The 72,089-nt window shown below is 32.7% G+C and overlaps 3 pseudogenes; all 3 read right to left on the reverse strand.

Annotated features, from left to right (window-relative positions):
• Positions 1–27,604: 27,604 nt before the first annotated feature.
• On the reverse strand, positions 27,605–31,692 carry LOC149528650 (OVARIAN TUMOR DOMAIN-containing deubiquitinating enzyme 6-like; annotated as a pseudogene).
• A 5,318-nt stretch (positions 31,693–37,010) lies between these two features.
• LOC149528651 (OVARIAN TUMOR DOMAIN-containing deubiquitinating enzyme 6 pseudogene) lies at positions 37,011–42,560 on the reverse strand (annotated as a pseudogene).
• A 2,838-nt stretch (positions 42,561–45,398) lies between these two features.
• Positions 45,399–54,782, reverse strand: LOC149528652 (OVARIAN TUMOR DOMAIN-containing deubiquitinating enzyme 6 pseudogene; annotated as a pseudogene).
• Positions 54,783–72,089: the final 17,307 nt, after the last annotated feature.

A 72,089-nucleotide genomic window follows, 5' to 3' on the forward strand; every position in this document is an offset into this window, starting at 1 on the left:
ATCTAATTCAATAAACTTGTAAATAAATTCATCAATTGTAGTCACTTATTTCCATTCTTATGATTTATCTAGTTTATAAACTCATAAACTTCATTGATCTACTAAAGCATTTATTTAATTCTTTGAATTAACAGCAACAATAGTATTAGCATACAACCCATACAGAATGCATTCAATCAATTGAACCTTATTCAAATGTCATCAAAGTAAACAAACTCATAAAATAGCGATAGAAATTGATCACACAAATCTAATGCAAATACTCCTTTGTATTATCCTTTTAGATGACTAATATAATGACCAATAGAAATTCAATCAAAAGCCTTTAATATCTTGCTAATGTTGTCATTTCTATGTATTATCAAAGAATACAAGTTTGATAATAAACTCAACACATCTACATGCAACTAGACCAACTATACCTTTTTTAAACAAAAACAAAAATTATACAACTTTTGGACCCTTTCTCTAGCCCTGGGATCTCACTTATATAATGTGAGATGCAACAAGCTTCAGGCTTAGACAAATTTATAAGTGTCCAAAAGAAAAAACTTAATGTAATAGAAAGCTAACACATCAATATATTCTTTGGTAGGTCTTGTTTCTATTAAATCATAACAAGTTACTGGCTCTTTTGATTTACCACCACTATTCTGACTCTTCTCAATATGCAATACCAAGTTGGCCAATGATGAACCCTATTGTAATGTTTGAAAATCAACTTCTAGTCATGGTTTTTCACTATTTTCATCTTGAACTAACAAAACCACTTTTACCCTTAATTGATCCTTTGTCATGTCCACATCTTGGGTCTCTGAGCCTGTAGCTGGAACCAATTGGTGACCTTAGTCTTCTACATCTTTTGGATCTAATGCTATTGTGTCAATAATCTACATCTTGTCCTCCTATACCTCATCATCATCTATACTAACCTCTTCTAACTACTCACCAAAAGCAATATCTACCATCCATGTGTCAAATTGTGCATCATCTAGCCAGTTGAATTATAGAATGTCATTTTGCTTCTTAAGTATATACTCAACCTCATTATAAATACTAACAAATTCTTTTTTCAAAGAATCAAAAAGTAATTGGCCTTTCACCAATTCCTCTATTGTGGTGGCCCACCAAGCATGCCCTTTTTCATTTATAACCTTATTCATCCTCAAATAGAATAGGTCATCCAATTCCTTAGCCCATTCATCTTTATTCTTCAATTTATTCTTTTTATCCAAGGCATGAGGAAACAAATCAAATTTTTGATTCTTATATTTTCTTAAATAAGAAACAACCTTTAGTTGTAAAGCAACTCTTCTATTATCAAAATCTGACAAAATATTAGCAACATCATATGTCTTTTCAATATGGTCATGGGAAGACCTTATAATAGAATAACATAAAAAGGTAATTTCTTTCTTTATCTTTCTGCACTTAATAACAATAGGCTTCAGGGCTTCATCATGGGTTTTCAATTCCTCCCATATACTTATTACTTTTTCTAATTGATCATAAAATTGGGTCAATTCAATTTTATCTACCAAGTACATTAGATCCTTTCTAAGTTTATCCTCATATTGCACTTCCATCTCTACATTTAATGCCCAAAGTTTACATTTTTCATCCTCAAAATCTTCTGCTATATTTATTGAGGCCTCTATGGGGTGTCTGGCATTTCTATAATGGAGTGGATTTAAAAGGCTCAACTAGAGGGCGATGATATGTTATTTTTGGCATGGTTGACCTTTCCATAATTTTATTTTCCAGTTCAATCCTATTCTGAACTTCTTTGTTGTATGCTTCTAAAATTGTTTCATACTTATTTTGCAATTCAAACATGGCCTTTTCTTCCCTTTGAGCAGTGGCCAAAACAAATTAAGATGAATCTACATTCCAGTGTGTAGCCTGTACATGAGAAGTATCAGCCACTCTTCTTACAACTATACTTCCTATCAAACTAGAATAATTTTGTTGTGATGAGGTGGCTCTTGATCCTCTCCTCAATGACAATATGACTAAAGCATCCTGGTCTTCATTGAAATTAGTGCTTTGGAAGTCTTTCCTACTTTAATCTTGTAAATCAATTTTATTTGAAATAGAATTAAACACTAGAACATCAGCACAAATTTTTTTTTGATGCTTTGACCATCTGTCTTCCCTACATAGGCCTTATACTCTAAAATTCCTTCATCATATCCTCTTTTACCTAATTTTGCAAGGAATTTTCATCCATTTCTGGATGCTCTATTCTCAATTTATTACACCTCTCTTCAAATATACCCATATTAGCATGCCATGCAAATTGGAGAAAAGTCCTAGATTGAACAAAACTATCATCAGACAAAAATTGATGACTAGCCTATTCTAATGTAGGGTCCAATTCCCTGCCTCTATAATCTACAATTGTTAAATCCAAACTTGGCATAGGAGGCTCTTGAGGGTTTCCCTCATCTAATTCTACTTGGGTGATGAATACACCTCCTTGTAACCTTATTTGCTCAATCTACTCCCCAGTGAGTTGTTCTTCTCCAATCTACAAAGGGGACCGAGTGGGTGAATATTCCTTAACTTGAGGACTCTTTTCCTTAATTAACTTTTTCCTATTGGGAGAAGCTTCATCAGATCTCTCCTCTAGGACTACACTGGTGGATCCGATTATTTTCTTGCCCTTATCCAAAGTGGCCTTTTTATTTTGAATTATACTATAGCCTAGCCTTCTTTGGACAAATAATTGACCTGCTCCTATATTAGGAGTAAAAGACAACCTCGTCATGACCTCTTTAGCCTTGTCTAGATATGAATCAATAAAGAATTATTTCTTCTCATTCATGGCTTCCATTATTTTAGGGAAAGTATTCATGAGTTTATTTATTTTATGGGCCTTTGTATTAGCATTATCTAGAGGACTATATTTTTTATCAAAACAATGAATGAATTCTAAAACCGTAGAATAGACTCTCCACTTTTCCTTTTTGGTTTCTTGTTCCTCTAGTAAGAACTCATTCCTTTTTGGCATCTCAACTTGGAAGTGAAATACTCCATTTCTTTACCAAAATATGTCACTCCCTTATGTAAGAACATATGCATCAATAGAGAATAATGGACAAAATTTTTCTCCACTTTCCCTTATGCAATTCCAACCAAACCAATATGAATTTCTTTAAGCAAATAAGAAACAAAATCAAAAATAGCATCTACACCAAAGGAAACAATTTGAGCCATCATATATAGAAGGCTAATGGGCATGAAATTCTATTCATCCTCACCAAAAACACAACATAGGGTCTTGTATATTTCTATAGCCCAAGAAGTGAAAAGACCCTTTTTAAAAGGTTCCCTAGAAGCTGCAGTGATTACTGGCAAAGTTCCTATTGTGCCACTATGTGCCCTCAGTGCACCTCCCCTAATCACATCCTTCTTTGTGTTGTATTCATTTTCTAATTCTTGCAGATTAATTGGCACATGATAATCTGTCAATGGCTCTAGGCAAAAAAACTCTCTAATTTCCTGAGGATTGACTAAGACTAGAGACATACCATCAGTTCTTCTCACCACCTAACAACTTGGTCATATTTTTTTGCAATGGCTTCAAGAAAATCATAATCCATGAAAACACTTGGAACTACTAGTTTTACCAAATCAAAATTCCAAATATTAACATGCAAGGCAAACAAATTCCTCTCTAAAAACCACTTTTTAAACAAAACAAGACTAGTTTGCAAAGTTGTTACATCCCTAACATAGTTCCCTTTATCATAGAAGCCATCTACAATTTTAAGCCTAGGGTTTAAGGATGTTAACTTCTTAACCTACATAGTTTTGATAGTGGAAGCTGGGAGTAATTCTAGAAAATCATCATGAACATTTCTATCTATATGATTGACTTGCCTGGAAATAATTCACTAGAACTAAAATGCTATAGAGGTTATAATATGAGTACTTACTTGATTTTCTAAGCTTATTCTTCTCTAAACTTCTGTAATAGCTCATGAACAAATGGGAAATTGCTTCATGTTTTTGTTGGGCTTAACACAATATTCTCATTAGGCTTTTATGCTCATAAAACTTGAAATCTTTGTTCACATGAGATTGGAACTAATGAAATCTCCTATATTATACTCTATTTTTCTCACATGCAAATTTTTCATTCCTCATAAATGCACAAAATGGAAAAATAGAGTGGCATCACCTTCCTTTTTAAATTTGTGCCATTGATCTTTAAAAAATCTTATTATCCAGGGATAAAAATAGGGCTGACTTATCTTTCTTCTCAACACACTATTAGTCAAACCAATTAAATTCTTCCACTTGTAACTTTCCTTCACTATCAGCACTTCAAACTAGACCCACTTTTCCTTGAGGACACGTGTTGTTGAATCGCTACCTCGCTATGCATAAAGAGTGAGCATATTTCAATAGCGAGGAAGCGATAATCCTTGATCTAATCTTAATCTGATGGCAAGCATTTTACTACATTTTGATTACTATAATGGTGGGTCCCTCCTATATTTCCTTGATTGCTATTTCACTACGCATAAAAAGTAACTTGTAATAGTGACAAAGCAATAATCATTGATTCCCCTTTGACCAAGTAGAGGACATTCAATACATCATATAATATGAACATGGTGGGCCCCATCTTTATCTGCTTTACTTGCTATGTCATTATACATAACCCTCAAGCAACTCACCATAGCAAGGTAGCGATTATCATTGATCTCATCTTGATCAAATGATCACAATTCTTTACCTGATTTCTAACTTGGAAGTGGGTCCGCATTTCTTGGTGATGCTGAGCTATCTTGACATACTGGCATATATATATTATTTTAATCCTTAGTAACATCATGTCTTCTCAATTTTTCCATGTTTCTTATTTTTGGTGAAGCATGAAGATTTTCTAGTTGCGACATAAGGACCTCCCAAAGATTCAAAGTTTTTGGTGTATAAACACTTAGTAGGATGCCATTTGTGTCACTAGATCTGCATAGCTTGTCACTAATGAAGAATCCATTGGGGTGCACCTCTTAAAACTATTGTTACATCATGACATTTTGATGAGTTGCTACATTTCTACTAGAAAAAACCATTAACTTTTCAGTCGCGACATAGTGACTTTCGGTGATCCATCAAAATTTGGTGCTAGGAAAATTTTTAATAGGATAACCATAAATGATATGACTATAATAGAAATAAAAGCATACTTTCCAAAATATATTTCTTGGGATCCTCATAATCACCTCCCCTCTCAAAAGAGCACCATCCTTTGTATTATCTGAGCAATCACTGTCACTACTGGTGAGGCACAATGATTTTCCAGTTGCAACATAGCGACCTCCACTGAGAACTATATTCTAGTGATGGAGAAAAGATAACATATCATTCGTAATTACACCAATTAATAGTTCTTTTAAAAAATAGTAGTCATCTACATTCATGATACCACATGGGAATTCTATGATCACCATCAATTTTGAAAGGTTGCCACTTTCTTCATATTCCAACCAGTTGGTACATCGCCACCAAAAGGGCACATAGATTCTTTGGTCACAACATAGCAACTCACCAAAAAAATTTGAATTCTAGTGACACCACTTGCAATTTTCTTCATGGGTGTATTTTCTAATACTAACAACTCTAGAATAGAGCACATGATCAAAACATATTCAAATCAATGCACATTTCCAGTGCTAAACCTCATTTTTCAATACCATAACTCAATTTTGATGGTCGCTATGTTGCTATGGTAAAAGACCTTGCATTTTTTTATAATGACAAAGCGATAACCATGGATCTTAACCAAGATCAAATAGCGAGGAGAGATTTTGAAAAAGGTATCTTAGCATGACCAAAATTAAGTGGGAAAGGAATATTCGCATTTTTAAAAGATTTTACACCAGGATAAATTTAAAACTAAACAAGACCTAAGGTTTTGGAAAAGTTTTCAAAGGATAAAAACTGCAAGGCCCAAAAACTAGAAAACCTAGCCTCTAACAATGGACTCAAATCTGATTTTTTATAACTAAAATGGGAAAATTTGCTATGCAAAAAATTAGACCAATAGTGGCTCTGTTTGGGGATGATAGACTACCTCGGTCTATACAAGAATTTAGAACCTTTGGTAGAGTAGACCACATACTTGATACAGACACAACAACTTTTTAAGAGAGCATAGAACAAGACAACAAAATAGGGAACCAAACTATACAAAGATATTTACAAGGATCTACAAAATATACAAAACATACAAGAACATAGAAAACCCTAAAACTACTGTTCATGGAAAATACATACCTTAAGAAAAGTACCTCTTCAAGAATTTTCCATAAATTGGCAATTCAAGAATATCTCTAGTTAAATCCTTCAGAAAATATGAATCTTCTCCATTTGTATCACAAATGCTATATGGGCCAAGCCAGATTGGGTCAAATTTACCATGCTTTCCTTTATCTTCCATTCTAGCATTCCACATTAATATCATGTCACATATTTCAAACATCCTCTCAGTAGTCCTTTAGTCATATAAGTGTTTCATCTATGATTGTAACTTGGCATTATGAATAGAATATTCTCTCATTGTTTCTTCTAATTGCAAAATATCATCAATTCTGAGTTGCATCTCATCAATGATATCATCTTCATAAAGTTGAAAAAATTTATACATCTCCTTTAGGTTATTCTTTGGAAGTCTAGCCTGTATACCATAGATTAAATCAAATGGAGCACATCCAATGGCTTTTTTCATAGTAACCCTATCAGCCCTCAAAGCTAATGGCAATTTTGAATCCTAGGCCTTCTTGTTTTTTCCTAAAATCCTCTTGATTGTTTTCAATATACTTTTATTACTTTATTCTACCTAACCATTTCCTTGAGTATGATAGGATGATGATGTATACTCTGTAATGCCATACTTCTTTTAAAAAAATTATATTCCTCAGATCTAAAACACATAGCATTATCAGTTACAATCTTCTTTGGACATCCAAACCTAGTTACAATATTATTTAGGATGAAATTAATGACTAATTTACTTGTTGCACTCTTAGTAGGGATTGCTTCAATAGGTCTTAATGGTAAATTCCCAAAAAAAATTAACTTTCCACTAAACCTTTGACAAGTATCACATGTTTTAACAAACTCATGAGAATCGTTGAAAAGTGTTGGCCACAAAAAGCCAACCTTAAGAACTTAATGAGCAGTAGTTTTAACCATATAATGACCACCACATACACCTTCATGCATATCTTTCAAAATCCTTTTAGATTTAATCTCATCTACACACTTCAAATGTACCCCTTCCATATTTCTTCACCATAATTAACCTTGCACTATAACATACCTTATGGTCTGTAACTTAGGGGATCTTTTTTGGTTGTTTATTAATTCTGATGGAGATTTCATGTTTTGCAAATAATAAATCACATCTCTGTACCAGTCAGAGGTATCCATATCACGAAGATTATCCTTGCAACTATCATCAAGTTGATTGATTTGGTTTGCCTCTAGATTAGCTTCTATCATCAATTTGGCCAAACCTTGACCCCTAACTTGTTTGGTAATCTGAATATCAATGTTAAACTTTTGTATCCTATTAATCCATCTACATCTCTTGCTAGATACCTCTTGTTGTGAAAAAATATCCTTCATAGTAATAGTAGGAACAAAAGAAATAACAGTAGCTTCCATTAAGTAACACCTAAAAGCCTTGACTCCTTGCACTAGTGCATATGCCTATTTTTCATTTATATCATACTTGAGTTCTACTACTTGCAAGGATTTGCTAAAAAATGCAATGGGCTACTCATAACCTTCCTCATTTTTCTATAACAATACTATGGCAACAATGTGAAATGAGGCAAAGGAAAATATATGCATTGGTTTATCATAATTTGAAGCTCTGAGAATAGGGGCATCTTTAATAGCTTTCTTAATCTTCTGAAATGCAATGCTAGGTTCACCACCCCATTTTATCTCAAATCCTTTCTTTAGCATCCTTTACATAGGCCTACTAATATTTGCAAAATTAGTCACAAATTTCCTAAGAAATTTGATATGTCCAAAGAATGACTGAATGCCTTTAACACTTTTGGGTTTCTGAATCTTGTCTATTGCTTCTACCCTTTCAGGGTCAATCCTCACTCCATGCTTACCAACTAGATGTCCTAACAACTTTCCTTTAGTAATGCCAAAACTACATTTCCTTGGATTCAAAGAAATACCATATTTAAGGGCTCTGATAAATACCTTTTCCAGATGTATGCAATGATCATTCTCATCCTTGGAATAAGCAGTGAGATCATCTTGATACACAACTATAAATTTATCATAATATCAGCAAAAGCCACATCTATAGCCCTTTGAAAAGTAGCCCCAGTATTAGTAAGCCCAAAAGGTATCCTGACATAAACATAAGTACCCCATGGAGTAGTAAAAGCAATCTTGAATTGTTTTGATTCTTTAACAACCACTTGATTATAGCTTGACAATCCATCCATCATAGATATATGTTTAGAACTAGTGACCCTTTGCAACATGGCTTCCATATTTGGCAATCCATAATTATTCTTTAATGAAGATATATTAAGATTCCTAAAGTCAACACATAACCTTATGTCTCCATTTTTCTTCCTAACAGGGACTAAATTGGATACCCAAGAGGAATGCCTAATAGGCTTTATAATCCCAACATCTCTTAACTTGACCAATTCCTCTTGCATTTTGGGAGCTAGGGTAGGACTTATTGGCCTCTATTTTTGTCTAAAAGGCTTAGCATCTAGTTTCAAATGGATTTCATGCTAAAATAGATCTTCTCTATAAGCCTTTAAGTCATCATATGACCATGCAAACACATGTATATACTTCCTTAGTAGGTCTATCAAATATTTCCTTATTTTTGGAGGCAATTTCTTACCAATATATAGCTTTTTAGGCATTTCCTCCATTCCCAAATTTACCTCCTCTAGATCTTTCACATTAGATTCATTAGTATTCATTTGAGACCTATCTTGGTTGTCGAAAATAGTTTCTAAAACAACTAGACCCTTTGGAATTTTATTTGTCTTTAACTGCAAAACTTCCTACCAAAAAATAGTATCCTTTCCATTTATATTTTCTACATAAGCTACACAATCAATTTCTTGTCTTGACAACATATTCTCACAGTTCAAAAATCTCATAATATCTTTATCATCTTCAAACACTTGCCAATTTTGGATATTATTAGGAACAGAGGGTCTGGTTTGATTTTTAACTTTGGATATGCCAATAAATATAACATCATCAGGTTTTATTGCTATATTTGCTAGCAAGTTTGTCATTTTGTTGTTAGTCCTATCTTTCCAAATTATCCCAAATGCATCAAAACATTCAATCATATCCCATACAACATTTCTATATTGTTTTAATCTTTTATTCTTTGTCACATAAGCATTTCTTACTTGGGATACAACCAATTTAGAATCTCCTATAACATGTAAACATTTTATCGCATTCTTATGAGCTAGTCTAAGGCCTAATAGTAAAGCCTCATATTCTACTATATTGTTGGTACAAGGGAAACTTAAAGTAAAGGAGAATTTGTATGTTACCCCTACTAGAGATATCAACAAAATACCTGCATCTACTCCATCTTTGTAGCAAGCACCATCAAAGAACATGGTCCATAAATATCCTTTATCTATTTTTGTATTAGCTTCTACTTCCATTTGAGATTTATGCTTACCCTTCTTCAAAGTCAGAACCTTGGCTCTGAATGCATTGACATCTGTATCCACAAAGTTTGTAATATCATCCTCAATCTCTTCTTCTATCACATATATGCTCTTTGGTTCTCTATTTATTTTTATCAAATTCTAATCAATGTTAAAAGTAGCAAATGATAGATCACATTGCAAACTTTCTCCCATGGTAGCACTCCACTTTTTAGATAATGACATACCATATTGAGGTGGAATATCAACAACCAACACACTCATAGTAAGATCTCTATCTAGACAAGCTATCAGTCTATATGGTAAGGCACTAATAGTACCTATGATTTTCACTTCTCTTTTATCCATGGCACAACATCTTCCTCGGCTAGTATCAACTTTCAAACCTAGTTCCTTCATTATTTGAAAGGCATAATAGTATTGGAGGCACCAGAATCAATCATGCAATTTTTAAAAAGAAAATTCCATTCACTAAAATACTCAAGAAAAATGGCTCAACACTTCCCAAGCATTCATTAATAGAGTTATCCAAAAAAATCTAAGGAATTTGAGACATAACTACTTCAGCTTCTTTTTCTTTTACCTTTTCTTTTCTTCCTTGCTTGGGATCATGAATTTCATTGCAAACTTATTTTATCCTTACATCAGTATTTCCCAACCATGGTATGGCTTTATTTTGGTGCTCAAGGATCCTTAATAATTCAGACAAAGGAACTTTAACAGTAATTTGTGATAGAACATTAAGCATATCTATAGAAGAATCTAGGGAATTATCAGTAGTCATATCCTCCTTCTCATGATACTTATTAAAAGTACCTTGATAATTCTTGTCATTTATAGTGATCACTTTTGATATCTTCCCATCTAATTTCTTGGGAAAATTATTTGAGAATGCCAAAGCCTTAGGATTCCCTCCTTTCTTTAGTTCCCATTTTTTACTAGAAATTTTAACCTTTATAGTAGGGATTTCTTTAGGCTTTACAACTTCCTTTTTCTTAGGGTCAACTTTCTTGATAAATATACTATCCACCTTACCATCATTAGCATTCTAAGCCATATGTCTGGTTTGTACTTGAGCTATCATGCTAGTAGTAATATGATCAACTTCTTCTCTAGAAGGCTTCCTTAGTATCATCTCCTCTCTGGTAGATGCCATGTTACATACATTGTACTTAGCATCACTCTCCTCATCAAAAAACACCTACTATTGCATATGAATTTGAAACTGTCTTTGCTCAACTACATCTCTGTTATGATCATCACTGTCATACTGGTCATAATGTGACTCAAACATATTACATCCCACATCATCACTATTTTCTTCATGTTGCTAATTTTCTTCTACCTTAGTTTGATTTCTAGAAATGACAAAGCTACTGCACAATACTCAGGAGCATGAGGTAATTGACAAACAAAACACCATGTGGATTTAGTAGTGATTTTAGGGTCATCTACCACATTTATGGAATTTTTGGATAAAGGATCAAAGGTAAGCTTGTTACTAGTGTTCTTAGGAGGAGGAACATTGGGCTGATCATCCTTTCAAGTAGTGTTATAAGGGAAATTTTGCAATCTATTCTGTCTACCAAAGTTGGACTAATAAGGGACCTTATTTTAAGTGGGATTCCTATCATTTTTTCCTTGAGGAAGATTCAAGCCTTTTATAGCATTCAAAACTTGACACATCTCACTAGGCTCATTCTTTTTTCCTCCCATAGATTTGTGCTCTTCTTTTCTATTTCCCTTACTCCCAAATAACCTAGGATCATATCTTTTGTTCTCCAATCTCCCTAAAATCCTCAAATTATTTTTTATATTGATAACAATTCTAAAAGCATCTCTCAAAGTCCTAGGCTCCCTATCCCTAAGTTGATATGCCATTTTACCATCAAAGGTGTTTAAATAAGTAATCATACATACCTTATCATCAACTTGCATGGCTTGCATTAGCTTATACATCCTGTTCTAGAACCTAGTGTTGAAGTCAATAACAGATTCATTATACAACTTCTTAATATTATTGAACTCACTTTGAATATAACTTGGGTTTTGTTTATCACCATATTGTTCCTTGAAACAATATTTAATGTCTTTCCAATCTATAATAGATGACTCAAGGAGCCTCTTAAACAATTCTCTAACATCTTTAGTTAATGACTGAACAAATAACTTCATGATAACATCTTTAGCCTCAACCTCATAATCACTCATCATGTCAAGAAAATTCCTCAAGTGATCCTCACAAGTGATAGCATTATTTCCAGCAAACTTGGGCAATCTTTTCCTCATTTCCTATGGCATAGGGTTAGGGAAACTAGGAATACCTTCAAAGTGTATTTTCCTATAGCCTTCTAACTGAATAGGTGTTCTTTGGAAATCAACCTTAGCAGTATTGACAACATTTCTTTCATTATTGTTAAAAACATTACTAGTACTAGCATCTGCAGTAGATTTATTAAGATCCATTTATTGTGATGAAGAAGAAAAGAAAGAAGTAGACAATTTAGTAGTATTCTAATTTTTAATATTTATTCTATCATTATCTTCAAGAACAAATACAGATTGCTTCTTAGCATTTTCTAGAAACTTAATCTTGTTATTCATGTCAGCTATGGCTACCTCATTCTCTACAATTTCCAATTTCTTAGCCAAAGCATCCTTCTCTTTCCTCCTTTTTTCTAACTCAACATCAAAAGATGACAAGGAATTATAGATCTTGATGGGCTTTGTTGCTTCATTTAGGCTAATACTAACTTCCTTTTCTTTTCCCTTATCTTAGACACCAACAACATGTTCTACATCTCATTTAACCTCTAGGGTCTTATAGTTCCTAATCTATTGTATCATAGGACCCTCTTGGTTTAGATCTTGATCTTTAGCAGCTTTTGTTCTTGTAATTTAAGTTGTTCAACTTGATCCACAATTTTAGGCTGCCAAGCACTGGTTGCTATCTCATTTTTCTTTTTCAAAGCAACAATTATCCTAAGTAATTCTTGTTTTTCCTCATAAGTTTTCATGATATTTTCCTCCCTTTCCTTCTAAAACTTTATATCAATAGACTCTTGCTCAATGAGCTACATTCTCAACATTTCATTCTCATCAGGGTTAGGAATAGTAAACTCAGAACTAGAGGCCTTCTCATCATTAAAAAATTTAGGCTCTAAATTTTTTGGTCTTTCCCTTTTGGGAGAGTAATCTAACATGAAAGGGTTTGTGCATCATTGGAAAAGATTGTTACTAGTCCTATCATCAGATAAACTAGGATGAGAGCTAGGACCATTGCAGAAAGGTTCCATTTTAGTAGTAGAAAGGTAGGTGTTAGTTTTCTTTGCCATTTGCTCCTAGGAAGAATTTCCCTTCTACATCTGGGTTCCTTTCACAGTCCAATTTTTCTTTCCTCTAAGAGGAAGATCGGTCTATAACTTAATAACTAGGTTTTTCTTCACATTTTCTTGTGTGTTTTCACACTTCCCATGATGTAAAACATCCTTAAATTTGACATTGGTTAAAACCTATCTAAGTCACCAACCACCTAGGGAAAAGTAATGCAATAATCTTGTTGACCAAATAAAATATCACAAGATTGTCAAGATGGAAGCTGACAAATAGAATGCAACTAGTCAGCATTAGTTTTGGGACTACAACTCTTCCTTAATGGATAAGACACCTTTGCAAGGATCGTACATGTTAGTGTACACCTATGGTGTAGGGTTTGTTCTTCTTCCTTTTAAATTCTCAAGGTTTGTCACTAGAAAAGTCCACTAAAACCATAGGTAACTCCCAAAGGATCTGACAATAATAATACTGACACTTGTCCCCAACAAACTCATCATTTTATTCATGTTTAAAACTACTGAACAATAAAATACTCAACAAAAAAATGATAATACTAACACAATATAAGGATTATCCACTTCCTATTAACAACTCTATGTGCAAACCATTTGGACCAACTTCAACAAAACCAAGAATGGTTTCCTACTCTTTAGGCTCTGTAAAACCAAGACGGGTTTAACTAGGGGATACCCTAGATAACCACTAATATATGAGAATTATATTAGTTTCATTTTGATTCCCATCTCTAATTCCTAATACTTACATAGTTTATCCAATTTTTGATACTTTCAGACTAATATGCATCCCTTATAAGTAGATTTGGTCCTAATTCTCCTTAAGTTTACAATTATTTCTGGGAATAGAAGCTACCTAAGATCCAGAAATAAAATATAAATGAGTGTTGACCAACATTATAACCTTAAACAAAATGGAACAAGAATTATTTTTAATTTGTGATTAATTTGATATGCAAAAGCATAATTTACCCCAACTCACTCTTGATTCATGAGACCAATGACTTATCCAATGGGTAAAAAAATATCTATTGGTGGGAGATCTAATTCAATTAACTTTTAAATGAATTCATCAAATGTAGTCACCTATTTCCATTCTTATGATTTATCTAGTTTATAAACTCATAAACCTCACTGATCTACTAAAGAATTTATATAATTCTTTGAATTAGAAGCAACAATAGTATCAATATACAACCCATCTAGATTGCATTCAATCAATTGAACCTTATTCAAATGCCATCAAATTAAAAAAAAAATCATAAAATAGATACAAAAATTGATGACACAAACCTAATGCAAATACCCCTTTGTATTATCCTTTTAGATGACTAATATAATGACCAATAGAAATTCAATCAAAAGCCTTGAATATCTTGCTGATGTTGTCATTTTTATGTATTATCAAAGAGTACAAGTTTGATAGTAAACTCAAAAAATCTACATGAAACTAGACTAACTATACCTATTTTGAACAAAAGCAAAAATTATACAACTTTTAGACCCTTTCTCTAGCCCTAGGATCTCACTTATATAATGTGACATGAAACAAGCTTCAAGCTTAGAGAAATTGACAAGTGTCCAAAAGACAAAACTTAATGTAATAGAAAGTTAACATGTCAATATATTCTTTGGTAGGTCCCATTTCTATTACATCATAACAAGTTACTGGCTCATTTTCCACCACTATTTTGACTATTCTAAATATGCAACTACCAAATTGGCCAATGATGAATCCTATGGTAATGTTTGCAAATCAACTTCTACTCATGGGTTTTCACTATTTTCATCTTGAACTGATAAAACCACTTTTACCCTTAATTGATCTTCTGTAATGTCCAAATCCTAGGTCTCTAAGCCTGTAGCTGGAACTAATTGGTGACCTTCATCTTCCTCATCTTTTGGATCTGGTGCTACTGTGTCAATAATCTGCACCTCATCCTCCTATACCTCATCATCATCTATACTAACCTCTTCTAACTACTCACCAGAAGTAATATCTACCATCCATGTGTCAAATTATGTATCATCTAACCATTTGAATTATAGAATATCATTTTTCTTCTTAAGTATATACTCAGCCTCATTATCAATACTAAAAAATTCTTGTTTCAAAGAATCAAAAAATAACTAGACTTTCACCAATTCCTTTGTCATGGTGGCCCACCAAGCATGCCCTTTTTCATTTATAATCTTATTCATCTTCAAATAGAATAGGTCATCTAATTCCTTAGCCCATTCATCCTAATTCTTCAATATGGTCATGCAAAGACCTTATAATAGAATAACACAAAAATGTAATTTCTTTCTTTCTCTTTCCCCACTTAATAAGAATAGGCTTTAGGGATTCATCATGGGTTTTCAATTCCTCCCATATAGTTATTACTTTTGCCAACTAATCATAAAATAGGGGTCATTCAATTTTATCTACTAGGTACATTAGAGCCTTTCTAAGTTTATCCTCATGTCACACTTCCATCTCTACATGTAATGCCCAAAGTTTACTTTTTTCTTCCTCAAAATATTCTACTTAATAATATTAAGGCCTCTGTGGGGTGTTTGGCATTTCTATAAGAGGAGTGAATTTAAAATGCTCCACTGGAGGGAGAGGATATGTTATTTTTGGCCTGGTAGACCTTCCCATAATTTTATTTTCTAGTTTAATCCTCTTTTGAACTTCTTTGTTGTATGCTTCTAAAATTGTTTCATACTTATTTTGCAATTCAAACATGGAATTTTCTTCCCTTTGAGCAGTGGCCAAAACAAATTGAGATGAATCTATATTCTAGTGTGCAACCTGCACATGAGAAGTATTAGCTAGTCTTCTTACAACTATACTTCCCATCAAACCAGAATCATCTGGTTGTGATAAGGTAGCTCTTGATCCTCTCCTCAATGACCATATGACTAAAGCCACCTAGTCTTTACTGAAGGTAGTGCCCTAGAAGTCTTTCTTAATTTGATCTTGTAAATAAAGTTTATTTGAAATAGAATTAAACACTAGAGCATCAACAATGTCCCAATTGGGTAATAAAAAAATTTCTAATGCTCTGACCATCTGTCTTCCCTGCTCAAAGCTTATACTCTAAAACTCCTTCATCATCTTCTCTTTTACCTAATTTTGTAAGGATGTTTCATCCATTTCTAGATGCTCTATTCTCAATTTATTACACCTCTCTTCAAATATACCCATATTAGCCTACCATACAAATTGGTAGAAAGCCCTAGATTTAACAAAACTATCATCAAACAAAAATTGATGACTAGCCTATTGTAATGCAGGGTCCAATTCATTGCCTCTATAATCTGAAACTATCAGAACTAGACTTGGCACAAGAGGCTCTTGAGGGTTTCCCTTGTCTAATTCTACCTAGGTGATAAATATACCTCTTTGTAACCCTATTTTCTCAATCTACTCCTCAGTGAGCTATTCTTCTCCAATCCACAAAGGGGATTGAGTGGGTGAATATTCCTCAACTTCAAGACTCTTTTCCTTTATTACCTTGTACATATTGGGAGAAGGTTCATCAGATCTCTCCTCTAGGATTGCATTGGTGGATCCCATTATTTGTTTGCCCTTATCCATAGTGGACTTTTTATTTTGAATTATAGTATAGCTTGGCCTTCTTTGGACAATTAATTGACCTACTCCTACATTAGGAGTGAAAGCCAAACTCCTCATGACCTCTCTAACCTTATCTGGATATGAATCAATAAAGAATTTTTTCCTCTCATTCATGTCTTCCATTATTTTAGGGAAAGTATTCGTGAGCTTACTTATTTTATCAACCTCTGTATTAGCATTATCTAGAGGACTATATTTCTGATCAAAATAATGAATGAATTCTAAAACCCTAGAATAGATTCTCCACTTTTCCTTTTTGGTTTCCTATTCCTATAGTGAGAACTCATTCCTTATGATGTCCTCTAGATAATATGAGTCATGTTTGACCTTTCCCAATTTAATTCTAAGTCTCAATGTCTGATTATAAAACCCCTCAATATCACAAAAAATGGGATGGGAAACAACCATTTTGTATTGATCCACAATTTTATGTAAAAAGAGCCAACCCCCCTTTAGTAATTACAAATTAATGGGTGATGGAACGAGTAGGTAAAATTGACCCTAGTTTCCTTTTTAATAGATACATCTCTTCCAATCCTCCTAACTATCACAAAACTTTGGGCATTCCTACCTTTAAAGGTACTTGGTAGGGCAACACATGAGGGCTTCATTTGAAACCATAAATTCTAAAAATAGTAGAAATGGAGTATGGGATGATATCTCCACAATTTTGTGAAACTTTCAAACCACTAGGATTGTCCATAGGCCTGATGAAATTCATTAGTACCTTGGAGATTCTGGGATTGTCACTCAATATAAGGCATCTCAACTTGGAAGTGAAATACCTATCAAACTTGACAAAGCTAGCCTTCTCTGCATCCCAAGTCATATCTACACTCCACAATTAGATTGATAGCACTTCCCCATCCTCCTCTCTATTCAACTCCATTTCTTTTCCAAAATATGTCACTCCCTTAAGTAAGAACATATGCATCAATAGAGAATAATGGCCAAAAAAAATTTCCACTTTCCCTTTTGCAATTCCAACCAAACCAGTATGAATTACTTCAGCCAAATAAGGAAAAAAATAAAAAATAACATCTACACCAAAGGAAACAATCTAAATGATCATATACATAAAGCTGATGGGCATGAAATTTTGTTTGTCCTCACCAAAAACATGACATAGGGTCCTATATACTTCTATAGCTCGAGAAGTGAAAAGATCCTTTTTAAAAGGTTCCCTAGAAGCTATAGTGATTACTAGAAAAGTTCCTATTGTGCCAATATGTGCCCTCAGTGCACCTACCCTTATCACATCCCACTTTTCCTTATATTCATTTTATAATTCTTGCAGATTAATTAGCACATGATAATCTGTCAATGGCTCTAGGTGAAAAACCTCTCTAATTTCTTCAAGACTAATTGAGACCAAAGGCACACCATCAGTTCTTCTCACCACCCTAATAGCTTGGTCATAATTCTTTGCAATGGCTTCAAGAAAATCATAATCCATGAAAACACTTGGAACTATTAGTTTTCCCAAATCAAAATTCTAGATATTAGCATGCTAGGCAAACAAATTCTGCTCTAAAAACCACTTTTAAAAAAAAAAAAACAAGACCAGTCTACAAAGTTGTTGCATCCCTAACCCAGTTCCCTTTGTCATATAGGCTATCTACAATTTTAAGCCTAGTGTTTAAGGAAGTTAACTTCTTAACTTGTACAGTTTTAGTGGTGGACTCTGGGAGTAATTCTAGCAAATCATCATGAACATTTCTATCCATATAATTCACTTGCTTGGAAAATACCTTCTTAGGAGGCATCTTGACAGTAATGCTAGAGAAGTTCTAATAGGAGTACTTACTTGATTTTCTAAAAATTTTCTTTTTGAACTTCTACAATAGCTCACGAACAAATGGGAAATTGCTTCACATTTTTGCTAGGCTTAACACAATATTCTCAATAGGCTCTTGCGCTCAGAATACTTGAAATTTTTGTTTTCATGACATTGGAACTGATGAAATCTCTTGTATTATAATCTATTTTTCTCACATGCAAATCTTTCATTCCTCATAAATGCATAGAATGGAAAAACAAAGTGGCATCACCTTCCTTTTTAAATTTGTATCGTTTATCTTTAAAAAATCCTTTGATTAAGGGATAAAAATAGGGCTAACTCATCTTTCTTCTCAACACACTGGTAGTCAAACTAATGAAATGCTTCCACTTGTACCTTTCCTTCACTATTGACACTTTGAACTGGACCCACTTATCCTTGAGGACACGTGTTGCTGAATCACTACCTCACTATGCATAAAGAGTGAACATATTGCCATAGCGAGGAAGTGATAACCCTTGATCTGATCTCAATCTGATGGCAAGCATTTTACTACATTCTCATTACTAAATTAGTGGGGTCCCTCCTATCTTTTCCTTCTTCACTATGTCGCTACACATAAAAAGTGAGTAACTTTTAATAGTGACAAAGTGATAATCATTGATTCCCCTTTGATCGAGTGGAGAACATTCAATGCATCATATAATATGAACATGGTGGGCCCCATCTTTATTTTCTTTACTTGCTATGTTGTTATACATAACCCTCAAGCAACTCACCATTGCGAGGTAGCGATTATCATTGATCTCATCTTGATCAAATGATCACAATTCTTTACCTGGTTTCTAACTTGGAAGTGGGTCTATATTTCTTGGTGACATTGAGCTATCTTGACATGCTGGATTATATATATATATATATATATATATATATATATATATATATATATATATATATATATATATATATATATATATATATATATATATATATATATATATATATATATATATATATATATATATATATATAATCCTCAGTGAAATCACTTCTTGATTTTACCATGTTTCTTATTTTTAGATGGATCACTACATCACTACTAGTGAAGCATGAAGCTTTTCCAATCACAACATAGCGACCCTCGACAGATTTAGAGTTTCTGGCATATAAATGCTTAGTAGGATGCCATCGTGTCACTGGATCTGCATAGCTTGTTGCTGACAAAGAATTCAATGGGGCCCACATTTTGAAATTGTTGTTACATCATGACATTCTAATGAGTTGCTACATTGCTATCGGTGAAAACCATTAACTTTCTAGTTGTGACATAGCGACTTTCAATGATCCATCAAAATTTGGTGCTGGGAAATTTTTTAATAGGATAACCATAAATGATACGACTTTCATAGAAATAAAAGCATACTTTCCAAAATATCTTTCTTGGGATCCTCATAATCACCACCACTTTCAAAAGAGCAGCATCCTTTGTATTGCTACCTGTAAGGCACAATGATTTCTTGGTCATGACATAGCGACTTCTAGTGAGAATTATATTCTGATGATGGAGAAAAGATAACATATCAATTGTAATTATATCAGTTAATACTACTTGTTAGAAATAGTGGTCGTGCACATTCATGATACCACATGGGAATTTTGTGGTCACCATCAGTTTTACAAGGTTGCTGCTTTCTTCATATTCTGATTAGTCGCTACATCGCCACTGGCAAGGCGCATAGATATTTTGGTCATGAGATAGCGACTCACCGAAAAAATCTAAATTTTGGTGACACCACTTGCAATTTGCTTCACATGCATCCTTTCTGATACTAACAACTCTGGGATAGAGCACATGACCAAAACATATTCAAATCAATGCACATTTCTGGTGCTGGACCTCATTTTTCAATACCATAACTCAATTTTTGATGGTTGCTATGTCGCTATGGTACAACACCTTGCATTTTGTTATAATGACAAAGTGACAACCATGAATCTTAACCAAGATCAAATGGTGAGGAAAGATTTTGAAAAAGGTCTCTCAACATGACCAAAATTACTTAGGAAAGGAATATTTGCATTTTTAAAAGATATTGTGCCAGGATAAATTCAAAACTAAAAAGGACCTAAGATTTTGGAAAATTTTTCAAAGGATAAAACTATAAGGCTAGAAAACTAGAAACCCTAGCCTCTAACAATGAACTCAAATCTAATTTTTTATACCTAAAATGGGAAAAAAAATTATACAAAAAATTAAACCAACAACCTGCATGTGATTTAGGGAATAAAAAATTAATATTTGACTTTGCAATTTCCCTCATTTTTCTATTCGAGTCAAACCTAGTTGACCACCCTTTTGACACATGTCATGCTCTGATTGGCTCCCTTTTTTGCATAGTCAGTTGACCCATCCAACTAGGTGCCACATGGCATTATCTCATTGGCTACTTCTCTCACCATGTCATCATGCCACATCATTTGTAGTGCCTGCCCTAGTTCGCATTTTGTTATCATTGTTGAACTCTTTTAGAGCTAGTTTTATGTTGTTGGTTAGCAGCATTCTTTTGAGATTGTCAGATATTGTGCTATGGATTCAGTTTATTATGTGATGAGATTACTTAGATTTTGCATTTCATGTATGCATGATGATTATTTCCAGTGTTTGCAACTATTAATGATGATTAGTAAGATGATTTATTATCATATGTGTTTTCTTATGGATACTTACCCCATACTTGCATGTGTATGGTGTGCGTATTTGCTTTGCGTGTTTGCTTTTGTATGGCGTGTCTGATGTGGTTAAGGAAGGGAGCCGTAGTCACCTACTATTTGGGATCTACACGATGCACCACTTCTTCCCATTGCCTATTTAGTTTAGTATATATTGTGTTTGTACATGCATGGTTTTTATGCAGGTTGCAGGTACTGGGTATCGACTTCCCTGAATTGCCAGGATGAGTGTACCCTATCACATTATCTCAATGATAAGAGAGGAGAGATAAATTCTCAAGTCCAAGTCCCAACCTTTTAAGCCATTTGTCCTAATTGGAAAATTAGGACAAGTATTCGAGTTGAGTACCCTCTAAATGTGTCAGATGACGTAATTTGTGATTTAAACCCTTGGTTTGATTTTAAATGTATTTTGGCTATGATGGATTTTCATATTTTCACCTTGTGTGTCTTTGATGTATTTTCTATTAATTAAGCCTAATTAAAAGATTTAATTAATGGTTTAATTTAATGAAAAATTAATATGATATTTTAATATTTATTTTATTTAATTAATTGGGAAATTAATTAAATAAAATAATTAAATTTGAAAATAAAAGTTAAAAGTTTAAATTTGGAATGTGACATTATTTATTTTAATAATATTATATTTGGAGTTCATTTTTAAATAAATTATAAATAATAATATTATTAAAGCTAACAAATATTTTAGCAATTAAGTTTTGGAAAATGAAATTTAAAAGTGGAAAATATATTTAAATTAATAAAAGATTCTAGATTTCATGTGACTGAAATATAAATATATTAAGATTGAAAAGTGGAATTATTAAAGTTAGTGCATGAGATTTAATAAATTAATTAATTAAATTGGAAAGAGTAAAGTAAAAATTATATTAATTATCGTGCATTATTTTAATATTTGCTCACGTGAGAGTTGGCAAATTCTCGGGAGTTGTCATGTAGACAACACTGGAGTTTGCACTCTAAGAATGCACAAGTTGTCTACACTTAGAAGTTAGCATTTTATTTGAGCACATAGTGTCTACAACCTTAAGACTTATCTAGAAGGTTGGAGAAGACTCATGCTTGGTTGTCATACTTATCTTCTAGTTGTTTCTAGAGATACTCTAGATGCATCTTAGAGGCCTTTAAATAGAGGCTCTCCTAGTGTGTTTGGACAAGCTTAATGGAAGCTACAAGCCATAAGCTACAAGCTACAAGCTTCAAGCTAAAAATGGAAGCTTCAAGCTTACATGCTCATATTCTTCTTCATGCTCATATGCTCCTTCATACTCATATGTTTCTACATGCTCATATATTTTTACATGCTCATATGCTTCTATATGCTTCCATGCTTCTTCTAGCACTTCTAGTCACTTGGAGGATTCGGTTGGCTTGGATCTTGGAAGAATTGTGAATGTTGGAAAAGGAAGGGGTTTTCTATGGACTTCTGAGGCATGACAAATTAGCATCAGTGTCCAGATGCACTCGTGATAATCACATAATTTATTTGCACTCTTTCTCTTCCTGTCTTCATCATGTCTGCTATATGTGTCTGAATATTCTCTGTGATTGGATCTGCAATTTTGAAATTGGAATCTAGATATGCTATTTGGTTGAGAAGAAAACAATAAAAAAACTCTAGATCCAATTAAGGAGAAATAATTAGATATGAATTAGGTTTGGGTTCGAATTTATATTAAATTAGAAAGACAAGATTTGGAATTAAAATAGAAATTTTATGGTGAAAATTCGAATGATTAGATGTACTCTTTCTATCAAATTATATTTTCATATGTGTACAGACAAACCTATTAGATGGATGAATGGGTAAATTTAGAGAACAATTACCTTTTAGGAGAAATTCTTAATTCATCACAAACTGCCTTGTCGCTGCCCTTTGGATAGACCCGAACTCAGTCATTCATAATTTTTTATCGTGATCGAATTTATTCGATCGCTCTAATCAGAATTGATGCAACTTGGCCCTCTCCAACATATTTCAATTTTAGCCCGATCCAACAGTTTATTAGGGAGATGTGGCCATCGTACTAAGACTGTTTTATTCAAGGACAAATATTTCTCCATTTCCCATAACCAAGAGTTCTTTATGCTTAAACTTCACAAAAATAATATATCAAAGCATGGAATGAATTAAAAGACATTATTGCAATATTTCCTTATTAGAATCTTATTAATATGCATTAGTTTTATATGGTTTATTATCTAATCTAATTAAATCAAATTTAATTAAGATTAGTTAATAGTAGAAGAAGTGTAATTAATTATTAGTCAATCTAAGTAAATGGATTTTTAAATGAGAGAAAATTAAAAGAAAAGAGATTTTAATATAGTTTATATAGTGGACTTTTTATAATATATATTAAATAATTTAGAGATGGTAATTTTATATTACGTTTTTAAATGAGGAGACTTTAATAATAATGGATTAAGATTTAATTGACATGGAGTCACTGTTATAACATTGTTATAATTTGAATTACGATGGTATTATTAATACATTATATATTATTAACTATATTATTAATATACCTTAATGGTATTAAGAGTTAGCTAATGAAGCTTATGTAAAGTTCTCTAGATCGATTAATAATAGTTTTGATGAGTTTATTAATGTTTGTTGGGTCTAATAAACTATTAATAAAGAATAGTATAAATAGTTTAAATAGTTATCAATTAATACGATCAGAGTTAATCTAGAGGAGATTAGTTAATGATTGAAGTACTGTAAAAGATATTAATCAAATTGAATTGGTTAATAATTTGGAGGAGTATCAATTAACTGAATCAACGTACATAGGAGAAACTTATTTGAGATAATAATACTTGGTATTGGAGATTTATTATAACTTGTTATTATTAAAATATAAATGGGAACATTGTTGCAGAGTGATGAATGTGGTCATTATAGATTTACTATTAAGATTTTCAATATAGCTTGTTATTAAATATTAACAAGTTATTATTATTGAATTATTAATATGATCATTTGAGTACTGTATTATAGTTTCCTTTTATCTTACAGAATTCTAGTTAGTTAATGGTCAACTAATATTCATTGGGTTGATGGTATGGTTGTGCAATTATTAATTAAATCAATTAACTAGAGTTAATTGGATTTAATTAATAATTATGTTATGTAATAGAGAATTAATTGATATAATTCTTTTAACAAGATTGTAAAAAATATTGATATCAAAGTTGATAAGTCTTATTCTAATGACTTGAATAATGACTTAGATACTTTAACGGTTATTAGTGACGATTTAATTATTATAATGATTATAATTAAGAGGCTTAAGTGTTAGAGATATTTAATTGAGTTTTAACTATTATAATGTTAATAGGTCATGTATTGTGTTCTTAGGTTAATTGACTGATTTAATTGATCATCTCCTTATTCGAAGATTGATAATTGACTTTCTTATATTATAATGAACCTTTGATTATGTGAAAAAGTTGTAGTAACATTAAAGAAGAGATAATCAATTAGAATATGGATCATAGATAGATTAAGAGAACAAGTTAATTAAGGGTCAATGATGATTAGTTTATTGAGTAAAGTATTTATCCTAAGCTATTCTTAGAATATTTTAATGATGGAAGGATAATGCTATCGGGGAATAAATGGGTTGACTTGTAGGTCAAATGATTAAACTTAGACACTTGAATTATACTTGCAAAAAAAAAACTGGAAACCCCTACACATTATTCAACTATGTGAATTTAGTAAACCAAAACATGTGTTTGCATTGTGTTTTCTATGTGCTTCTTGTTTTGGGTTTTGGGTTGACTAGTGTTGACCAGTCCTAAGTTGTTACCAGAGGTTCAGGGGTTATGAGATATGATGACATGTTGATCTTATTTGGTCTCGATCTTTCTAAGCCCAACCATGGTTATGTGATTGTGTGCTCTATGAAATGTTTGTATTTACTGATTGTTATTGTTCATTAGTCTTCATGTGTGAAGCTGAGATGTATGTGTATGAGACACTTGAGCTAATCATTTTTGAGTCATCGATCAGTTATCCTTGGATTACTTTCTAGTTTCCATGATGGGACTGAAATGTTGGTTTATTTCTTGATGATGTCATGTTGTGATATGTTTTGACTCAACCATTTTGGAGTCTTCGATCAGTATGATTTTGAGATATTCTTAGTTGCTTGCTAAGAACCAATGGATATTGTGATTTATTTTGAGATGTATTTTGGTTATTGAGAACTAATGGATATTTATGATTATCAGTGATGCCTTCAGCTGCCAATAGAGAACTGTTGTGGTCATGATTTTCTATGGATGTTTTTCCAGATGCTCATGGAGATTTGATGATTCTTATTATGGATATTTGATGCTTATATTGTGGATATTTGATGATTCTTTTAATGGATTATCTTTTGAATTTTCTTTACAGTCGCTTGTACAGGACTATGGTGATTTTATGATTCCATGAGCTTAGGGTAGGTAATCTACTTGTAGTATCATGAAGTGGCTTGCAATGGGGGCCGGGGCCCTAAGTGGCTGCCAAGGTAACTCATTGTAAGTTTGGTTAATAAGTGATAAAATTTACACACTAAATGGAGATTAAATGAACCTAAAAAGATAATTGTTTTGGTTCTTGGCCATGCCTTGAGTGCTTGTACAGGCTAGGATGGGAGTAGTGAGAACGCATGGTTGCGACCTTGCATTCCATAGTATGCCTCATCAGTATGAGAGGATACTAGTGGCCACATGAGATCAGTATGGACCCGTGGAGTTTAGCTAACTACTAGGGTAACTTGTATGTGATAATTGCAATGACACTTTCTTGCTTGCATAGTAGATTTCCTACATGTCATTGTGTGCCTCTAGGAATTAGATGTCAATTTTGTGTGTGTTGGAGCCTTTGAGTAGTATACTTATAGGATTCTTGGACTTATAGAGATTTGTGCTTTGTGAATTGATATCCTATTTGGGACTTGAGATTATCTCCTTAGCACAGTGGGAGTGGACCACTTAGGTTCCACACGGTCGGTTGGTAGTTTTTTTCCACTCTTATCATTTGAGATCTGTTCGAGACACCGTGGCTAGAACATCCTTGGTTGGTATTTATCTTCATTCTATTCTTGGATCATTATGATAGATGATATACCTTACAATGGATGTATTTATTGGTATGTTTCTTATATTGATGATTTGCATATGTTAGATGATGGTATCCTATGCTTTACTTTGCATGTTAGTAGGATGTTTTAGGAGTGACATTCCTACTATGTTAATACCGATGATCTCTTTGGTGCTTTGGAATGTTATGCACAGAGGGATGGCTAGGATCCATGATGGTCTAATGATTCTATTTACGGTTGGAGGAACCGTGCATTTAGTTATTTATGTTTTTTGATATATGGTTATCTTTTATGATGGATGTTTATATCTTTATGGTGATGATGTATCATGTATGACATGTGGTTTTATTTACTTTAATTGCATCATGGGTTAATATTGGATGATGATGTACTTTAATTACATGGATGTTTATTCTTTTAAACTTTTCATACCTTGTAACATGAATAGTGGATGATTGAGCAAGCTGAAATGTAATTACAAAAAGGACACTTATATATTGTTTAAGAATGTTGGATGTATCATTGTTATTTCATAAGGATGTGATGTTAGATGAATAGTTATGATAGGATGTAATTCAACGTTAAGGGATTTTTAAAGAATATAACTTGTTATGTATGTTATGTTTACTTTCATTTGAATTGTTGCTATTGCTTCCATTACTATGCAAGTATTGTGAATGGTTTATCTTTCATGTTTTAGAAAAAAATTGTTTGGTAAACTTAGTGAAATTCTTTGGATCCCTTGGTGGGGCATTACATCATTTCCACATCACTATCCATGTCACTACTAGCTGGCTTTTCACCATGTCACTATGTTATCCAACATGTAACTTTCCTTTGGCGACATCATGATAGCTATCGAATGTGCCATGTGTCACCATCTGGTTCATCTATGAGATTTACTTGCCATGTCACTACTAAGTCACTACCTACCTGAGTCACATCATCATCATTAGTTGTACATTCATTCAAAATTATAGTTGTTGTACCTCCAATTGTCATCGTCCACGGTGGGTGGGTCCCTTCCTCTAGGGCTGCAGCTTTCAAAAGAGCCCATCTCTAAGAATCCAAGTTTTATGTGTGGTTTATTATTTAAACATAATAAAACTCTCTCATTTCATGAATGTAGGATAAATGACTTTATGCTCCAAATGAATGAGACTTCAAAGCTTGAGATTGGAGAGCGGGGTACTATTTGGAAAGCAATGACTTTACTTTGGAAAGTAATCTCTGCACTAGAATGTTGCTGGACATGATGCGTTGTAGTTTTTCCTTACCTAGGGCATGCTTTACCTTCCAAGATTTCCTAGCATAGTTTCTATAAGATAAAAGACCATAGAATCTAGATCATCATGAAAGATGTTATACACTTCCATTACTTTTGTATAATTGAAACCTATAGATAGAATAGTCTACACATTGCTTGTGACTACACCCTCTAGAATTAATTAGAAATCTCCAAACCAAATTCTGTGTTCATTTCTGGATGCTCTTGCACTAGAAGATGATGGTTTAGCTCTAGAAGCAGACTCCTTACTACTATGCTATTGGAGGGTGCTAAGATATCCATCTCGTGAAGCCTCCATAACCATGCCTTCAATTTCCTTCTTTGTTAGCTCCAAGTCAAAGTAGAAGTTTCCCTTAGCTAAAAGTACATTCTCAATTTTTTGGTCTAGCTATGCTTTTAATGCACCCTTCACCTAATCCTTATCTATATTTTCCCCTTGAAGGCTACTAAAGCCAAGGCCTACACCAATAGATAATCAATGTGGATCAACATGAGAATTATAGTGATTACCAAGGTGATAACTAAGGTGAATAGGAGGTCAATCTATATTGTAAGACTCATGAAAAATATTTATAGGCTCTATACTGTATATGTAAATATGAATAGGAAAATTGTACATTTCTAACATTGCCTAGATTTCTATATTGTTTCCATAGACCTTGTCTCTTCTTTTCCTTTTGCAATAAGCTGTGAAGCCTTCTATGACAAAAGGAGAGAAATGATCTCTCTCTTTCTCCATATAGTCAATGCACATCTATCTTGTAAGATCATATAACTCTGGATTGCCATAAACCTGATCTACAATAGCACAGAAAAGGCAATTGCCATCCATAGCCATGTGTCTAACTTCAAAACCCCGTGCACGGCTAATATCAATTTCAAATTATCATTCTCTTTCCTGAAGCTACTCCACCTATTGTCCTTCTTGGTGGCTTCTCCCTTGTCTTTTACATCTTAGAAGGAATCTACCATCTGCTACTGGCATTTTCTCTTTAGGTTTGGTGGCTAACCTCTATAATAGACCGCACTTGGAAAGGAGAGGGAACTTGTGTGGTAAATACTTTTTTTTATTTACATGCATTTCTAAATCACTCGACACTTCTAAATATACAAACCTAAAAAAATTTGTAGTATAGAGGGCATCCAGTTTTGCTCCTAGTTTCATAAACTTCATTGTTACTTGAAATTATTTTGACAACACATGACTATACTTTGTTGGCAACAGGATGACTTCTCTAAAATTTATACAGGACTATACTTTTAAGCTAATAGTTTACCAAACAAATAAATAGGTTAGTTGTAGACACCAAATATCCATTATAACTATTAGGACTCAAATGCATTATATATTATTTCTTGAAAGTATGGGGATTATATTCGATTTTAAGCTGATAGTTTTTACCAAATTATATTTTGTAGCATCTAGTAGTGACTTTGAATGCCTTAATGCTAGCCAATAGGAATTTCAAGTTCATTTATCAACTGCTTAACTTCTGGCTCACTATTAGTCATTGTGTTAGCCCCCTCTTTCTAAGCATGGCTTCAATTCCATCATCTTCCCCATTTATCCAATTTCCCTTCCCCACAATGCCATAATTATAATTTGTTTGACAATTGTGTTGTCTTGACTCTTCCCTCCTCAACATATTAGTCTTAATAGAATCTATAGTGTCTGCATAGGCAAAATCCCCTTTTTGTTAAAATATTTTTAATCCCCTCCTTTCTATTAAATCTAATGCAATTAATCGAACCCCCAAAGTGGGTCCAGCTAAATAAAAATTCATTTTCAAACAACTAAATTACCAAACTAATCCATTGATTATGTAACACTGATTTGAATCAAAATTCATCACTAAAACATCATTAAAACTCATTTTACCACTTATCTGCAAACTGCAACTTTCTAGTAATAGGGCCTTTCGACTGACTTTAAAAAATGACCCGAACAGATCATTGGTCTCTAAAATAAAACCTATTGATGCTTTTTTCTACTTAATTACACCATGTTGAATCTTGTCTCATGATGAATTCTCAGTCAATAGATATTGACTATCAAATTTGCCCTCTTGAAATTGTCTGCAAGAAAATATGTTAGAAAATAATAAATTGCATTCGGATTTGGCTTTGAAAACATGGTTAACAAACACTTGGAAAGACAAAAATTGGGGCATTGGTTCATTTTCATGAGGAAAACATAAATCTCTGATTAGGGCTCATGACAAATAATTGGGCAAAAATGGTGAGCGGTCAAAGTGGGCTACTCAAAATTTGTAGAATGGAAACACAGAGAAAAGTACTTTTTGCAAATCGAATTGACCTAGGAATATGTGCAGATAGATTCATCAAGACTTGAAAATTGGCACACTTGAAGTATCTTCAAAGTAAAACATAGTGGTATAATCCATTCAATCTCACCTATTATTAATTTTAGGTTATAACATCCCGAACAGTGGTTTTGACAAATCTGCACTTCTTGACACCAGTAAAAATTTACAACTTGCATTTGGAATCGCATTTAAAAACTGATCAAACGAGTTCATCATAAGCTCAAAATGGAAACATAGCATGTCTCTAACCTCTACAATGAAATTCAAAAGGAATTTCATCATTTTAGTCAACTGGGTCAAACTCATAACAGGTCAAACCAGGCCTCCTAGAATTCAAAACTAATTGCATCAGCATGACAACAATAAATAACCAAATTTGAGGGATTCAAATCATAGAAAAATGGACTCAAAACAACTTGAAATCTAAAACATAGGCTCTCTAGTATGGACTCTAGACATTCCCAAAGCACTGAGTCATGAAACATTATTGGGTGCGAGATATTCAATTGTAAACAAGGCCTCCTGTTGCTATTTGACACTTAGGTGAAAATGCAGAATTGGCAACTGCTCAAAATAGGACTTCACGAAATGACTTAGAATGACAATTTAACTTCATGAAATAAGTGGATATGTTGAATGGAAGGTTTTAGAAACATTAAACACCTTTTAGTCCTCAAATGGATAGCCAAGTACATATGCATTTAAAAAAATTTAAAGGGCTTGACTTCAATGGTACTCAAACTTGGGGCTACGATTTTGACTCAATTATGATTTTTTATACCTAGATTGGAAATATTCTATAAAAAATCAAGCCAATAGTGGCTTTGTCTGGGGATGCATGTCCCTTGCAAGCATGGCAATGATTCAAATCTCTAGAAGAAGAAAACCACACACACAATAGCAACAACTTCTCTCAAGAAACTTTATTGAAAGTAAGGAAACTACTACTACTATGTACAAATGATGACCCCGAGCCACCAAACTTTAAAAAAAATGTTTACCTCTATCAAAAACTTGATTCTCACTTATGTCTCCTTGAGGTAAGCTGGAAAAAAATCTTCCATCAGTTTCACCAAACACAAAAAATTCTCAATTAGGTTAGTTGGTGAAACAAAATATATTTCCTAACTTTCATAGTGCATACTAGGGATATCCTTAACATAATGCTCACTATGAAAATAGGGGTCAGCATGCTCAAATATACAAGGATCAAATTGATAACTATCTTCAATAGATAAATTATGCATGCTATCAAATTTAGAAAAAAAGGTCAAACATACATTGAAAACATGAATCTCTATGCATAGTAAGTTGACAACTAAATAGTATTCATATTTGCACTCACCAATGTCATCTATGTCATTATCTAAAGATAATCTAGGGCTCTCCATTAATTCTTCACAATTAGAAAATGAATTTCATATTAACGTATTCATCATAAAAAATCCTTGCAAGGTGTAGGAAAATTTTCAATAACCATCTTGTCAAACACCTTGTCCTCATAATCACAATTGAAATGCTAATTAGTATATTCACTATTATATCTAGAAGAAGAAAAAATCAATCTCTCATAGTAGTAGGATAAATTATCATCATTAAGCCCATCCTCAATCAAATCTAAAAATTCCATGTCGTCCTCAAACAACAGGTTGATAACTCCATGTAATGATCCTTTTTGAACATCTTGACAAAATACAGGTTGATCACCACCAGGATCTTCATCATATAAAGCATTAGTGTACACTTTAAAACCACTACCCATTTCATCTTTGTGGTGATTTTTAGCATGCGAAGAAAAATTAAAACCATATGAAGACTCACTTTCTACTCCATTAAATAAGCATGTAGAAAATAGATCAAAACTACTTTCATTGTCTTCATGAAGGTGATTCAAATATCTTTCAAACCAATCATCTTTCATTCTATCAATAGGTGTTGATGCATTAATCTTTGAATCACTTGCATATTGTTGATTACCACTACTTGCATCTTCAAGACATTCATCTACACAATTAGGTAATTGATTCTTATAAACAATCTCTTTATCCTCATATTGTGTAGACAACTCTTCTTCACAACTTTCAACCTCAAGCTAATTTGCACAATTCTGAACTAGAAATTCACTTTCAAATTTAAGAAAAGAACTCATACCTCTACTAGCATAAGAGTAATTACTTCCACCATTGCTTTCTTCTTCCCAATTTGCATCAGAATCACATGAAGATGAACATATACTAGCACTCTCCTCTTCTTGACTTGAGCAACAACTCTCATCATTGTCTTCACATGATGCTTCTTCACAATATGTCAAATTAGAAAATTTATCTTTATCACTTGGAAGATGACTTTCAGCTTCTTCATTCTCATATTGAGATAAATATCTTTTAACTTCAAATCTTATAACATTCTCAACATGATGCAATCTATGAATAAGAGAAATCATTTCTTGCATATCTGACTAATCAAGTGAATCCACCCTATCATCCATTGCTGAAACATTACAAACATATGTGGTTTGTTCTTCTAACTGTGACTGATATAAATGTGATTCACACTCTTCATCCTGTGTTATCTTTCCATGGCATGTCAGATTAGGAATATCAAATTCATGACTAGGGACATATCTTCCAACCTCCTCACCTGCACAAGACTAAGATCTATGTGCAACAACCTCAAATTTTGAAGCATTAATTACATCATTAAACATATACTTATCATGAGAAGAACCTACTATTGTAACTAAAACTTGATTCATAAAATCAACATAGTGCTCAATCTTATCGAAGTCTGAAATGCATCTTACTACTGTAACATCATGTATATATGTGTCTTCATTTGTAACCAAACAAACCTTCCTTAAACACACAGTCTGATTTAAATTTTGACTTGATTAAAACTTACAGTATGGGTGTTTATATTCTTATTTGAAATTGAAGCATCAACACTATGTTCCACTTTTCTTTCATAACCATTCTACCAAAAATCATTCATACAAAAATGGCCTCTAATCAATCCATTCTTCAAATTATTTTTAATATCCCTAACAGTCATTAAAGATTGATATAATGTCTGTGGTTTTTTATCCCTTAGTAGATAATTCATTTTCTTGTCAAATGCATCAAAGTAAATAGCTAAACATATTTGATCATCAACTCTATAACTCTCAAGGATCTCATTCAAAACTCTTGCAAATCTATTATTGAATTGAGGCACAAGTTCATTACACTTAACATGAATGTTGAAGAACTTATCATAAGAATCATATATGCTTACTCTTTCTCCAAATTTATCCATGAAGGTGGAATGTAATTCATCCCAAGATAAAATTGAACATTCTAGTAGAAAAGAAAACCAATCCCTAGCCTCACCTTCTAAAGTTTAAACAAGCAACTTCATATGAACATCTTCATGAGCAATTTCAAAATCAGCAAACAAGTCACTAAATATTTGAATATGATGCCTAGCTGAATTTTCATGTTTCCCATTAAATTTATGTAAATATTTTTTGAGATCATATGGCATAGGGTTTGGGAAACCATGAATGCCATCAAAACATAATGGTGTGTATCTTTTGGTAGAAATAGATCTACAAATTTTATCAATGGACTGCATACTAGGTGAAGGGAAACTTGACATTTCTCACAAATTAAAACTCAATCACCACGATTACTTTTAGTATTCATTAATTGTAGTAGATCTAGAGTTCTTTCTACCAATTCAAAAGTTCAAACATACGTCAAAATGTAAAAAACACTTTTTTTGAATCTATCTCTCACAAACTATGTTGAAATGTACCAAATCATTCTCCTATTTAGTGCTGTAAATACCACTTGATGGAGAACACATATGTATACCACTTTCTTTCATGAAAAGATCAACATCATGAAAATAAAATATCTGAAGTGTTGATTATGAAACATTGATCTACTAATAGACATAGGTGTTGATTTCAATTCTTCACACCACTAATCAAATCCTTGTAGAGCCACCATCTCCTTGAGGAGAACAAAATGAAATCATTGTTGTGATTCATTTTAACTTTCAAATTTCTTATAATAGAAAATCACATAGAGCGCATAAAAAAATTTCAGTCAAAAATTCATATATTCTCTCTTCTTGATTACAATTTATCATAACTTTCAGATCTACACAAGTTAGTTGGAAGGTCCTGAAAACATTTATATATAACTAATCTACACTGGTATAGAGATCCTTTAGAGAGTTGCCACTCACAATTGTGAGAAAGATTTAAAACATGATTTACAACATGAAAGATCTAAACTATATCTTTTAGCCTATGGGATTTTCAAATCTTTAAACACATCAAAGAGAGAAATCACATTAAAACAATTCTAACTCTAAATTTACAACAAAACTTTGAAAACCAAAACCAACTGAGTTGATTGAAAATAAAACTTAGTAACAACACAATCTGCATTCAATCCTTCAAAGCTATTTTTCTCCAAGCATAAAGCTTAACTGGGGAACAAAAAACCTTGCATACAAAACTAAATATGCAAAATATATTAGAGATTTCCAGCTCCATAATTCAGGCATTTACAACCTTTGTCCCCAACAGAGTCACTATTTTGTTGGCTCCTAATTTAATAGTTTTAAAATTAACCATGAAACTAGACCAATGCATCTAAGGCTAGAAAGTTCCTATGATGGATACACTTGACTGCAATCTTATAAGGCATAACTCCTTCTTCACTTTAGGCTCTACATGACATAGGCAGGTTAGTCTTGAGGTTTTGATATATGGTACTAGTGTAATTAAACATAAATATGAACTTAATAATAATACATGAAACCCTTTTTATCGTTTGATACTTATTCAATGACATAGGAATGAAATAGCTACAAGTCATAACCTATGAACCCATAAGCTAAGTGAGGGTAAATTCTTTTTAGCCCACTACAAAACATGGAAAACTGAATTTATTTGATTAAAATGATTTGTGCAAATAACTTTCACCTCAGCTTGCATCTGACTTAGTGATCAGTGCCTTATCTATTGGGATATAAAGTCATTACTACTAGGATGACCTAACTTGATTGCATTACAATTAAGTTTGTCAACTAAAATCCCCAAATTCCATTCTTATGAAATATCCCCTTCATACACCCAAAAACCCAATCAGAACATTGAAGCATTTACTTAACTCCTTGAGTCAAAAGCAACAACAAATCTGACACACAACTCATCCAAGTTGTCTTAAATTGAATAAACCTTATTCATTCAATCTCAAAGCTAATAGCATATGAAGAATTAGGAGACAAAATAAGAAAACCAAGATAATTCATTGTAAAATCCCTTTGATATTCATCCTTGGAAAGACTAAATACAACAACTGGTAAAACTAAATGAATCTATAAATAATTCACATGATCTAGCATCAATTTCCATTATCTCAGAATAACAACACATGAAGATGAAATAAAAATCTAGACAAGAGTGGATGTGTGGCCTTCACTGCTAGAGCTCAGCATAATTAGACAGGAAGTAAAACCATCAAAAACCTTGGTTTCATAGTGAAAACTAGAACCCTATTAGTTTTCCCAGAAAAAATTGCCAAAAAAACCCTTTACAAAAGAGAAGAAGAAAGGATGATATAGGAGAAAAGAAATCCCAAATTTGATCAAAAGATGACAAGTGCCCCCTCAAAATTCTTTCCCAAGAAGTTTAAAATCCTTTCTCTATCCTCTCTCTATAACTACAAATCAAATCCTCATCATTTGGCCTCCAAAAAGCACAAAATATTTGAGATATTGGATTGAAAAGATAACTAATTTTGATGCCCAATTTGAAACTAAAAACCAAAACAAAAATAAGTTAAATGACCTCAAAAGGCCAAGAAAAACTTTTAGAACTAATTTTCTTCACATTTAGGCTTCAATAGTCTTTTATATCTACCTCTTAACTAACCTTGATGCTACATGATGAAATCTACTTGTTCTATTGAGAATGCCCTAGAATTTAAAAAATTCTCATATAGATTGAACTGGTGAGCACCTATACAAAAAATAATACCATATTCAAAAAATTATGATTGATCTAGTTCTAATGGTATATTGAAGTCCATATTTAGGATAAAAATTGCCCCAGTTATGGCCATTTGAAATTTAGGCTCCAATTAGGCTTTAAGATTACATTTGCACAAATATTTGAATTTTGAAAAAGTTAAAACTATATCATAAATGCAAATTTGATTTTAAAACTTTATGACCTACAAGTAATTCAGGGAATAAAAAATTAATTTTTGACTTTGCAATTTAACTCTTTTTTCTATCTGGGTCAAACTTAGTTGACTGCCCTTTTGACACATGTCATGCTCTCATTGGTTTCTTTTTTTGCACAATCAATTGACCCTTCCAACTAGGTGCCACATGGCATCATGTCATTGGCTACTTCTCTTACCACATCATCATGCCACATCACTATCCATGTCACTACTAGCTAGCTGGTCACAATGTGGCTATGTTGTCCGATGTGCAACTTCCTTTGGCGACATTGTGACAGCTGTTGGATGCACCACGTGTCACCATCTAGTTCATCTATGAGATCTGCCTACCACATCACCACTGAGTCACTACCTAATCACCACATGTTTCCATGTGTTAGATTCATTGTCAAATCTACAAATGGAATCCACAACCATCTTGCTAGATTTCAAGGTTTTTTGGCAGGTTGCTATGTTGCTACTAGAAAACCTTACCATTTTCCTGTGGTGATATAGCACCTTGCCAGATTTTAGACTTTTCTAATGACTTTGATCATGATAATGTCATCATCATTAGTTGCATGTTCATTCAAAATTACAATCATTGTACCTCTAGCTATCATCATCCATAGTAGGTGGGTCCCTTCCTCTAGGGTTGTAGCTTTCAAAAGAGCCCATCTTTAAGACACCAAGATTTATGTGTGGTTTATTATTTAAACATAATAAAAATCTCTCATTTTTTGAATGTGGGATAAATTACTTTATGCTCCAAATGACTAAGAGTTCAAAGCATGAGATTGGAGAGTAAGGTACTATTCAAAAAGTAGTGACTTTACTTTGGAAAGCAATCTCTACACTAGAAAGTCCCTGGCCATGATGCGATACAATTTTTCCTTACCCAGGATACGTTTTGCCTTTTGGAATTGCCTAACATAGTTTCTATAAGATAAAAGACCATAGAATCCAAATAATCACAAAATATGTTATACACTTCTATCACTTATGCATAATTGAAACCCATGAATAGAACTATCTGTACACTGCTTGTGACTACACCCTTTGGAATTAATTGGAAATCTCCAAGCTAAACACTATTTTCACTTTTGCATGCTCTTGCACTAGAAGATGATGTTTCAACTCTAGAAGTGGACTCCTTACCACTATGCTATTGGAGGGTGTGAAGATATTCATCTTGTGAAGCCTCCATAACCATGTGTTTAATTTCCTTCTCTATTAGCTCCAAGTCAGAGTAGAAGCAACCCACAACAAAATGTGTATTCTCAATTTGTTGGCCTTGCTATGATTTTAATGCACCCTTCAACTAATCCTTATCTATATTTGCCCCTTGAAGGCTTCTAAAGTCAAGGCCTGCACCATTTGATAATCAATGTGGATCAACACGAGAATTGTAGTGATTATCACAGTGATAACTAAGGTGAATAGGAGGTGAATCTATATTGTAAGACATGTGAAAAATATTGATAGGCTCTATACTGTATATGTAACTATGAATAGGATGATTGTACATTTCTAACATTGCCTAGATTTCCATATTGTTTCCATAGACCTTGTCTCTTCTTTTCCTTTTGCAATAAGCTATGAAGCCCTCTATGACAAAAGGAGAGAAATGATCTCTCTCTTCCTCCATATAGTCAATGCACATCTATCTTGTAAGATCATATAACTCTGGATTGCCATAAACCTAATTTGCAATAGTACAGAAAAGGTAATAGCCATCTACAGCCATGCATCTAACTTCAAAATCTTGTGCATGCCTAATATCAATTTCAAACTGTCGTTCTCTTTCCTAAAGCCACCTCCCCTATTGTCCTTCCTAGTAGCTTCTTGCTTGTCTTTTACATCTTCAAAGGTGTCTACCATCTACTATTGGTGTTTGTTCTTTAAATTTGGTGGCTAACCTCTACAATAGACCACACTTGGAAAGGAGAGGTAACTTGTGTGGAAAATACTTTGTTCCATTTACATGCATTTCTAAATCACTCAACACTTCTAAATATATAGACCTAAATTTTTTTGCAGTATAGAGAGCATCTAGTTTTGCTCCCAATTTCATAAACTTCATTGTTACTTGAAATTATTTCAACAACACATGACTATACTTTGTTGGCAACAGGACAACTTCTCTAAAAATTATACAAGACTATACTTTTAAGCTAATAGTTTACCCAATAGATAAATAGGTTAGTGGTAGAAACCAAATATCCATTATAATTGTTGGGACTCAAAGGCATTATATATTATTTCTTAAAAGTATAGTTAGGGGATTATATTTGATTTTAAGCTAGTAGTTTCTACCAAATTATACTCGGTAGCATCTAGTAGTGACTTTGACTGTGTTAATGCTAGCCAACAAAAAATTCAAGTTCATTTATCAATTGCTTGACTTCTAGTTCATTGTCAATCATTGTGTTAGCCCCCTCTTTCTAAGCATGGCTTCAATTCCATCATCTTCCCCATTTATCTTATTTTCTTTCCTCACAATGCCATAATTATGATTTGTTTGACAATTGTGTTGTCTTGACCCTTCCCTCTATGACATATCAGTCTTAATATAATCTATAGTGTTTGCATAGGAAAAATCCCCTTTTTGTTAAAATATTTTTAATCCCCTCCTTTCTATTAAGTCTAATGCAATTAGTCGAACCCCCAAAGTGGGTCTGGCTAAAAAAATTCATTTTTGAACAACTAAATTGCCAAACTAATCTAGTGATTATCTGACACTAATTTGAATCAAAATTCATCACTAAAACCTCGTTAAAACTCATTTTACCACTTATCTACAAATTGTGACTTTCTGCTAATAGGGCCTATTGGCTTGCTTTAAAAAAAGACTTGAATAGATAATTGGGCTCTAAAATCAAACCTATTGATGCTTTGTTCTACATACTTACAACTGTTAAATCTCATGTCATGATGAATTCTCAGTCAAAAGATATTGACTGTCAAAGTTGCCATCTCAGAATTGTATGCAAGAAAATATGTCAGAAAATAATAAATTGTGTTTGAACTTAGCTTTTAAAACTGGGTTAACAGACACTTGGGAAGAAAAAAATTGGGACATTGGTTCATTTTCATGAGGATGGCATAAATTTTCAATTAGGGCTCATGATGAATAACTAGGAAAAAATAACAAGCAGTTAAATTGGGCTACATAGAATTTGCAGACTAGAAACACTAATAGAAAAGCATTTTTTGTAAATGGAATTGACATGTAAAAGTGTGTAGATGGATTCATCAAGACTTGCAAATTGGGACACTTGAAGTATCTTTAGAGTAAAATATAGTGGTACAATCCATTAAATCTTACCTATCATAGATTTTAAGTTATAACATCTTGAATAGGGGTTCTGACAAATTGACACTTCTTGACACTAGTAAAAAGTTACAAGTCAAATTTGGAATCGCATTTGAAAACTAATCAAATAGATTTTTCATAAGCTCAAAATGGAAACATAGTATGTCTCTAACCTCTAAAATGCAATGCAAAATGAATTTCATTATTTTAGTCAATTGGGTCAAATTTATAACAGGTCAAATAGGGCCTCCCAAAATTTAGAACTAATTGCATCATCATGACAAAAATAAATAACCAACTTTGAGGGATTCAAAACCTAGTCAAATAGATTCAAAATGACTCAAAATCTAAAACATAGGCTCTCTAGTATACACACTAGACATTACTAGAGCAATGAGTCATGAAAAATTACTAGGTGTGAGATATTCAATTGTAAACAAGGCCTCCTATTGTTGTTTTACACAGGTGAAAATGTAGAGTTGAAAATTGCTCAAAATAGGACTTCACAAAATGACTCGGAATGATAATTTAACTTCATGAAATGATTGGATATGTTGAATGGAAGGTGTTAGAAACATTAAACACCTTTTAGGCCTCACATGGATAGTCAGGTACATATGAATTTAAAAGCATTTAAAGGGCTCGATTTCAATGGTACTCAAACTTGAGGCTACGATTTTGACTCAATTTTGATTTTTTATACCTAGATTGGAAAAATTTTATTCTGTAAAAAATTAGACCAATAGTGGCTTTGTTTGGGGATGCATATCCCTTGTGGGCATGGCAATGATTCAGATCTCTAGAAGAAGCAGACCACACACACAACAACAAAAACTTCTCTCGAACAACTTTATTGAAAGCAAGGAAACTACTACTACTATGTACAAATGATGTCCCCGGGCCACCAAACTTCAACAAAATTTTTTACCTCTATCAAACACTTGATTCTCACTTATGTCTCCCTGAGGTAAGCTAGAAAAAAAATTTCCATCAGTTTCACCAAACACATAAAAAATCTCAATTAGCTAGCTGGTGAAACAAAACGACTTTCCTAACTTTCGTAGTGCATACTAGGGACATCCTTAACATAATGCTTACTATGAAAAAAAGGGCCAGCATGCTTGAATATACAAGGAACAAATTGATAACCATCTTCAATAGATGAAATATGCATGCTATCAAATTTGGGAAAAAGGCCGAACACACCTTGAAAACATGAATCTCTATGCATAGCCAGTTGACAGTTAAATGAGTATTCACATTTGCACTCACCAATATCATCCATGTCATAATCTAAAGATAATCTAGGGCTCTCCATTGATTCTTCACAATCAGAAATTGAATAAGTCATATTATAAAATTCATCATAAAAATCCTTGCAAGGTGTAGGAAAATTTTCAATAACCATCTCGTCAAACACCTTGTCCTCATAATCACAATTGAAATGTTGATTACTATACTTAGTATCATATCTGGAAGAAGAAAAATCTGATCTATCACAGTAGTAGGATAAAGTATCATCATTAAGCCCATCCTCAATCAAATCTAAAAATTCCATGTATTCTTCAAACAATGGGTTGATAACACCATGTAATGATCCTTTTTGAAAATCTTGACAAAATATAGGCTGATCATCATCAAGATCTTCATCATATAAAGTGCTAGTGTACACTTTAAAACCACTACCAATTTTGATGGGGACACAACCCAAGCATAGAATGGACACAACAGGAAAGGGAAAATTTCATTAACTATAAAAATATGCTAGTGCACTTAGCACAGAGAAAAAGACTCCAAAATAGGCCCTATGGGCTTACAATAGCATAAAACTGGAGATAATTTCTTCTCCTAGTACCTTCTCCCAAACTCCACTCTGAACTGCCTTTTACAATGCTAGAAATGTTCTTAAATAGACCCCAAAGGGTTAAGGATTAGGAATAAATTCTAGAAAGTGCTATTTGGCATCCACTAATGAAACAGAAGGCTCCAGAAGTTGCATTAGAAGTCGGCACAAAATTAGAAGAATCCAAAAATGGTAACTGAACTTTCAAGAGGCATAACTTTTGAACCGTAGCTCTGATTGACGAACCGTTTACATTTCCAAAAAGCTCTTGAAGCACTCTATAGCCCTATGGAAAAGCTTTTCTCATCCTCCATTTTTTGGTCCTATTTGAGGGCATTTAATGTCCTTAACCTAACTTTGAAGCACTCTCAGGATGTCTCCAAAAACTGAAAAACTATGATAACTTTCAAACTATAGGGCCTTTTGTCCTGATTCTTTTTTTGGAATGCTCTAAATTACAATTAAAATCATTCAACCAATTTACACATTCTAGTTCACCAAAATGATGGCTTAATTACATACTCCAATTTTTTTGGCATTTATACGTATCCAAAGGTGATTAAAATCTCTAACCTAGAACACTAATAGTGGAACTGTGAGAGTTGGAACCTTTATTTGACCCAAATGGGTATCCAAAAATGAAAACACATGAAATAGAAACTATGTCTAAGTACATTTTTTTTCTGGTAACACAAGATTGCCCTTATACCTTTGGATGCTCCTACATCAAATTTCATCTTCGTGGAGATTTTTAGCATGTGAAGAAAAATTAGAACCATATGAAGACTCACTTTCTACTCCATCAATGAAGCATGTAGAAAATAGATCAAAACTACTTTCATTTTCTTCATGAAGGTGATTCAAATGTCTTCCAAACCAATCATCTTTCATTCTATCAATATTTGTTGATGCATTAATCTTTGAATCACTTGCATATTGCTTATTACCACTACTTGCATCTTCAAGAAATTCATCTACACAATTAGGTAATTGATTCTTATAAACAATCTCTTTATCCTCATATTGTGTAGACAACTCTTCTTCAAAACTTTCAACCTCAAGCTGATTTGCACAATTCTGAACTAGAAATTCACTTTCAGATTTAAGAAAAGAAAGCATACCTGTACTAGCATAAGAGTACTTACTTTTTTCATTACTTTCTTCTTCCCAATTTCCATTAGAATCACATTAAGATGAACATATACTAGCATTGTCCTCTTTTTTACTTGAGCAACAACTCTCACCATTATTGTCACATGATGCTTCTTCACAATATGTCAAATCAAAAAAATTATCTTTATCACTTGGAAGATGACTTTCAGCTTCTTCATTCTCATATTCATATGAATATCTTTCAACTTCATATTTTATAACATTCTCAACATGATGCAATCTATGAATAAGAGAAATCATTTCTTGTATATCAGACTGATCAAGTGAATCCACCCTATCATCCATTGCTGAAACATTACAAACATATGTGCTCTATTCTTCTGACTACAACTGAGATAAATGTGATTCACACTCTTCATCCTATGTTATCTTTCCATGGCATGTCAGATCATCAATATCAAATTCATGACTAGGGACATAACCTTTAGCCTCCTCACTTGCATAAGACTAAGATATAGGTGCAACAACCTCAAATTTTGAAGCATTAGTTACATCATTATACATATAATTATCATCAAAAGAACTTACTACTGTAGATAAACCCTAATCCATAAAATCAACATAGTGCTCAACCCTATCAAAGTCTAAAATGCATCTTACTACTATAGCATCATGAATATATGTGTCTTCATTTGTAACTAAACTAACCTTCCTTATACACATAGTCTAATTTGCATTTTCCACTTGATGAAAACTTATAGCAAGGGTGCTGATATTTTGATTTGAAATTGAAGCATCAACACTATGTTCCACTTTTCTTTTGTAACCATTATACTGCCAATCATTCATAGAAAAATGGCCTCTAATCAATCCATAATTCAAATTATTTTTAATATCCCTAGCAGTCATAAAATCCTGATATAATTTATGTGGTTCTTTATCCCTTAGTACATAATTCATTTTCTTGTTTAATGCATCAAAATAAATAGATAAACATATTTTATCATCAGGTCTATAACTCTCAGGGATCTCATTCAAAACTCTTGCAAATCTAATATTGAATTGAGGCACAAGTTCATCACACTTAACATGAATGTTCAAGAACTTATCATAAGAATCAGATATGCTTACTCTTTCTCCAAATTTCTCCATGAAGGAAAAATGTAGTTCATCCCAAGATAAAATTGAACATACTGATAGAAAAGAAAATCAATCCCTAGCATCACCTTCTAAAGTTTTAACAAACAACTTCATATGAATGTCTTCATGCGAAATTTCAAAGTCACCAACCAAGTCATTGAATATTTGAATATGAATATTGGTTGGATTTTCATGTTTGCCATTAAATTTAGGTAAATACTTTCTTAGATCATATTGCATAGGGTTTGGGAAACCATGAATACCATCAAAACATAATGGCATGTATCTTTTGATAGAAATAGATCTCTAGATCTTATCAATGGACTGCATACTAAATGAAAGGAAACTTGACATTTCTCACAAATTAAAACTCAATCACCAAGATTTTTTTCAATATTCATTAATTACAATAGATCTAGAGTTCTTTCTACCAATTCATAACTTCAAACATACTTCAAAATGTAAAAAACACTTTTGTTGAATCTATCTCTCATAGAATATGTTGAAATGTACCAAATCATTCTCCTATTTAGTGCTACAAATACCACTTGATGGAGAACACATATGTATACTACTTTCTTTCATGACAAGAACAACATCATGAAAATAAAATACCTCAATTGTTGATTATGAAACATTGATCTACTGATAGGCATAGGTGTTGATTTCAATTCTTCACACCACTGATCAAATTCTTATAGAGCCACCATCTCCTTGAGGAGAACAAAATGAAATCACTATTGTGATTCAGTCTAACTTTAAAATTTCTTATGACAATAGATCACATAGAGCACATCAAAAAATTTCAGTCAAGAATTCATATATTCTGTCTTCTTGCTTACAATTTATCATAACTTTCAAATCTACACAAGTCAGTTGAAAGGTCCTAAAAAAATTTATATATAACCAATCTATAATGGTATAGAGATCCTTTAGAGAGTTGCCACTCACAATTGTCAGAAATATTTAAAAACATGATTTACAACATGATAGATTTGAACTAAATCTTTTAACTTATGGGATTTGCAAATCTTTAAACGCTTCAAAGAGAGGAACCACTTTAAATCAATTCTAACTCTAAATTTACAATAGCGATTTGAAAACGAAAACCAACTAACTTGATTGAAAATAAAACTTAGTAGCAACACAATCTACATTCAATCCTTCAAAGCTACTATTGTCCAAGCATAAAGCTTAACTAGGGAACACAAAACCTTGCATAAAAAATTGACTATACAAAATATTTCTAAGATTTCTAGCTCCATAATTTAGCCATTTACAACCTTTCTTCCTAGTAGAGTCACCATTTTGTTGGCTCCTGATTTAAAATTTTTGAAATTAACCAAGAAACCAGACCAATGCATCTAAGGCTAGCAAATTCCTATTATGGATACACTTGACTACAATCTTGGGCCAACTATAAGGCATAACTCCTTCTTCACTTCAAGCTCTGCATGACCAAGGCAGGTTGACCTTGAGGTTTTGATATATGTTACTAGTATAATTAAACATAAATATAAACCTAATAATAGCAAATGAAACCCTTTTTATCTTCTGATACTTATGCAATGACATAGGAATGAAATAGCTACAAGTCCTAACTTATGAACCCATAAGCTAAGTGAGGGTCAATTCTTTTCAAACCACTACAAAACATGGAAAACTAAATTTATTTCATTAAAATGATTTGTGTAAATAAAATTCACCTCAGCTTGCATCTAATTTAGTGATCAGTGCTTTATCTATTGGGACATAGATTCATTACCAACAAGATGACCTAACTTGATTGCATTATGATTAAGTTTGTCAACTAAAATCCTCAAATTCCATTCTTACAAAACATCCCCTTCATACACCCAAGATATTTTTTGACTTCTAGGATTGCTTGATGTAGTTTCTATAAGATAAAAGACCATAGAATCCAAATCATCATGAAAGATGTTATATGCTTCCATCACTTTTGCATAACTGAAACCCATGGATAGAACAATCTACACATTTCTTGTGACTATACCCTTTGGAATTAATTGGAAATCTTGGAAATCTCCAAGCTAAACACTATATTCATTTTTGGATGCTCTTGCACTAGAAGATGATGGTGTAGCTCTAGAAGTGCACTCCTTACCACTATGCTATTGGAGGGTCCAAAGATATTCATCTCATGAAACCTCCATAACCATGCATTCAATTTCCTTCTTTATTAGCTCTAGGTCAAAGTAGAAGTGACTCTCAAGTAAAAGTGCATTCTCATTTTGTTGGTCCTATTATGCTTTTAACATAGCCTTCACCTAATCCTTATCTATATTTTCCCCTTGAAGGCTATTAAAGCCAAGGCCTGCACCAATTGATAATTGATCTAGATCAACATGAGAATTATAGTGATACCATGATGATAACTAAGGAAAATAGGAGTTGAATCTATATTGTAAGACCCCATGAAAAGTATTGATAGGCTGTATACTGTATATGTAAATATGAATAGGATGATTGTACATTTTTGACATTGCTTGGATTTCCATATTGTTTCTATAAACCTTTTCTCTTCTTTTCCTTTTGCAATAAGCTATGAAGCCTTCTATGACAAAAGGAGAGAAATGATCTCTCTCTTTCTCCATATAGTCAATGCACATCTGTCTTGTAAGATCATATAACTTTGGATCACCATAAACTTGATCTACAACAATATAGAAAAGGCAATTGCCATCCACAACCATTCTTTTAACTTCAAAACCCCATTCACACCTATTATCAATTTCAAACTATCATTCTCTTTCTTAAAGTTGCCTCCCCTGTTGTCCTTCTTAGTGACTTCTCCCTTGTCTTTTAAATCTTCAAAGACATCTACCATCGGCTACTGGCATTTGCTCTTTAAGTTTGGTAGCTAACCTTTGCAATAGACTGCAGTTGGAAAGGAGGGGGAACTTGTGTGGCAAATACTTTGTTCCATTTACATGCATTTCAAAATAACTTGACACTTCTGAATATATAGACCTAAAAAAAATTTCAATATAGAGGGCATCTGATTTTGCTCCTAGTTTTATAAACTTCAGTGTTACTTGAAATTATTTTGACAACACATCCAATAATTCCAGTTTAAAACATGTAGGTTTTAAGCCATGATATTCAAGATTGAGTTTAGTGATTTCATTCCAATGATAGATTGTAAGTTCCCTTAAAGCATTCAAGATTGAGTTTTGGATTGTTTTAGCTTCAAGACATTCAAGTGTGTGTTTTATTTATCTAATTAAGTGTAACATACATTCAAAGACAAGTTTTTAATCATTCAAGTTAATTCTCAAAAAAAAATTTAAGGAAATTGTGCAAGAAACATGGTTAGTTGTTTCTAAAATGCTCCAATGTACAAATGTTGCAATAAACAACTTGATTACTCTCACAAAAAATCTTTAAAATGAAGGCTTTAGTATGGAAAAATTGATTTAACTTTTCTTGAAAGTTTTTATACACATAAATCTTCTTAGAATGGCCCATATCCTATGAAACCACTAAAAGTCATTTTTTTTATATAATTTTAAAATTGCAAATGAAAAAATGTAGGCAGAGATGACCAAAATATACAGATGGCATAACTCACATATGACAAAAAAGAAAATAGTAAATACTTGATACTTACTCTGTTCAATCATACATGACAATAGCAGAATGGAGATGCCAAACCAAGTAGACGACAAAACTTGCCAAAAAATTGCATACGATAAAATAGTGGGTGGTTGGAAAATCGCAAATGATACTTCTATAGTTAGATATGCCATTTCAAAGATAGAGATGATGGTCAAGTGAACTACTAATTTTTAGCTGCCCAAAATGCAAACAATAAAAAAAAATTAAGCTATGAAGATGACAGTTTAGTATGCAAAGATGTCAAAATGGTGAAGATGATAGAATAAAAAAATCAAGAAAATTTTTTGCCAATAATTGTGGGTTGAGTCTAGTAGAGATGCCAAAACTTAGAGATGATGATCTATGGAGATGAGAAACATCTATGTAGATGATACTACATCCTAATAGAGATGACAATGCATAGTTTTTTGTAGCGAGTTATTGGTTTTTGATAAAATTTGTAGGTGAGAAAAGGGACGTGGGTCCCACCAGGCATGCCAAAATGTATGTGTGAAAACCTAATCTATTAAGAGAATGTGTAAACAATAAAATGTTAGTGTCATGTGCATATCATAATATCAAAATCAAGAAAACTACTAACTAATATTGTGTTTTAAAAATAATGCAACCAATAAAAAAAGTTCCCACACAACCTCAAAGAAGCTTAACAAGGTTGTCGATAAGAGGCCTTGTTGGTGTGCTTAAGTGTGGAGGATGTGGATGTGATCTCTCAAACACAACTATGAATTCTAATAATTGATAAATGATATGCAATGATAATGAGACTATACTAAGATAAATGAAGAATACTTCAAGCAATGGCTATAGAAGAAACCATGCTTGAAAGGACTCAAAGGATATGAATGTGGATGCAAGAAATAAAACTAGAATAATAATGCAAATGAAATGAAATCTAATAACTACCAAGGGGTTAGTAACAATGAATAAAATCACCAAGATTACTACAAAGCTCTAATTCTAAACTAGCATGATAGCAATGCAAATGAGGGAGATGTCAAATGCTTGAGACAAGGGCTCTATTTATTGGTTTGAAAGAGGCCTTTGAGGAGGTGGAATCTATGTGGAATCCACATAGGTGCCACAAAGGAGACACATGGGCTAAAGTACAAGCCATGCAAAAGTCAAAAAAGAGCCTTTATGGATTAGAGGCTCAAGGTGTACTCACACATGTGTGAGCAACCTTGGGGAAAGGAGTGGAGGACAAAGGTGTAAGAGGTGTAAATGAAGTAGAAGCTTTATTGGATCATTAGCCTCTCACATGTGTGAGCAAACACTTAGGAGCTAAAAGGTGTTTAAAATATATAAGTGGGATTAAGTAGTGGGCAGGCTTAGAAGGATGAGAGTGATGGGTGTAGACTAGGTTTTGGGATGAGCTTAGGATTAAGTTAAATAAGATTTAACTAAATCATAGGATTAAAAAATTTAATAAAGTGGAAAGACTAAAATATAACTAAATCATAGGATTAAAAAATTTAATAAAGTGGAGGGACTAAAATAAATTATAATTTATTAAAAAATGAATTTATGGAACACCATGCATTAAATAAATTTAATACATTAAAGGGTAAGTATTTAAATTAAATTTAAATACATCAAGAAAAATGAACCTATTTAATTAAATAAATTCAATTAAATAAGTAGAAGAATATAACAAATATAACTAATGAATAAATAATTAATTATAATATCACAAGAAATATTAAATAAATTAATATAGTGTTTGAGACAATTTTAAGTGTCTACAATCATACTCTTATTATTCAACATATTGACAATATTAAGAGAATCCCCTTCCATCCATAAATTCTAGAATCTAGATTCCACAACTATCCTCACCATGAACAAAGATGCCCTAGCCTCAACTTTATGACAATTAGAATGCCCTATAGGCATAGAAATAACATACATTACTCTACTATAATGGTCTCTCAATACTCCACCACACCCCACTTTTCCAGGATTCTTTTTAGTTAAACCATCAAAATAGATTTAACCCATCCCAAAGGGGGAGATCTCCATTTCACATACTATCTCTATCCATCTTGTTTAGTTTTATTACCTTTACTATTCATAGGATTTCTTATTTGGGTTTTTCATGAAAAAAAAATTTAATAATTGAAATTCTCTTGAATAGCTCTAATAATATTTTGACCCAAAACCCAATCTACAGTTTCCTTGTTTATGAAAAATCTATTGTTCCTCTCTTTCTAGATACCCCACTAGAGATGGGAAGAGATATCTTCTAGTGAAAACCAATTCATGCATCCCTTATAGGACATATCCAACTTTGAAAGCAATGATCAACATTATTATATTGAAGCTAGGAGATGTTCCAATATTGAAGAAGATAACCTAGACATTCTGACTAAATCTACAATTCAAAAAAAGGTGATTCCTATCTTTTGAATCCATCTTGCAAAGACAACATTTGTTAACCAAATAAACCCCTCTTATTTTAAAATTATCCAAGGTTAAAATTTTATTTTGAAGCATAGTCCAAATAAAGATATTGGATTCAGGAATAAGTCATTTGATCCACACTTTAGCCTATATAGGATAATTTCCCTTGTCCTCAGATCTAAACATATAAGAGACCTTAAATCAGCCTCTAGGATCAATCCCCCACACCATAAGATCCTCCTAATATGGATAAAAGCTACAAGCATTCAGGGCGATTTGGGTACTGGAAAATTCTTGATTAATCTCAACAACATTAACCCACTCATTGTTAGTCTAATAATTCTACACAAATTCACCATAGACCTATTTGAAAATTTCTATAGAATTCATATCCTCAAATTCCTTAACTAAAGGGTGATCCAAAAGCCACTCATCATCCTAGAATCTAACTTTACATCCATTACCAACTTTCCATTACATCCTTTATTCAAGATATGTTTAGAACCTTGGACCTCACTCCAAATAGCAGAAGAAGTAGGAATAATAGGGTAGGATAAAAAGTCAAAAATAGTATGAGCCTCATAAAGATACATATGTTTCCAAATAAAGCTCGATTCCTTATCATCATGATACACTCTCCACCCTTGCTTAGCCAATAAATATTTATTCATACTTCTTATAGATCTAATACCCAAGTCATCATCCATCTTAGCTTTACAAATCTTTTCCCAAGAAATCAAAGTCATTCTCGTATTTTCCTCAGTTCCAAGCCATAATAAATTCCTTTGAATTTTATCAATAGAAACTACAAATTTATTTGGAATCCTGAAGAGGCTCAAAGCATAAGTAGGGATAATTTTAAGGAAAACTTTAAGAAGAGTAAATTTACCTGCTTGACTCATCATATTACCTTTCCCACAAGCTAATTTCTTATTGAATTTCTTAACTAGATCCTCCCAAAAGATATCCAAAGGGCTAAGCCTAGGCAATAATGTTGTTATTACCTAGTGATTACTTATTTGTTACTAATTTGCAGCATAATGTAAAACATGTAAAACAACTTACAACACAAATAACATTCACAAAATTAACACCATGACTTCTAAAGTGAGCTCTACTAGGAGCCAACCTTGTTAATGGTTAGAAATATATTATTATTTTGATCTTGTTAAAGGATTTCATTAAAACATCATCTATACCTTATCACTCCCTGATCTCATCTAAAGAGTGGTATTCTCTAAAGGACTTAGAAACACCACTAACTAATGTAACCATATAGGATTTCACAAACTTATTAGATTCACTCAATTCTTTTGAGATTTTCTACTACAATGGTTAGAAAGTAATAGTAGAAATTACATGTTAAGAATAGAAACTACCTTTTCTTGTTCAAATCTATGTTCCTTACACTTGTCCCTATCTAATCTCTCATTATGGTCTCCTTTGACTCTCTACTTTTTACTAGCTTATTTTTTCCTTCTCTTTCTCCTTCCTCTTCTTGGTTCACCTAGCTCAATTGCCTTCTTTTAATCTTTAAAAGCACTGTGTTCACAACAACCTTAACATTACTTGATCATATTCCAACCAAATGTTGGAATATTCAAATATGGAAAGAGTACTTATGAGGGGGGGGGGGGGGGGGGGTGATGAATCATAATTATCATACTTTAGCCAATAAAACTTTTAACTGAAAGTAAATTGCATGGATGCAAATACATCAAATAAACATGAAAAAAAACACATGCATCAATAACTCATAACATAGGAATTTGGTAACCCAAAAACCCTCCAGGAATAAGAAGGTAAAACTGGGGTAGGGATGATACCCACAAAAATTACTGCAGCAATATTGTTCAACCACTTTTGATGGTTTGCCATGTTAAAGGCTTTATACTATGTCAATAGTGACTTGGTTAGAGGATTTCAAACACTTAACATGAAGTGTCACCCTGTTAAAGCATTTAATCACCTAGTTAAAGGTTTTATCGAAATATCTATTAAGCTAACCTATCACCATAGGATTTTCATTCTAATAAAATTGCTAGAGAGTATTAGGTACAATAAACCTGACTGATTACAATACTTGATTATTGATTGCAGGCACTTGTTATGCTTACTCTGATCTAGATCCTTTTGTGATCTGATAATCCTCACTTCTGAAAATATAACTCCGTGCAAACCCTTGTATGTATTCTCACACCTTTTTTTATTACCTTTTTTCTTTTTTTTTACAATGAAGTTTCATCTTCCTTATAAAGACATTTGAAAACTTAGGGTTAGGTATGGATCTATGATCCACATTCAATCTTCATTTTCTGCTCAATACTTATCTTTTGTTGATTGGTTGCATGCCTTTAGCATTTTTCTTATTGGCTGCATGCAAATTGCATAGGAAAATTAAAAGATTCAATCTCATCATTAAATCCTTCTAGATTTACCTTATGTTAGTTGTAAAAACTGTTTGCATCATAGTTTGTGCAATTACAAACTCTTATGTTGATATACTGAGTTACTCGGCTCTTGAAGTATTGCAAATACTTGGCACATGCTATTTCTTGGATAGCTCAGCACCTTATGTTACTCGACACTTGTTAACACTCGACACTTATACTTCACTTGGTATCTAATTTTCACTTGGTAGTTGATCTTCACTCGGCATCTGAAAACTACTCGGCACATGAAGATCACTCGGCATGCATGATGTACTCGGCATCCAATGTGAAATATGTTTAAGTGTGTTGGCACTCAAGTGTCAAAAACCATTATGAGGTTAAAAATCTCCCCCTTTGACATGAGTGACAAAAACACTTAACTGTTCTTATAAGTACATTTACTAATCTGATTGGTATGTACATATTGAAAAATTTGATCAAAATTTGTGACTTACAATCTTACAATATATACCTCAAAAATTTTGTAACTCCCCCTGAGTTGATTGTATCTTATCTGTATATCAATGCTCCTCCTTAGTATCTATGTTGTATCTCCCCCTTATTAATCTATATCTCCTCCTTTTTTCTGTATAACTCATTTTTAATCTCCCCCTTTTTTGACACTTATGTCAAAGAATGTTTAAGGGTTAAGACCATATTTGGCCAAGAATGTGCTATTTACCTCCATAATCATTTTGAGAGCTACATTCCAATTATTCAAAGCAATTTCTAGTGACTTATGCTGGATGGCAGTCTTGGCAGCAAGATGAATAAGTCCATCTAATTTAGAAAGATTTGGATCTTTCTTGATTACATTTTCAGCATATACTTGCTCTTTATGGAGTATTTCTAAATGTGGGGTAATGGAGGACTGGAGTTGTATTACTTTGGCCTTAATATTAGCCTCATCTGCTATTAATATAGCTATTTCTTTGTTTGTGTGAAGTGATTGAGCAAAATGCTTCACACTTTGAGTTGGATCACTTGGTAGTTGCATACTTGAAATGTTTAAGCTTCTTTCCAAGCTCAGTATCTTTTGGCTTGTTTCTTGTGTGAAGTATGAAAAATCACACAACTTTTTGTACAGTGAGAATATATTCTCAAGTACCTTCTTCAACTTATCAATGAGCTTTGCCAGTTCTACTTGTGAAAGTGTGATTTGTCTTGATATTTTCTTGTTCACTTTCCCTTGAAATTTCTTTTCTGACCATTCCATAAGTTTTGCATTGGTTTCTAAGTCTTCATTTGTCACTTGGTTAGCAATATCTATTAGTTGCTCTATGATATTCTTTGACTCATCTGGTGATTGCAAACTGAAGGCATCCATAAAGATGTCCTTGATCTCATAAAGTGTATGCTTATGTTTATACTCTTTCCTGAGTATTTCCTGTCTTTTCCTTCTATTTAATGCATCCTGCACTTCATTGATTTGATCAATGGTTATTGATTTTGAGTCATAACTTGGTATGACTATCTCTTCATCTAATTCAGGGTCTCCATAATCAAGTACCCTTGCAATTTTGGTAGTACTGGATGATGGTACTAAAATTTCTAATGGCTTGTGTGAAGGAGTCCTCGAGGTAGGAAAATTTATTAGTGTTTCTATTGCCTCCTGTTCTTTAGGGGTTTTTACTGTTTCCTCCTCCTCCTCTCTACCATGGTCAATTATTGTTATTTGTGGAAGTGCACCTTGTGTTTGTGCTGTAGGATCAGATTTAATAGTCTGTCTTATTTGTTCTTTTCCTCATTCTACAACTACACTTTGCTTTTGTCTTGCAGCATCAATTATACTTGGTTGTATTTCAAATTGACTACTAGTAGTTATGATAGAAGGTGGTTCTTGAGTATTTACCTTATCTTTAACAGCATTTTCTACTAGTTTCTGTAACTCATCTATACTGACCAATACTGGATCCGCACATAATATTGTTTGTTGAGTTGATTGGTCAAGAATTCTTTTCAGATCTTCTATAGTTAGTGGATTGATATTCTAACCAGAAGTATCAAGAACATTAGTAATTGTTATTGTATCTACAGGTGAGATGGATACTTGTGGAGGGCTAGGGGGTGGCAATTGTGTGTCTTGCACACTCTGATCTGGTTGCTCCTCTTGTTCAGTTGTTGCCATTGTATCCTGTTTTTGTGTCTTTTCCTCCTTTCCATCTTTCTTTTCTTCTTCTCTCTTTTCTTCTTCTCTTTTCTTTTCTTCTTCTTCTTTCCTCTTTTTCCTCTCTTCTATTGGTATGGTTTCTTCTTCCTTGTATTCTTTCTCAAGAAAATCTTCAATCTTTTTATACAAATTCTTCCACGATTTCATTGTTCTTTGAACAATCTCTTCCATTCTGTTTTGAAGTATAAAGAATGCCCTGTATTTGGGTGTGAACCTGTTATTAAGCCTTTTGACTGCTTTGCTAACTTGTTCTCTAGTCAAATCTGGCAATACACTGGCTAGGGTTGATTCCCTCATCTCCTTCTCCATTTTTAGTCAAAAATGCCATCTATCTTCTACGATTTTTGACAGCTCCTTTGGCAATTGGCCATCTAGTTCAAGTGGAGTGTACTTGAACTGTGCCATCATTCCATACACTATTTCTTCTATCTTATTTTGTTCCTCTTTTGTAAATTTATTAAAATCAACTTTATTTAAGTTATTCAAGTCACCATTTGCAATCTTTTTGCATAAGGTATCAACTGATGAATTGCTTACCTTTTCTGTTTGCTCTGCTGTTGTTTGCTCTTCTTCATCAGTGTTAGGTTGAGCCACATACCTTCTTCTTTTCCTCAGCTCTTCCTATGATTCCTTGACTTGTTTCTTTTTGGTAACTTCTCCTTTAGTCTTTTGAGTAGAGGCTCTTGTTGATGCTTGTGTTGTTGGCTTTTGAGGTGATGGAGCAGCAGCTTTCTTTGTTCTGGGCTTGGTTGAAGGCTATTATGTTGCCTTTCTCTTCTTTGGCTCAGCTTTAGTTGGTGCTTCCTTGGCTTCTTCTTCCTCTGCACCTTCCTCCTTGTCTTCTCCAAGACCTTGAGTTAGCTCCATTGGCCCTTGTTCCTACTCATCTTCATCCTCACTGTCATCTTCTTCTTCTTCTGCCTCAGCCTCAATTTCCTTGTCAAACTTCTTCTTGATCTTCTTGATCAATTTATCTTTCTTCTTCAGTGTGGAAGCAGTTTTTAATTCCATATTTATTTTTGATCTTACCACATCATAAGTGCCAAAATGTGGTGCATTTTTATCTGCTTCTTTTGCCAATAATGCAGTTATTGTTGTTGATGCTTCATCAATATTGATTTCATAACCAAATGGCCTTAGCCATCTTACTCTTGGTATTACTGCTTGAATGTAAGTAAAATATATGTCAACTAAGAAACATATATCATTAGTATGCTTTTCTACTAATGATGTTGGTATCCTTGACCTTTGCTTCATGGATTTCTTGAAATCCTCAAAATAGCTTGTCATCAAAGTATCAAAATTTTCTCCCATTTGCTCAATATATTCATTAATTTGTGCAATGATGGGTTTTTCATTCCTCCATGCTATTTTACCAAAAGAAGGAAATTCATTCTGTACATAAAAGAATATGCAAACTAGGATTGCTCCAAATTTGCATTGTGTGCCCTTTGTTCTTCTTATGGCAGCTAGATTTTCATTTATCTGTTGCAATTGCAGTTCTACAAGATCATAAGTATGATCCTTCTTCACCAATTTGTAACCTACATCTACTACAATGCATGGTACACTGTTGAGTCTACTAGATTGATAAAATTTGTGAGCAATGACTCTAACAACAAACTCAACTAGAGGATCCTTTATAGTGTGAATTGTCATTCCTCTTTTGTTCCATTGTGCACTAGTATTCCTTTCAATGACCTCCTTTGATTCACTTCTTAGTGTCTTGTACTGATCTAGGGTGGGGTACCTTGTTACTCTATGTATAATTTCCTTTTTCAATTTGATGGGTATATCTTCTAACCATAAGTTTCCTCCATGGATTATGCTTAATACAAGTCTAACCCATTTGGTTTTGAATACGGTGGGAAAATTTAAAACTCGGATCAAACCCTTTCTTTCAATGATTTTAAATTCTTCTTTTAGTACTCCATCTACACATAGTTTATCATAATCTTGTCTAATTTCCATGTATCCTAGGGCTCCTATCTTGCAATTGTCAAATTTCCTCACATCTTGAACCATTACAACTTTTGGGGGAATGTGGGAAAGAGCTTCGGCTGGGTCATTTTTATAGGTAACTTGAGGAATAGGGCAAAAATCTGGTTGCTTAACTTCATTTGAAACTAACTGGACTTCAAATGACTCTTTTTCTTCGACTTTCTTTGAACTTGACACTATTTTTGTAAACTAGGGTTTATTAAACAAATGGGTATGAAACTACGTAGCTCGGTACAGACGAAAATACCTTTAGATTGATGAAAAATATGTTGAATGAGGTTGCAATCTGCTTGAAATACTGGATTCTTACTATGAAGTTGCTCAGCTCTCTTTCTTCTCCTTTGCTTCTTGATCTCGATGCAAAAAATTGATTAAAATCATGATAATATACCCTAATTTCATCACATTAAATGCTCAACTACCAACTCGGCTTCTAAAGAAATTTTGACTTAACTTGGCTTCCACTATTCTTCACTTTACTTGGCTTCCATTGGAGTTTTCCAACTCGGCATCAGTTTTTAGCTCGATCGCTGTTGGGAGCTCGATATCTATTTTAACTCGGCATCCAAAGGCAGCTCGGCATCAACATTTACTTTTGTCTTGACATCTTGTTTTATGTAGATTTATACTTTGCTTAGCTTCTTTGTCTTGGGACTGATGTATGATATAGCTTTGTATATCAGTCATGTGTACTTCTTATGCTTAGTTTGATGAAGTGTGATCACTTGACCCATTGGGTGAAGTGATCCCTCCACTTGATGTGTTGCACTTATCTTTCTTTATCCAAGTCTTGTTCATTTTCCCTCTTATCCTTTCAATGTCAATCTTTTTTTTTTCTTTGTTATCTTCAGTCTTGGGTGCCTTTGATTTTGTAGGATAGTTTCTGCTGATATGACCAGTTTTCAAACAACTGAAACATGTAGTTTGATTCAATCATTTTTTGTAGTTCCCTTTGAAATGTGTTCTTATGTAGTTTTGTGGTATATGTCCATATTCTTGACAATAATGACAACTGTACCTGGTGTTGTAATCCCAATGATAATGACTTCCATTCCCTTCTATTTTTGCTGGTTGATTTGATGTCCACATAGGTTTTGATCTGCATTCAAATGCCCTATGTCCATATTTTTTGCAATTATAACATTTTCCATCAAATCTTTGAGTCCTTGTGAAATTGGATCTACAATGTTGTGTCATATGTCCTTGCATGTTGCACTTGTGACATAAACTTTTGGGTATGTTTGATTGATTAAATCTTCTGCTCCTGCACACATTAGTTGTATGTCCCTTCTTATTATAGAAATGACAAGTGGGCTTTGAATTCTTACCTTTGTCACTTCTTTGTTCAGCATTCTTTGATGATTCCCTAACCTCGGTGTTATTGTATCCTAGTCCTGATGTATCATGAGAAGATTTTGGTGATTTTAGCAACTGTTCAAAATATTTGATTGCTTCACTTGATTTGTTGAGATTCTCTGCTACCTCCTTTTCTCTGTTCAATTCATTTTGCATTTGTTCATTCTGCATCTTCAAGGTAGAGATCTCAATATCTTTTACATTGAGTTCATGATGAAGGTTCATCATTTGGGCAAGTGTATCCATCTGCATGTTTGAGATCCTTGTCAGTTCAGTACATTTTTCTTCAAGTCTATTTGCAAGATTTCTTTTGTCATTTTCCAACATCACTTTCTCTTCAACTGCTCTTTTCTTGTGTTCAGTAATTTCACACATCATTATGGCGTATGATTCATGTTCCATCTTGAGAGATCTTATCTCATCTGCTTGAATTTTATTTTTCTCCATCAGTTCTACTATTGTTGCATCAAACTCTTTAGTGTCTCCACTAGAAAATATGTTGGTGGTATCAATCTCTTTGTAGTGTATATCATTTTCAGCTATGGCTAGATCCTTCCTCTTTTTTAATGAGTTTCTCAACTTGTTTTGGAATTCCTTCAAGCTATGCAAAGCAAGTTTCACATCTATCACCTGATTTTCAATGATCTTTCCAAGTTTGAAAGCTTCCATCTTTAGATCTTTTCCTCCAAGCGGTTATGCTTTCCTTAAGAGAACCTGGATTAAGCTCTGATACCAACTGTTGGAATATTCAAATATGGAAAGAGTACTTATGAGGGGGGGGATGAATCATAAGTAACTAAAAGTAAATTTCATGCATGTAAGTACATCAAATAAACATGAAACAAAACAAATGCATCGATAACTCATAACACAGGAATTTGGTAACCCAGAAACCCTCCAGGAATAAGAAGGTAAAACTAGGGTGGGGATGAGACCCAAAAAAATTACTGTAGCAATATTGTTCAACCACTTCTGATGGTTTGCCCTGTTAAAGGCCTACCCTGTTAAAGGCTTTACACTGTGTCAATAGTGACCTGGTTAGAGGATTCCAAACACTTAACATGAAGTGTCATCCTGTTAAAGGATTTAATCACCTAGTTAAAGGTTTTATCGAAATAGATGTTAAGCTAACCTATCACCACAGGATTTTCATTCTAATACAATTTCTAGAGAGTATTAGGTACAATAAACCTAACTGATTACAATCCTTGATTGTTGATTGTAGTGTAAGAACCCTAAATAGGCTCTACGCTGATCACTGTTTGTTTCCCTGGGTGTAATAATTGTTTTTGGTTTGTTTTTGAATGTTTTAAGCTATTTTTGGGTTTTTGAGTTGATGAAAAGAAAATACAAATATTGAAAACTAATCTACCTCAAATTATAACTCAAATCTGATTATAATGCTAATCAAATTCATTTATTCAGATGGCTCCTAATGTTTGTACAATACTTATTGCTGGAAGCATAGATTAAAAACATCATCATTAATAGTTGAAAAAACCTGATTTTTGTCTCCGATACGCAACCACGCTGCTGGTTGCTTCCTCCTTGGGCAACGCCTATCAAAAATTGCAATATTAAATCTCTGATTTTTAATTCATTATAGCACTGTACTGTTCACAGCACTATAGCTGCTGTTAAAACCCTTCCAACCTGTAAACAGATTCATCCACTTTTTCCCTTCTGAAACACAATATTGACTCCATAATGAAGTCAACTCACAGGCAAAATTCAATTGATATTTCACACCCTCAAATTGCATCAACTCTAAAGATACTACGTTCTCCACAGTCTGAATTCTTCTTAAACTTGTAGAAACCCTTGTTGCCACAACTTCAAGAAATTTCACAAGGCAAAGTTTTTAAGCAATTCTCATAACCTGCTCTTGAAGGAAGACAAGGTTTGTTTATAAGGACTCCTCAACTCCAGAATGAGTCTCCACGCTCAATGTGGGATAAAAGATATAATAATAACATAAAAAATGTTATTACATTAAAACTTAGAAAACCCCTTTTAATTTTTCCATAAGCTTGGACCCACAATTAATTGAAACGATGGCCCCTTTTATGATATCATGACCCTCACTTAAGTTATATATTATAACTTAACAATATAGGCTCAAAACCAATAATGTTTATTTTAACTAAATAAACATTAATATCTCCATTATTACTCAACATTTTTTAATGTCGTTTGGACTGGGAGCTAACATGATAGAACTGCATATGACCATACCCCTTTTCTAAAAATAGCAGGGGTCTATCTTTATAACTCCAAAACTGCTAAAAATAGCCTGACCAAGCCAAACTCAAAGGAAAACTCATCATAAACAAACTCTGGCAACCCAGAAGAGTACTCTGCTCTGGTCCTTGGAGGATCTCCACACCAAGGTGACCCTCTATCCAATCTTATTAGCCTACGAAGGTCTTTGATAGGCTAATCACCAGCTAAAGTGATGTCTCTAGCTAGAAGGGGACATCACATGCAGGCACTTGTTATGCTTACTCTGATCTGGATCCTTTTGTGATCTGATAATCCTCACTTCTGAAAATATAACTCCTTGCAAACCCTTGTATGTCTTCTCACACCTTTTCTTATTACCTTTTTTCTTTTCTTTTACAATGAAGTTTCGTCTTCCTTATAAAGACATTTGAAAATTTAGGGTTAGGTATGGATCTACGATCCACATTCAATCTTCATTTTTCACTCAATACTTATCTTTTTCTGATTGGTTGCATGCCTTTAGCATTTTTCTTATTGGCTGCATGCAAATTGCATAAGAAAATTAAAAGATTCGATCTCATCATTAAATCCTTCGAGATTTACCTTATGTCAGCTGTAAAAATTGTTTACATCATAGTTTGTGCAATTACAAACTCTTATGCTGATATATTGAGTTACTCGGCTCCTAAAGTATTGCAAATACTCGGCACATGCTATTTCCTGGATAGCTCGACACCTTAACAAAATTGTATTACTTGACACCTTAAGTAGGTTGGCAACTTATGTTACTTGGCACTTGTTAACACTCGGCACTTATACTTAACTCGATGTCTAATTTTCACTCGGCATCTAAAAACTACTCGGCACATGAAGATCACTCGACATGTATGATGTACTCGGCATCCAATGTGAAATATGTTTAAGTGTGTTGGCACTCAAGTGTCAAAAACCATTATGAGGTTAACACCAACAACCTAAATATTATCTATATCTACTCCTTAAATATTCATGTGAAAGCTTCTAGATCCTTTTATCTATTGTCTATTAATTACATTTGTTGATCTTAGGTTCATACTAAATTTCCAGATTCAAACTCCACACAATTGATTTAGACACTCAGAAAACATAAACTTAATAGAACTTTGTATTCATATTCATCCTTCTCTAATTTCCATCAGTAAATATTTATTTAATTTTTCCAATTGTTGATCTTTCAAAAAAATTTGACTCATGCCTTAAACCATCTCAAACTTTCTAAATTTCCATAAAAAGTGGATATTTAATTCCAATTTTTTCAAACATCTTCTTCCAACAATTACTTAATGAATATAACATTTACTCATGAACTATATTACTTAGTTATTACTAGACTTTCTTAGGCAATACCAAATTTTCCTTTTTCTTTTCCAACTTGCTCAGTGATAATGGCAGTCACTCGGTGAATGCAATCTCCCTTCATTAACCTTGGCACTTAGTTAAGCTTGTGTTGCTTAGTACTTCTCAATATTTCATGATTGTAAAATAGTCAAACCAATATTACATTACCATTGTCCAATGCATTCAAGTACCCATTGAAAATCATACTTATCAATAATGCCTTTATCATACTTTCTTCAAATCCTCTTCATCAATCAAATGATATGGTACTCTACTAAATTAGCATAATGTCTAGCCAAATAAGACTTCACATCAATGATAATATAATAGTTGATATGAGTCTCTTACAAACATTCATAGCATTACCAAATATATTATCAATTAGGGCTTAAAATCTCTCCCTTTGAAATTGATGGAAACACGTAACATTTGATTTTACATCACAAAACATTACATAAGATAATCAAATGTATGCATTGTCAACAATAAAAATTTTCAATTCTTTGTCTTCAGCAATAACAACAATCTTCTTTAGCATATCTCACCCTTATGATATGATCTCTTCAAACTTTTATTTCTTTGCATTCTTCTTTACTTCATTCTCTCCCTTCAATATATTCTCCCCCTTTGATTATCTTTTCCTCATCTTCTAATACACTTCTCCTCTTTAATAATCATCCCCCCCTTTGATTACTCTCCCCCCCTTTGAAAATAATTCCAAAGGTCATTATAAATTTGAACATAAAACTTATAAAACTTGTAGTTATCCTTGTACCTTGCATGTATTATATATGTTAGTTTCATCATAGTCAACTTCACAACTTCAAAAATGATCCTAAAGTGTGAATCCTATTGCATAAACTCCTTAAAGATTTTTCAATTGATCCATGAATTGATACAACATGCATCTTCACCTAGTGAATTTTAGATAGGGGCAAGAACCCCAGATTACCTCTTAGATACTCAAAAGAATGCTTAGGCAATGGCTTGGTAGAAATATCTACTATTTTCTCCTTTGATTTCACATATTCAATCCTCACTTATTTTTCTCATATTTTCTTTCTCAAATAATGATAATTGATTGATATGTGGTTCTTTTTGCATGCATCGCTAGATTTTTTGATATATTTATTACACTAGTATTATCACAATAAATAATAATAGGCTTGATTACCTCTTCTTGCATGTCTTCTAATAATTTATTAATCCATACAATATTTGTACAACTGATTGTAGTAGCAACATACTTATCTGTGTGACCAATATTTCTACTAAAATAAAAGCTCCTCCACTTGTGTTTTATCTGTCATTAACATTACCATTCTAATCCACATCTATATATACTTTAACATTAAAGTCATCATCTTGTTTATATAGTAGGCCATAGTCTTTAGTTTCTTTGAGATATCTAAATATCATTTTTATAGAAGTCATGTGAGTTTCCCTTGGATTGGATGAGAACCTTGCAAAAATTCCAACAATAAGTGCAATATCTAGTCTACTATGTCTAATATATTGTAATTTACCAATCATATATCAATATCGAATCTCACTTACCTCCCAAATAGTGTCTTCTTTTAATAATTTTACTCTAGTCACCATGGGTGTACCAACTAGCTTGTACTCATCCATCCCAAAAGTCTTCTTGATTTCTTTCACTTACTTAGACTGAGTCACAAATATACCTTTCTTTTATTGATAGACTTGCAATCCAATAAAAATATCTATCTTGCCAAATATTGATATTTCAACTTTTGTACTCATATGATCATAAAATGTCTTATACAACATATTGTTTCCTTCAAATATTATGTCATCAACAAACATCACAACAATCAACACCATATCTTCAAATTTATTTTTAAAACATAGATTATTGTTTTAACTTGTTCTAAAAAATCCAATCTTAATCACATAAGACTATGATCTTTCATACCATGCTCATGGGGCTTGTTTTGATCCATGCAATGCTTTATTCAACCTACAACCCATGTTCTTCTTTTTAGGTTTAATATATACTTTCTCCTCAAGTATTCTATTTGGAAATGCAGATTTGACATCCATTCAATATACCTTGAACTTCTTGTAGGTAGCATAAGCCAACCATGTTCTCACTCCTTCCAATCTTTCCACAAGTGTAACAATTGCACCATAATCAATTCCTTCTTCTTTTTCATAACCTCTTCAAACTAATCTTTCCTTGTTTCTTACTACTTCTCCATTCTCATTTAGCTTGTTTCTAAAAATACATTTAGTTTCAACACATCCTTGCTGACAAGTCATAGTACTAGTATCCAATTATTGTTCTTCTCAATCTGAACAATCTCCTCATTCATAGAATTTATCCAATGTAGCCTTAACTATTCTTGGTTCAAAATAAGAAATCAAACAAGTGCCTTCTCTTATCTTACTTCTTGTTTATACTCCAACACTTCTATCTCCAATTACCTATTGAAGTGAATGATTATTTCTCTTATATTTGGCCAATACAAGTTTGGTTCTTTGATTTTCAACATTTTCTTTACTCATTAGAGATTAAACTTCTTCCTCATGTTGAATTGTTTGATGCTCAAGTAAATCATTCTGTAACTCATAGACACATAGACACATACAAACATATTGTAGTCTTTAGGTTCCTTTTTTCTTTCCACATCATTCTTCTTTGCAAATTCATCAAATCTCATGTTTTCAATTTCAATCATCTTATTAGTAGCTTTGTTCAAACATTTATAATAATTTCTCTCTGATGAATAACCAAGGAATATGCCTCCATATCTTTAACATCAAATTTACCATTCACTAAATCCTTATGAATATAACACCTACTTCCAAAAATTTTAATATAACTTACATTTTGTGTGTGACCATACCAAAGTTCATAGGGAGTCTTGTTTTTTCCTTTCTTCAATTGAACTTGGCTAAGAGTATAAATAGAAGTGGTAATTGCTTCTCTCCAGAATATGTGAGAGACCTCCTTCTCAATAATAAATGTCCTTATACAATCCATAATTTATCTATTTCTCTTTTTAGCAATCTCATTGTGTTTTGGTGTCCTCAGTGCAAATAACTATATTTTATACCATTTTTAGCACAAAAATTAGTTAATTCAATAACCATAAAGTCACCATCTCTATCAAATCTTAGACATTTCAAAGATTTATCAATTTCATTTTCAACTCTATATTTATACCATTTGAAAATTTTAAAAGCATGTGATTACACCTTCATGTCCATAACATTCATCATTCTTGAATAATCATAAACAAACAATATGAAATGTCTATCTCCATAGTAACTGTCAACAACAATTGGACCAAGTAGATCTATGTGCACCAATTCTAGGATATCATTTGAAGTCTATAACTTTCTAAAAAATTAGACATTTTCATCTTACCAAGCTGAAATTCTTTACATATAGAATTCCCTAGTTTTTGCAAATTCGGTAAGCCTCTTACTCTTTTCTTTCCACTCACTTTCTCCCTGTTGTCAATGTCTAGATGATACAACTTATTATTTTATAACTATACATATTCAATTCCTGAAAATAATAATGTCTCAAAAATAGGATCAAGATAAAATAAGTTGCCTTTTGTTTACATTTTTGTTCCAATCAAATTTCCTTCATCATCAAAGATCATGACTTTCCTATTCTCAAATTCCATCATGTGACCTAAGTTATTCAATTGTACAACACACATAATATTATACTTAAGTCCTTGAACCCAATAAGCATCATCAAATTTGATCTTATAATTTAATATTAGTGATCATTTACCTCTCAGTGGACATGGAACATCATTTCCCATCTTCATAGTTCCACCACCATCAATTTCTTCAAATTTATCATGCCTAGATCACCAGTCATGTGATGTGAGAATCCATTATCTATAATCCATTAATCCTTCTTAATAACATTTTAAATAAGGTAATTTTCATTCTCATACATTTCTCCATTTGGATCTTACTTGATTGCAACATAAACCATTTCAACTACCTCCTTTTTATCATCATTATTTAACTTAGTGTACCCTTCCTTAGCTATTTAGCATGACTTCTTTACTTTGTCTTTGTAGTCCATGTTCTTCATGTACTTGAAATATATCTTGTCATTTCTATCACTCTTACTTTTGTTAGGATATTTAGAAGCAAAGTAACCAACCTCATTACATTTGAAACAAATCAAGGGCAATTTACCTTCATATTTTCCTTTGCCTCTTGACAACCTCCTTGCAACCAATGGTTCAATTTCCTCTAGATCATCTTTAGATTCAAATTCACTTTCCTCTTTACTTTACTTTTCTTCTCTTTCTTTGAACTTTCAATGGTTAGTGAATACATAAATACATTTTCAATTATAACCATACTATTATCATAATTTCTAAACTCAAATGCAATCAACTGACCAACTAAACTATCAAGTGTCAATATATTACTAGGCATGGCTCTCACTTATTGAATAGTAGAAACTTAAATAGAATTAATATGAAGGATTTTCATAATTTTACTTATGATTTTTGAGTCATTTACCTCTAGTAACTTTGATTGTCCTTACAACTTCTTTGATTCGGTTTACATACTTCACAGAACTTTCACCTTCTTTGATTCTCATTTCATCATACTTATCTCTAAGACTTTTAGCTCTAGATATTCTTACATTATCATCTCACCTATAAACAAGTATCAATTTATTCCACATCCATTTGGTAGTTGTTTAGTCCTCGATATCATCAAACTCAAAATCACTAAGAGAAGCTACAATGGCAATCATCATGTTATTGTGATTTAGTTTCTCATTCATTTTCTCCATAGTCAAAGGACCAAAATGTGTAGCATATTCGTGAAACTTTATCTCCAATTCCATATAGATGAAACCTCATTATGGGCTTCCATGATGAAAAGTTCTCATTGTTCAGTCTTTGTGCATCTCTATTATATAGCTTTGATATTTTTCACAAGTTCCTTTTAACTTCTTTCTCCAAGAACTATGCTCTAAAACCAATTGTTAGATAACTGGGGGGGATGTGAATCAATTATGTTTAGTTATCCATATTCCCTTCAAATAATTTCAATGCCAACAAAAACTTATTAACTTTATTTGAAATCAATCGGTGTACATATACAACTTTTTATTTAACTCTTTCAAACAGTTTACTTCAAATTGTCGACTTGCTTTTTCTTTGCATTGTTGAGTTTCAGTAAAACAAATTAGTTATTACCTAGTGATTACTTAATTGTTACTGAGATTAATTATAATGTAAAACATGTAAAATAACTTGCAACACAAATAATATTCACATAATTAACACCATGATTTTTAACATGGAAACTTGTTAAGGGGAAGAAACAATCAAGACTAGGAACCCAAAAAAAATCACTCTTCTGAAGTGATCTATGCTAGGAGCCAACCTTTTTAAAGGTTATAAGAACATTGTTAATGTGGCCTTGTTAGAATATAAACCTTATCACTCCTTTATCTTTTTTAAAGAGTGGTTTTCTCTAAAGGACTTACAAACATGACTAATCAATGCTACCATATAGGATTTGATAGACTTGCTAGGTCAACTAGGTTCTTTCAGTATTTTTTTTACAATGGTGAAAAAGTAATAGTAGAAATGATCTATTAAGAATAGAAACTACCTTTTCTTGTTTAGACTTTTGTTCTTTTCTCTTGTCTGTATCTAATCTCTCACACTGATCTCCTTTCACTCTATACATTTGACTAGCTGATTTTCTCCTTCCTTTGCTTAGTTTACCTAGCTAAATTGTCTTCTTTTCTACTTCAACAGCTTCACATTTACTATAAACTTAACATTACTTGATCATATTTGAACCACAAACCTAAAATTTTTCTCTATCTTTTCCTTGAATGGTCACCTAAAAGATTCTAGATCCTTTTACCTAATTTCACTTAATCACATTCATCAATCTTATTTTCATACTAAATTTCTAGATTTGAACTCCATACAATAAATTTAGACACTCAAAAAACATAACTTTTCTAGAACTTTGTGTTCATTCTTATCCTTCTCTAATTTCCATAATCATATCTTTATTGAATTTTCCCAATCATTAATCTTATAATAAATTTTGATTTATGCCTTGGACAATCTCAAACTTTCCAAATTTCCATAAAAAGCTGGCCCTGATTCCAATTTTCCAAATTTGTCCTTCCAAATGTTACTTAGTAAATGTAAAATTTACTTAGGAAACAAAGTACTCAATTATTAATAGACTTTTTTGGGAAATAATGAATTTTTCTTTTGCTTTTCCAACTTTCTTGGTGACAACTACAGTAACTCAGTGAATCTAGACTCCCTTCATTAACCTTGTCACTTAGTTAAGCTTGTTTTGTTCAATACTTCTCAATGTTTTATGATTGTAAAACAAGAAAACCAATATTACATTACCATTTTCCAACTCATTCAAGGACCCATTGAAGATCATACATATCCATATTGTCTTTATCATAGTTTCTTCAAATCCTCTTCATCAATCAAATGATATGTATTCTATTGAATTAGCATAATGTCTAGCCAACTAAGACTTAACATCAATGAAAATATATCAACTAATGTGACTCTCTTATATACATTCATAGAATTAAAAATTACATTATTATTTGGGGCTAACAACACCTTCAATTTCTCATTCCCAGATAGGGCTTGAAGGATTTAGTTAGTGGCCAGAGAAACTACACCAGACTTCAAATCGTTGATGCCTAAAACCACCCTAGATTTTAGGAAGACAACACCATTCCCATTTAACATGGTATATTTTCTTATTCCCCAAACCATTAGACCATAATTAATCACTTATAATCCTTTCAATATTATTTGGTTGATACTTGTAAAATAACTAGGTAGAAGAAACGTATATATAATGAGATGAAAGAACCTTTTAAGCTACTCAAATTATCCCCACCAAGGAAAGAAGATGAGTCTTCCATTTCAAGTATTTCTTCTCAATTATGGAGAATATCCAAGATCACATATCTTTCAAGAATGGATCAATAGAGAAGGGAATACCCAAATACATGACAATAGCATTGGGACCAAACCACTGCCAACCTTCTGATACAATCCACTTAGGCATTTTATGATGCCAACCAATGATAGAAGATTTGTAAGTAGCCACTTTAGCCCCAGATTCCATGAAAATTTATCGAATCTCATTATTTATATTATCAAAATGGCCTTCCTCTAACTCAATAAATAAAGTAGTATCATCTACAAATTTTGCATTAAGAAGTATTTCCTGATTAGGTAATGTGATGCCTTTAACTAGAGGCCCCAATTGAGGAGTCTTGAGAATATAATAGAGATCATCTACTATAATTAAAAATAAAGAAGGGGAAATAGGGCACCCTTCTCTTATAGCCCTTTGGAGCTTAATACTTTTATTTAACTCACCATTGAAATTAACTATGGAAGAGTCTTTAAGGAGAATGTTGATCCATTTACAAAAGTGAAGATGGAATCCAAATACTTGAAGCATGCTCAGAACAAAGGGCTATTCAATTCTATCATATGCCCTATCAAAATATAACAATTCTATTACTGCATTTTGACCCTCACTCTTTTCCCAATTCATTGTCTCACAACTAGTGATTAAGTTCTCAAGGATGAATCTCCCTTTGATGAAGCTTGTTTGACTTGGAGAAATAAACTCATTGAGAAATTTTCTTATTCTCTTGGCTAAAAACTTAGCAATAATTTATAAGATAAATTTAATATATTAATAGACCTCAAGTTATTGACTTTGTTTTTATCGCCATCCTTAGGAAGGAGCTTAATAATTCCCTAGTTGATATTAGCCCCTAAAATTCCTTGACCAAATATATCTTCATGAATCTCAAAGATTTTAAGACCACCTCTCCTTGGGTCTCATACCTTGATTACAATATTTACTTAGGCTGGTTACCATCCTAATAGCATCATCATTATCTTCATCATTAAGTAGTGACACATTAAGTTTAAAAGTTCCATTCTTCCTCCCTCTACTATTACTACTAGTAGAGTCCTCTAAATCCACACTTTTTGAATTTGATAATGATCTAACATGGAGACTAAGAAGACACATACAAGATCATATCTAAATTTAGCTTCACAAGAGAAGGTAGTGATATCCACATAAATCCTATCCAACTAAAAACAGACCTATTGGTGTCCACTTTGATTATTACACCATGTGAACCAAATATAATTGAAGGAATTATTTTTAAAGCTAAAAGAACTACTATTCTAATATTCCTCTTAAAAATTAGACCAAAAGAGAAACCCATTCCCTTTCTAGTTATGTTAATTTCCTCTACTTTTTTCCTCAATATTTTCCACCATGTTAAGATCTCCCACAAAAACCCAATGATCCTTTGAGGGACCAAATATTAGCTATTCCCATAAACATTCTTAGTCCCTATAGTCATTAGGGCATAAATATTACACACTCCAATAGTGGTATCATTATGTTTGAAAATGACCCATAGATCTCTCTAACATGGAGAGGAACCATTTGAAATGATTTTATTTTCCCATTGAGGACTAACTAGGATAGTAGTACCCCCCTTACCTTTGGAATGATTGGAATAGAATTGAGTAGATTGATCCCAAAGGAATTTCAAGATCCAATGTAGGCTTCAAAGCCAAAAATCTTAATCTCTTGAAGATAAATAATGTCTTTCAATTTTAGGTAATTACACCATTTTCTAACCATGAATTTCTTATCTAGCATTTCAAGGTCTCTCACATTCTAACTATGTATGTGTATCATTTAGACTATTATGATTTGGAGTTATTGTAAAGCTTGTTAAAATAACCAAGGATATCTTTTCCTGATTTCTTACTATCATTAAAGATGGATTTTATCTCAACTATCCTCCTTTTTTGAGAGAATTTATTATTCACTTCAATAAATAGAGTTTTATTCAATGTTTCACTTTCTACATTATTTACATTCTTCTCAATGATAGACTTAAGAGTCCTAGTTAGAGTTTTATCATTGTTTAAAGGTCCATTAGAAGCCCTCATAACATTCTCTACTCTATTTTTAATGGATTTAAAAGTAATTTGTTGTGCATTTAACCTAAGTGGGAGTGAAAAATTATTATCACCCTCTAAAATTCTCTTCTCAATTCCAATATCTAAATGACAACCAATTAGAATCTTTGTGGTGACATTATCTGAAGTTGGTACCACCTCAAAAAGAGGATTATTCAAACCAACAAACTTCCTATTATCAGTTGTTTCATGAAATTAACCAACTTTTAAATTATTGAAATTATTATGATATGTACAAATATCCTTATTTACATCACACTCATTTTCCCTAGTAGGGTTAATAGCATTCTCTACATCGCTAGGATTTTCAACTTCCTTCAAGTTAGTATTAATGTCAAACTTAGAGTTATGTAAATTTTTAAGAGTTGGAAAATCCTTTTTGGTATGTCCATTCTTTTAACAATGAAAAAAGGACCCTAAATTCCCTAGAAGGGATATTTCCCACATAAAATATTCTTCTTCTCATTCTATAGAGATAACTATGGGAAAATTAAGCTTGGGAGTTAAACTAGTCAAGGTTCAAGCATTAAGGTGGTGAAGTGTATGTTTTGAATCTTCAATTTGTAAAGTTGGCCCTGTTAGATAATTAAGAGTGGGAAGGTGAATAAGTTATTATCATTTATCCTATAGTCCCTTCAAATAATTTCAATACAAAACAAACTTCAGAAACATCATTAGAATTCACTTAGTGTACTCATTCAACTTCTTTATTAACTTACTCAAATAGTTCACTCCAAATTGTTTATTAATTTTTTTGTTAATACCGACTGATAGTAATAAAACTTAGTTATTATCAAATATTACTTAGTTGTTATCGAGTAGAAATGAAATTAAAATAACTTGCAATATAAAACATTCACAAATTTTCCACCAAGATTTTTAACGTGCAAACCATGTAAAGGGAAATGTTGATCTTAGATTGATTTTAACAATTGAGTGCCAACACACTTAATCATTTACTAAGTTCATGTCAAACTAGTAATACATGTCAAGTATGATATGTAAATATAAGACTATATCAAGTTGCAATGAGTGTCAAGTCACTCATGTGCTGAGTAAACAATACATGCTAAGTGATTCAAGTGCCAAGAAAATAGTAGACGTCAAGTAGTTCAAGTGTCGAGTCAAAAATAGAATTACAATATGTGCCAAGCATCAGTAACTTCAAGTGCCAAGAATAACAAATTGGACATTTTTTTATTGCACAAATAACTATGTAAAGCATTTTTTCGTCGACCAAAGGATAGAATATGATCTTTTGAAGATAAGGACAAATTTGTATGTGGATTCCCTATGCAATTACATGTAGCCAATTAGAAAAAGGGTACGATTAAGTGGTAAAAAAAAAGGATGAATCTTAGTCATAGATTCATACCTAGCCCTAAGTCTTCTAGTTTTCTCAAGGAGGACTAAACCCTAAACTTCATGAGGAGTGTGTAAGGAATTGAAAAAGAAGAATAGTGAAGTTTTCATGTGAGGACATAGCATTCATGGAGACTTAGAAGTTATAGAGACTAAATTGCATAATCAATTTGAGAAGAACAAAGGATATAGGACACAACATTGACACACCAGATCAAAGAGGATCAAGAAGGACACTATATGGATTTGATCTTTAATCAAGCAACCAAAGTTAATCACAAGATATATGCTAAAACATTTTAATATGTTATTTTAGTGAAATCTCCTAGGTGGAGTAGTCCTAACAAACTATTGTAAATCCTTTAACAGGGTAGCATTCCAAGTGAATGACCAGAAGTCCTTTAGCCAGGCACACCTTTAATAGGGTGTTAAAATCCTCTAATAAGGTGGGACTTAATAGTCATTGTAAGCCTTTAATAGGGCAATACTTTCATAGGGAAAATCATGTTT

This window comes from Cupressus sempervirens, chromosome 11, assembly GCF_028749045.1.
Source record: "Cupressus sempervirens isolate cs-2001-9-10 chromosome 11, ASM2874904v1, whole genome shotgun sequence".
Taxonomy (NCBI): Eukaryota; Viridiplantae; Streptophyta; class Pinopsida; order Cupressales; family Cupressaceae; genus Cupressus; species Cupressus sempervirens.